The following is a 51,094-nucleotide window of genomic DNA, read 5'->3' on the forward strand; positions in this document are numbered from 1 at the left end:
TGGGGCTGGCCAAACAACAGCCTGTCTCTTTGGAGCCCGAGTGACATGAACACGACGCTTCCAAACTTGCTAAGAAACTCTTTCCTTACGTGTATAAAGTAACAGCGTGCCCGCAGCCATCACAGTCCCCTAGGACTAACCACTAGAGCCAGATTAGAGCCCAAACAGTGGGGAAGGCAGGCTGCAGTGTTTGTAACTGTCAGCCATCGTCAGAAGGGATCCAATAAAAGGCATTATCTCAGCCACCTTGTCTCTCCAGTAGCCATTTATAGGGCCAAAAAAATGACCTCATGGTATGGCAGACCATGGACAGGGGAGCTAATAATATTAATCAGTTCTCACTTCTCTAGCACCTTTCTTCTGAGCATCTCAAAACCCCTGACGAACATTGATTGCAAACTCACTACCCCATTCTTACAGAATGGGACACTGAGGCACAGAACGAGGCCCAGGAAAGATTAAGTGAGCTTGCCGAGGGTCACACAGTCACTCAGAATCAGAGCCATGGCCAGAACTCTGAACTCCCCACTGCCAGTCCCATGTTCTGGCTACAACACAATACTCCTCATTGCTCCTTTCACATGACCCAAGTGGACCAGCTATCATAGTATTCCTGACCCATAAATGGTTCCCTGAGGCGAAAGAGAAACCCAAACCCGACCCCCAAGCTCAGATCGTCCCACAGGGCCCTAATTCACACCCAGATGCTGTGCCAATGCCAGGCCGGTTAATGCTGAACTCGGAGGGGCTGGAGTTCCTGTCAGACCTGGGGCTCCAGAGGACCTACTAAAGCAAAACACTTCTCTGCCCTTTCATTAGTGTAAATTTGCTCCATGCATATGGGTGTGTAGGCCTGGACTCCATGCTCCAGGACCCAGGGGAAATGCATACAGCAAGGATTTCTGCGGCTGCCATTCAATACGGAAAGGTATAAAAACACCCCAGCCACCAGCTTTGGCCCAGCTCTTCAGATTACAAAGAATACAACACACAAGGCAATGTGTCCACTTCGAGACATTGCACAGAACAGCAACCCAGCGACACCTAGGGGAGACGCTGGGCACTGCAGGGGGGCACTAGCTCTTGCTACTGGCTGACACTTTGAGAAACACCAGTTAAAGCTCAAGGGCGTTTCGTCAACAGGCTGCTTCCAAAACAGCGACCAAAATAAGCAAGGGGCTAAATCTGAAGCCCAGGTTATAGCCGCTGAGGCAGTGACTAGCTCTTGGGCTGCCTCTACGCCCTTGCTATGGGCTTAGCCCTGTTTCTTCAGATTGCAGCATCCAGGTGGGAATAACCCTGACACCCATGCGGACAGTCATTTGCAGACTATGCACAGACCGCTTCTGTCCAGCTGTGTCTATTTCTCTCCCCCAGCTCTCTCTCTGCAATCTATTTCAAACCCGCCTTCAGGAGTCAGCCTCCAGCTGCAATCCGCTTGCCATCAGGCAGGCCTCAGATGGCCGTGGTTACAATCTGCCTCGGAAGATGTGAAGAACATTCTGCTAATTGTGCTAACTGTCCATGCTGCAGACAGTGCTTGGTGTTACAACACACGCTGTGCCGCACTGGAGCAGAACGCATGCAGCATCCTGGGGCAGGCTGCGCCGGGCGGAGGTGGCGGGGTGATCAGCATGCCGTGCAGCAGCACCATGTGGGCACGGTCTTCTTCAGGTGGTGGGTCAGCGTTTGCTCTCACGTTACACTGACAGAAATCCAGAGTGACTCGGCTGACTGTGCATTACCCTGGATTGATGCCACTGACCTGAGATCATAATCTGGGCCAGTCCATGGTACAACAGGACCATAGTTGCCTGAAAAGGACAATGGACATATGGTGCAAAGGAACAATTGCTATATAGCATGCTACTATCAATGTGTAGTGTGGTGTATGGGACAAGAGTGTGCTAGTAAGTGTGCAAAATACAGTCAGATTGAGAGGTGTAATACACCTGGTGTAGTCAGCAGTGATGGTGCAGTTACAGTGTGAGGTCTGCACAGTTATATGGAGCTCACTATTACCAGACAGTACAGGGAGCCAGGGTGAGTGAGAGCACGGTGTGTAAAAGGCACATATCGCAGTCAGTGTGTGGTAATGCAGATGCCAGGGGTATAATGAGGTACAACACATGGTACAGTCAGTGCACTGACAATCAAGCACTGGGGTTAAAGTAGATTGAAACAAGAGTGGGGCGGGAGGGGGGGAGAGCCTCTCCCTGCACCAGTTGAGGAGGGGGAGCTGGACTGCCCCTGCTCTGCCCCGTAGTTTCGCCAGAGCCATGCACAGCTTGTTCTCACTGGCACTGGGCGTGTGACCACAAGGGACTGTGGAGTCATGAGTGAGACTTGAGGGTGTCCCCGTGACTCCCTGCCCTGTAAGTCCTGCTTGTGGGACTCGTGCCAGACAGTGCACGGGAGACGCGATGCTCAGTTTCTGGTGTACAGGGAGGTGTAATCAGTGTGCACGGGACACTCTGTCCCTGGGAGAGATCAGTGCACCAGCGGGTGAACACGGTGCTTCGTGTGGGTGCCGGGGCAAGCCGTGCAGTCAGCGTGCCCAGCCCGCGGGGCACTTAGGGGATACACAGCACCTGCTGTAGCCAGGTGCATCAACACATCAGTGCACAGGGAGGGGGCGTAGTCAGTGCATGCGGCAGGAGGGATGCCCTGTGCTTGGTGCCTGCAGGCGACTCAGGTCACGGTGCATGTGGGCCAGCCAGCCAGGACTGCACAGCACGTCCAAGCCCTGTCCAAGGTGCACGCTGCTCGGCTCGCTGCATGGGACGGTCAGCGCAGAAGCGGCGCTCTGGGGGAATACATCGCGAGGCCCCAGGGAAACGCGAGTTTGACCATCACCCCGGTGGCTGTAGAGGCAGGTGGAAATGGGAAAGAGCGGGCCAGATCACGAGGCCCTGCTCAGCTCCAACCTGCTGACTTGCACACACCAGTGCTAAGCGTGGGATAAATCCTTAGCCAGAGGCTGACATCAGGAGCTAGTCTGAGTGAGGACTGGATGAGAACTTAGCAAGGGCCCTCAGGACCTGCCCACAGATGACAAAGGACAGATTCTGCTCTCCGCTGCGTGGTGCCTCCTCATGAAGCCCCGAGAGTCGCACCTGGGCCTGTACTGCCTGGGAAGCTCCCCACCCAAATCTCACTGGCCTGGGTGACGTTTGGCGCAATGAACCTATGGTTTTCTGGCCTGGTGACGAGCACCCCCCCCCCCCCAGCAACCCCTGCCGGCAGAGCCAGCTGTAGCAATGGACTCCAGCCCGCGTTGCTGAGGTAGATCATTTCACTTCAAATCAAACAAATCAGAAAAAGCAGTTCTCGCAAATCAGACAAACCATTGGTGCCTGGCTCAGGCAAACCCACGGGCCGAATGGCCCAGCAGAGCTACCAGCCTTGGGCACCAGACACCTTCCCCCTCGTTCCCTGTCCTGACTGACCCCCAAGAGGAGCGGAGGCTGCCCTGGGCAGACCTAGCCCAGTGCGTTTACGTCCCAGGAGGAGACGCAGAGGCAGCTGGTTTGTTCTCTGGCTCAGTTACATTTTAACCCTTCCTGCCCAGAGTCAGCGCAGCCCAGCCTAGCTGTGGGAGAGGAGACTCAGGTATCCCCCTGTGTGAGCAGTGCCCCAGTTCTCCCGGTGCCCCAGTCAGGTGCCAGTCACAGGGTGCTCAGCTGTGCAAGAGGACACAGGGTAAGCAGGCTGCAGAACCACCAGAATGAACACACGTCGAGAGAGCCAACAGCTGCAGGGGCCAAAGGGTTAAATCCAAGGGTGAGGGCAAAAAGAAACAGGAAATTGGATATTTCAGACTCTCCCATAAGGTGCCCAACTCAGGCAGCAGGGAGCTACCCCCTTCTCCCACCCCAACCCCAACCCCAGCCCCAGCCAGGCAGAGAGGTGAGCACCAGGGCAGGGCCCAGTGCTGCTACAGCCCTTTGCTCATGTAGACGGAGGGACTCAGAGAGCTGGTGGGGCTTGGACCATGGGAAGCGTGAGCAGCCTGTACGTGGTGGGGGAAGGGGAGGCTGTGTAGAGAGTGTCCCCCTGAAACCCTACAGCTAGGCTGAAAATGTGGAGAGGGCTTTGCCTTCCTCCCAGCTCCACGTGCTCCTGCTTTCTTTCTACATGCCATGTAACTCTTGAGTTTCCTCCTTTTCAGCCTGGAAGGTGACCTTGGGCCTGGCCAGACTGGGCTCCCCCCACAGCTGAAGCAGGTCTGGGGTTTCCGGCATAGCCCTGAGCGAAGGCTGTTAGCTCTCAGGGCATCATCTCCTTTCCTGTGGTTGCAACCCCTCCTTGGGATCATGGGGCTCACAGTAGGAGGAGCTCTGTGTGTCAGACTGAAGGGCATTTAGGATCAGTGAGGTGGCACTGTGAGCTCCAGCTGCCTCCTCTCTGTGGGCCAGGGATTCAGCAAGCTTCAGCTCTTCATTGCAGGTGAAAAAGGGGCAACTAACTTCTGCTCTTGATTAATGAATCTGCCCAGGCCAATCGGTAAATGCGCCTAATCAGCCTTTTGCATGTACAATGAACCGGTTTGCGCACATAACCGCAGGCATCTGGGAGCACCTGGGCACCTCACACGTTTTTTAAATCTATCCCTTGAGATCCGTGTGTGCATCTATGCATGCCCAGGCCTCACCCTGCCCTCCCTCACACCTGTGTGTGCGCTGAAGTCCGGTCAGAACAGAGGTGGGGCTGGCCCTCTGCGGGGCCAGGGGTGTGCGCACGCGGCTTTCTTTGTGACCTGTTAATCTTCTTGGTGAAAGACACCCCTCTCCCTGACCTTCCCCTACAATCATTTGAAAGGCTGCAGGTTTTCCAGATGTGGAAACACACAAGCAGGAAAATATATGAAGTAGCCACCAAAACACCCCCAGCTTCCCGTGGCAGACCTGCCACAACCCTCTACAAAGCTGCATGAATCTGGCTTGAAAAGGCCTTGTTCAGATCATTGTCCTTCAGTGGTGGAGTATGGATCTGACAAACGGGGTTTGTCCTGCCCGCTGGCCTGGCCTGCACAGGGAGGGAGCCTTTGTTAATTTCATGGCATGCTGGTGATAAAGCCCCACCCCACACACCAGCTGGTTCACAAAAAACCTGAAACAGCCACCCCCGTGAGAGATCACTGCCCCCAGCCTCTGGCCTGGGTTCGGGGCATGCCTGCAGAGCTGTGATGGGACACCGATCCCTGCAGACTCAGTATTTACCACCCGAGGCCCTAGAACCAAGCGCGGCCCCGCTGCGTTCCTCGCACAGGAGATTGAATGGCACAGAAGGCTCTGCAGAGTGGCAAACGCTGGGTGTGTGCTGGTGCCTGGCATTGCTGCAGCCCTGGGGCTTTTGCATCCTGACGACCCTGGAGTCCCAGGGAGTTTGGCCCTTGGCACTGGTATGAATCTGGCGTTTACCCTGCCAGGGCTGTTGCTATTGGCTTGGCCTGGCCTCAAGCAACCACCTCATTCAGCTCCAGCTTTCTCCCTGTTGTCTCCAGCTCCTGCCGGCCCAGCTTCGCCGACGGGCTCCTTGGGATCCCAGGAGCTCCCTCCATCATGACCCCAACACTCTAGGGAGAATCCCCCACCACGCTCACCCCATGGGAGGCTGGGATTATTAACCTTCCTATGTCCCCTTTACTCAGAGGCAGAAGTGCATCTGCCCCCATGGACTGGCACAGCTGTGGCAGGCATTTCAGGGTGTGTGTGTGTGTGGGTGGGGGAACAACGGGGAGGGGGCCCAACGTCATTCCCTTAATTCCAAGGCCCAGGGAATGGCGGGAACAGACTTCACACAGGAATGATGAAGGATTGCGCCTGTGATCTTGCCATGCTCCACCTTACCCCAGCACCCCCGGCACGCCCCAGCACCCAGTGTGTGTTCCAGCAACCAGGGCCCCACCTTTCCCCCAGAGCTCCGCATGCTTCAGCCCCACTTCCCAGGGCCCCCCTGTGCCCAGAGTAACTGGGGGTTGTGGTGCACTTCTGTACCCAGGGCGCTCAGCCTTCCCTGATTCCCCCACCCCCCATTCCGTGGCCCCTCCCACACCCTGCTCCCCAGCTCCGGCCAGTCCTCACACCCACAAGGAAGCTGCTCCCCAGCCTCTCCAGCCGGGCTCTGTGCAACCCCTCCTGCACCAGGTGCCCTGCCCCTTTGCCGGTGGCTAGAGGCCACACCATGGGGCGGCTCCAGGCTGTTTGAGCTCAGGTACAGGTGAGGTATTTCAGCACCAACAAAGACTCCCGCCTGGAGGGGAGGATGGACTCCTCTGGGCCCATCTGTGGGGGTGCCAGGGAGGCAGCCTGGACGCAACTGGGGCACAGGGAGGAAAACTTTGCCATGGCATTGCCTAGAGGGGGAGCTCGTCAAGGCAGAGCGGGGCAGGTAGCACCAGCTGACCTCGCCAACCCCTCTGGGATGGGGGGTAGAGCGGGGAGGTGCGGGGCCATCAGTGCGAATGAACACAAAGGCAAAATGCTAAGAAGATACTGGACAGCCACTCTCCAGGGCAGCGGAAGGCCGGGCTTGGCTGGCGGCCAGTGGGCTCTGACCAGCGACCCCCCTTGGGTTCTGGAAATGCACCATTGTGTCAGCCCCACGGTGGGGGTGGGGGGGCATGCTAGGCAGTTACATGGCTCCCGCGGTGGCCTACACCGTGGTCTCATACTCCAGCACCTCCTGCGAGGCCCCCATGCTGCGGTACTGCAGGCGTGGGGTAGCCGGAGAAGAATACTCCAGCGCTAGGATCGTCTTACGGAGCCGCCTGTCAATGAAATGGGCGTCCCAGGCAGGGTACTTCTTCCTGGGCAGATCTATTCGGATGACGGGCCCTTCTGTCCGGGGGGCGCGGGCAACAGGGGTTGGGGGGACGCTTGGCCTGACCTGAAAAACAGGCACGCAGCTGTCCCTGTCCCCTGGCACCCCTTCCCTCTCCCCCCCTGTAGTCCGTGGCAAGGAGCGCGGGGGGCTGGTGATTACGTCCTCCGGGGGTCCCACGCAGGCGGCCGGCGCCTTTTTGAAAATGCAGCCGCTGGTCTGGGGGCCGAACACTGGCCCGTTGGGGTGCAAGAGGCAGTAGTAGATGAACATGAAGAAGATGCCCAGGGCGAAGCTGGAGGAGACCACGCAGACGATGATTAAGGCGTCGAAGTCAGCGGTGGCCTGGCGGTCATAGTACATGTACCAGAGCCCGGTGAGGGCCGCGTTCTCCGCCAGCGTAATGGTGTAGTAGATGGCCATGCGGCAGCGGCTCCGGCCCTCCTTCACGTTGAACCAGCAGAAGATGTAGATGATGCCCACCACCATGTTGTAGATGATCTCCTCCCATTTGGACATGCAGAAGTCCGTCTCCCCCTGGATGATCCAGAAGGTCATGATGCACCAATGCGTGACGATGAAGATGCCAAAGTAGAGCTGGAACACGGAGGCAAAGAGGGCGAAGGCAATGGCGCGGGCAGCGATGGTGAACAGGTGCCAGAGGATCTGCACCACTGCCCCCTTGTAGGACATGGGCATCTTGTCCTCACGCGAGTCCCGCAGCACCTTTTGGTAGGAGGCGATCATCCACGCCAGGGACACCAGGGAGGCTGAGGCCGAGAGACCTGCGGAGACACAGAATGAGTCAGGGAGTTGGAGGGGAGAGGAAGGAGAGGAACAGGAGGAGGGGATGGTATGAGATGGGAGGAAGAGGAAGGGAAGACAGAAGATGGAACATGGGTGTGGCCAGGCTGGATCAGATCCCAGCTCCCTCTAGCCCAGTGTCCTGTCTGTGCCAGAGCCCAACATCAGATCCTGCAGGGGAAGGGGTAAGAATCCGCAGGAGCAGATATGCGATAATCTGCCACCACATTAGGTCTCCTCCCGGTCCCTCAGTTAGAGACTCTGGCTTCAGCTCCAAAGCAGGAGGTTTTATGTCCCTTCCAGAATTTGACCATTAACTATTGACAGCTCTGGTTGTTTTCGTTATCCGTACAAGTGTCCAATCCCTTTTCGACTCTTGCTAAATTCTTGGCCTCAGCAACTCCCAGTGGCAGAGAGTTCCACAGTCTCCTCCCCCACTGTGTGAGAAACCCTTTCTGTCTCTCAGTTTTGAATTTGCCACCTTTTAATTTCGTGGCACGTCCCCGGCAGTGACAGGTGATGAGAGGGGGCAGGAAGGCTGGGATGGGGGCTGGGTCGGCGGGGGTCGTCCCTTACCCTGCAGGGGCTCAATGTTGTTCTGTTGCACCATGATGCTCAGCTGCAGCACCAGCTGGGGGGCGCTCTTCAGGAAGGTCTCCAGCAGCCGCAGCATGCTGATGTCCGCGCTCTCGAACATCATCCTCCAGTAGAAGTGGCGCTGTCTGTGCTCTGACTGCCAGCGGCTCTGGAGGCCGAGGTACAGGGTCCGGAGGTACCTGTGCAGGAGGCAGGGAAGACAGCGGGTGAGACTGGAGCGAGCCCGTGCTCCCCACTCGCTTGACCCCTGAATGTCAGAGACTGGCACGCGGCCCTGCTGCCCGGCCCAGCCATGCAGTCTAGGCTTGGGGTAGGCAGGCAGCGGCTGGTCCGGGGGATAAGAGCAAGGCCACAGAATCCTGCATTGTGGGGCCAGGGTAAGGCACCGAAGTTTGGGAGACTCGAGGATCCTTCCAAGTATGTTCAGATTCATCCCGAGCACGTTCATAGCTGGCCACAGAAACCCGGGATGGGGGAGATGAGTATCCTCCTTCCCCTCGCAGCGAATAGGCCAGCTGGCATCGCGCTCCCCTCTGGCCCTGCAGTGGAGCAGAGGGGCAGGGGGCTGCCCGGTTGAATACCCCGCCTTTGGGACGAGACATTGAAGCGAGGTCCTTTCTCGCTCTCCTAACGAGGTATCCCGGCAGCAGGGGAGAACAGCCGCGTCCAGGCCAGCGCCCCCTCTCAGTGAAGCAGCTGCTAATGCATGGGGCTCAGGATCTTCCTCCTTGAGCTCTTGCCTGCCCTGAGTGTTTAACTCACTGCTTTGTGACGCCCTTTGAAATCCCTGGGGTGCCAAAGGAACTCGGTAAAACTCCCACTCAGGTCTAATGTCCCATGCTCCCCCCTGAGGCTGACCCCGTTCTGCCAACACCTTCGCTGGGCAAGGAGACGCGTGACAGGACAAGTGAGTCCACTAGCAGATGCTTTCCTGTGCTCCTCCTGCTTGAAGTCTCTGTAGGAGCAGGATTTTATAACTGTACTATGAGAATTAATGTATGATTTGATTTCATCCTGCCAGCCACCCTTTTTGAATAGCAGAAAGGAATGACCCTCTGACAGACTACCAGTGTCTGTACTGATGTTAAGGCAGGGACAGACCAGCACAATCCTTACGCCTGATTATGGTCACCCTTTTGTTTTAGGATAAGTTATAATGTCTACTATGATTTCCTATATGTATTACAAATTAGGCACTCTAGTTAAATATACATTTCTTTGTTTTAAGGTTTAGTAAGTAAGAGACAGGATCTTGTATTGTGTCTATGTTAAGGAGATTAGAGGAAGGCTTAATTTACAATGTCTTTTGCTCAAAATAAACTGACACTGTTTGTATTCTCAAAGGTCTCTATAAAAAGACAGGTTTCAGAGGAACAGCCGTGTTAGTCTGTATTCGCAAAAAGAAAAGGAGTACTTGTGGCACCTTAGAGACTAACCAATTTATTTGAGCATGAGCTTTCGTGAGCTACAGCTCACTTCATCAGATGTTTACCGTGGAAACTGCAGCAGACTTTATATACACACAGAAATCATGAAACAATACCTCCTCCCACCCCACTGTCCTGCTGGTAATAGCTTATCTAAAGTGATCAACAGGTGGGCCATTTCCAGCACAAATCCAGGTTTTCTCACCCTCCACCCCCCCACACAAATTCACTCTCCTGCTGGTGCTAGCCCATCCAAAGTGACAACTCTTTACATAATCAAGTCGGGCTATTTCCTGCATAGATCAAGGTTTTCTCACATCCCCCCCACCCCCATACACACACAAACTCACTCTCCTGCTGGTAATAGCTCATCTAAACTGACCATTCTCCAGGTTTAAATCCAAGTTAAACCAGAACATCTGGGGGGGGGGGGGTAGGAAAAAGCAAGAGGAAACAGGCTACCTTGCATAATGACTTAGCCACTCCCAGTCTCTATTTCTTTCAAGCTTTCTTACAACTACAATACCCACCTGCAGAAGTAAAGAAACAGATTGATAGAGCCAGAAGAGTTCCCAGAAGTTACCTACTACAGGACAGGCCTAACAAAGAAAATAACAGAACGCCACTAGCCGTCACCTTCAGCCCCCAACTAAAACCCCTCCAACGCATTATTAAGGATCTACAACCTATCCTAAAGGATGACCCAACACTCTCACAAGTCTTGGGAGACAGGCCAGTCCTTGCCTACAGACAGCCCCGCAACCTGAAGCAAATACTCACCAACAACCACATACCACACAACAGAACCACTAACCCAGGAACTTATCCTTGCAACAAAGCCCGTTGCCAATTGTGCCCACATATCTATTCAGGGGACACCATCACAGGGCCTAATAACATCAGCCACACTATCAGAGGCTCGTTCACCTGCACATCCACCAATGTGATCTATGCCATCATGTGCCAGCAATGCCCCTCTGCCATGTACATTGGTCAAACTGGACAGTCTCTACGTAAAAGAATAAATGGACACAAATCAGATGTCAAGAATTATAACATTCATAAACCAGTCGGAGAACACTTCAATCTCTCTGGTCACGCAATCACAGACATGAAGGTCGCTATCTTAAAACAAAAAAACTTCAAATCCAGACTCCAGCGAGAAACTGCTGAATTGGAATTCATTTGCAAATTGGATACTATTAATTTAGGCTTAAATAGAGACTGGGAGTGGCTAAGTCATTATGCAAGGTAGCCTGTTTCCTCTTGCTTTTTCCTACCCCCCCCCCCCAGATGTTCTGGTTTAACTTGGATTTAAACCTGGAGAATGGTCAGTTTAGATGAGCTATTACCAGCAGGAGAGTGAGTTTGTGTGTGTATGGGGGTGGGGGGGATGTGAGAAAACCTTGATCTATGCAGGAAATAGCCCGACTTGATTATGTAAAGAGTTGTCACTTTGGATGGGCTAGCACCAGCAGGAGAGTGAATTTGTGTGGGGGGGTGGAGGGTGAGAAAACCTGGATTTGTGCTGGAAATGGCCCACCTGTTGATCACTTTAGATAAGCTATTACCAGCAGGACAGTGGGGTGGGAGGAGGTATTGTTTCATGATTTCTGTGTGTATATAAAGTCTGCTGCAGTTTCCACGGTAAACATCTGATGAAGTGAGCTGTAGCTCACGAAAGCTCATGCTCAAATAAATTGGTTAGTCTCTAAGGTGCCACAAGTCCTCCTTTTCTTTTTATAAAAAGACAGTTTGTGTGAATGAGGAGTGTTTGCATCAGGAAAAGATAAGGTGTGAAGGCCGTTGTTATAGCCAGATGGTCAAGGAAGAAGGAGTGAAGAGATTTAAGGACACCAGAGAACCGTCAACGTGCATCCATAATGAAGGAAGGGCAGATTGACGACCCTGAGGGGAAGGCTGACACCCCTAAAGACAGGACAATTGATTAAATTGGAACCAGGACAGGATGACCCTCTCGGAGGTGTATTGGAATGTTTACACCAAAAGATACACGAATGAAGAAGTAACCGGTCACAAAATGACACAGCAAAATCCATAGACTTCAACAGGGAAAAAAGACTATAAGAACAGGGTGCTTGGCCATGGGACTTTGGGTTCATCTTGCCACGCTCCGGGAGCATCGGATCACAACCAACAGAGCCCTGCTCCCCTTTGCGACCAGTCTGGCTGGCCACTAGATTGATCCAGACTCTGGACTGGTAACTATAAACATCGACTGGCAGGACTGTGTGCATGGGGTGTGTGATTGAAAAGCACACGCTAACTGTTGTATTCTCAATAAATGCGGCGTGCTGCCTTCTCCCCTATAAAGATCCCGTGTACTTCTTATAAGTATAACATTTTCCCCTCTGGCTCTGCATGTTAATAGCTGTTACTGGTCATGGGACAAGTGCTGAGCTCTTCCTCCTGGGTGCAGAGGGCCCCAAAGGCAGCCAGATTGGTGCCTGGTGGGGTAGGAGGATGCCGCGTTCCATGCAGGGATCCCGTGTTGTGTGCCATGAAACAGAGCCCTGTGCAGACGCCCTGCAGCCTTGTACAGGAGGCTTCTGTGGCTGGGGGGAATGTGGGAGAGGTAGAAGACTGGTCAGCCTGACTGCCAATCAGCAAGAGAGTAACCCAAACCCACCCTCACAGGGATCCAGGAGAGACTGGGCATGCTGGGCTCGGGCCAGGACAGGAACTGGGCATACCCAGATGCCCTTGAAGGGGATCCCCTCGCAGGATATGCAGGGCATCAGTGGGTACAGAGTCTGGCTAGGCTGCACATCCCCACAGTTGTTCATGCCACAGAGTCTGGCCTCTTTGTATACTGAGTCCCAGTATCTTTCCCTGGGATATCACGATACCTTTCGCCTTGTGAACGCGGAGTTCTGGTCTATTTCACTGGGATCACACCCACTCTCCCCTCCAGCGTGAGATCCCTGGTCTATCTCGCTGGGTTGCACACTGACCTGGGGGGTGCAGTTTGGCAGCACTGATCTCAGAGGGAGAACGTGGCACCTTGGCTTTCGGAAGTGGATATCTATTTTTTCCCTAACCCGACTGAGGCCTGCCCCTCTTCCCCTGCCGTGCTGATCAGACAGGATAAAGGGAACAGCTGCTCTGACTGAGACCTCGGGAGCTGTATGCAGGAAACTCACAGGGTTTTGATGACGGAGCCTTCCCTGGCTCTGGCTGCTGCCATCACATGGCTTGTGCCTGCCATATGGTAGCCAGCGTGGGGTCAGCGGAGGTGTTTGTGTGGACACATGCTTGTGATTTACAAACAGGCCGTCTTTTACCTTGCAAACAGGGACTGGACTCCCTTCCCCCCCACCAGCAACAAGCCTGGGACCGACCAGCTGCGCTGGGTCTGTGGTGAGCCATTGCCAGAGGCCGAGGAAGAGGCTTTTGTGCTTTTACACTGCCCTCTGCTCCAGGCAGCTCCTATGCAGCCACTGGGCCACAGGAATCCTGTCTACATGACAATCTGAGGTGCGACTGTGGCATGTGTACACACCCCTAGCCTGGCTTTGATCTCACCATCTCCAGGAACAGCAGCGGGGAAGCTAGCCCTCAAGTACACCCCCAAGGCCAGTGTGTGCAGCCCTGCTGTTGTCTCTGCTATCACGGCTTCCCTGCTATTGGCACCGGAGCTAATTGGGGTACGTCTACGGTCACACCCCTGACTCCGGTGTAGACAGAGCCTTAGGTGAGCACAATTCAAGCTGCAAATTCCCTTCTGTCTTATAGCCCTGCCCCCAGGACTGATGCGGGGTGACTAGTCTGTGGGAATTGTCCACAGCCATGCACATCAGAGAGCAATGGCTCCAGCCGTGTGAGCTTAAACACAAAAAGGAAGCTTACAAGAATTGGAAACTCGGACAGATGACTAGGGAGGAGTATAAAGATATTGCTCGAGCCTGCAGGGGCAGAGTCATCAGGAAGGCCAAACCACAATTGGAGTTGCAGCTAGCAAGAAATGTGAAGGGGAACAAGTAGGGCTTCTACAGGTATGTTGGCGACAAGGAGGTCAGGGAAAGTGTGGGCCCCTTGCTGAATGAGGGAGGCAACCTAGGGACAGAGGATGTGGAAAAAGCTGGAGTACTCAACGCTTTTTTTGCCTCTGTCTTCACAGAGGTCAGCTCCCAGACTGCTGCACTGGGCAGCACAGCATGGGGAGGAGACGAGCAGCCCTCAATGGTGAAATAACAGGTTCAGGACTATTTAGAAAAGCTGGACATGCACAAGTCCATGGGGCCGGATCTAATGCAGCCGAGGGTGCTGAGGGAGTTGGCGGATGTGATTGCAGAGCCATTGGCCATTATCTTTGAAAACTCGTGGCGATGGGGGGAGGTCCCGGACGACTGGAACGAGGCAAATATCATGCTCATCTTTAAAAATGGGAAGAAGGAGAATCCGGGGAACTACAGACCCATCAGCCTCACCTCAGTCCCTGGAAAACCATGGAGCAGGTCCCCAAGGAATCCACTGTGAAGCACTTGGAGGAGACGAAGGTGATTGGGAACAGTCAACATGGATTCACCAAGGGCAAGTCGTGCCTGACCAACCTGATTGTCTTCTGTGAGGAGATAACTGGCTCTGTGGATATGGGGAAAGCGGTGGACGCGATATACCTTGACTTTAGCAAAGCTTTTGATACAGTCTTCCACAATATTCTTGCCAGCAAGTTAAAGAAGTATGGGGTGGATGAATGGACTATAAGGTGGATAGAAAGCTGGCTAGATTGTCAGGCTCAACGGGTAGTGATCAATGGCTCCATTTCTAGTTGGCAGCCAGTATCAAGCAGAGTGCCCCAGAAGTTGGTCCTAGGGCCGGTTTTGTTCAACATCTTCATTAATGATGTAGAGGATGGGATGGATTGCACCTTCAGCAAATTCGTGGATGACACTAAGCTGGAGGCAGAGGTAGATACTATGGAGGGTAGGGATAGGGTCCAGAGTGACCTAGATAAATTGGAGGATTGGGCCAAAAGAAATCTGATGAAGTTTAACAAGGACAAGTGCAGAGTCCTGCACTTAGGATGGAAGAATCCCATGTACCGCTACAGACTGGGGACCGACTGGTTAAGCAGCAGTTCTGCAGAAAAGGAGCTGGGGAATACAGTGGACGAGAAGCTGGATATGAGTCAACAGTGTATCCTTGTTGCCAAGAAGACTAACGGCATATTGGGCTGCATTAGTAGAAGTATTGCCAGCAGATCAAGGGCAGTGATTATTCCCCTCTATTCAGCACTGGTGAGGCCACATCTGGAGTATTGCGTCCAGTTTTGGGACCCTCACTATAGCGGAGGGCAGCGAAAATGATCAGGGGGCTGGGGCACATGACTTATGAGAAAAGGCTGAGGGAACTGGGCTTATTTCGTCGACAGAAGAGAAGGGGGGTGGGGAGAGATTTGATAGCCGCCTTCAACTACATGAAGGGGGTTCCAAAGAGGATGGAGCTCAGCTGTCCTCAGTGGTGGCAGATGATAGAACAAGGAGCAATGGTCTCAAGTTGCAGTGGGGGAGGTCTAGGTAGGATATTAGGAAACACTATTTCACGCGGAGGGTGGTGAAACACTGGAATGGGTTCTCTAGGGAGGTGGTGGAATCTCCATCCTTAGAGGTTTTTAAGGTCAGGCTTGACAGAGCCCTGGCTGGGATAATTTAGTTGGGGTTGGTCCTGCTTTGAGCAGGGGGTTGGACTAGATTAGGGGTTCTCAAACTGGGGGTCAGGACCCCTCAGGGGGTCGTGAGGTTATTACATGGGGGGTCGCGAGCTGTCAGCCTCCACTCCAAACCCCGCTTTGCCTCCAGCATTTATAATGGTGTTTGATATATAAAAAAGTGTTTTTAATTTATAAGGGGGGTCGCACTCAGCAGCTTGCTATGTGAAAGGGGTCGCCAGTGCACAAGTTTGAGAACCACTGGACCAGATGACCTACTTGTAGAACTGATCAATGAAATAGTTTTTAATTGTTCACTTTATTAATATAACTTCATAAGCAAAGTTTTTTGAATGAAACAACATTCATTCATAAAACCGGTTACCCCAATAACTGGCTAATTGAGTTTCACTTTCAATCCAATTGTTTTACACAGTTTCAACATTGTAACTTCTGCTCACTGTTTGTCATTCATTATACTTGTCTATATTGTAACTTCTGCTCACTGTTTGTCATTCCTTACACCTGTCCATATTGTAACTCAAACTCCATTTCAGCTTGTCCCAAACTCCATTTTAAAATGCTCACTCCATTTTGTAAACCCTGCTGCAACCTTCATTTTGCAAAACCCGGCTGTAATCTGATGAGTGTAGTTTAGATGTGGGAATGAGGGATGGATGGATGATGGAATCAACCTCCAGCCCCAGCCTGTCCTGATGAAATAAAGTGTAAACGCCAACGGCTGAAGATGCAGACAACAGCCCTGACAAAGCAAGAAGAGTCCACCCTCAAAAGAAAAGAACAAAAGTACAACTGAAGAAACTTCAAAGCCAGGTCCCAGGCTGAAAGACATATGTCTGCAATTGACGGGTGATCAGTCACACCGGACCCAGAGGCAGCCTGACACAGCAGGACCTATAGACTCTGGATTCATACTAAAGCCTATAAAAAGGATGGATGCGATGGAAGACTTTGGAGGGTAACATTCTGCTGCCAACATGGAAGGGCATTGGTGCATGCCCAACAGAGACCCAGCTCTTCCTTGTGCCCGGCTTTCCTGGCCAGTGAGCCGCTACAAGCTACGAACCCACGCCACGAACCCAAGCTACATTCAGGACTGGTAATTATACAGCAGCTGCAGAACATTTGGGGTGTGTGGGGTGTGTGTGTATACACAGGTATTAGAAATTAGTTATTGGTCATAAATCAAATTGTGTTATAATAAATGTGACATATTGTCTTGTCCCCTGAAACGATCCTGTGTAGTTTTATCTGCATAACATCTTGAGGTCTCTTCCAACCCTAATCTTCTATGATTCTATGATCCTATGATTCCCTGCAGGGTGCCCTGCCTGACCCAGGCCATAACGCCCCAGAGATCTGAGGTTCCCTACAGCAGTGCCCTGTCATCTCATGGTCTCACCCTTGCTGTTCATTATCTCACATTCACAGGTGCTCAAGGAAAACTGACCACAAGTGAGGGGAGCTACAATGCAGCTTGATTCACAGCCAGTCAGTGCTGGAGCTCCTGCCTTACCCAGCTCAGGGGCCAGGTATTCACCGCCAGAGGCTCTCCCCAGCTGCCTGTGGCTCTCACCAGGGCACTGGGGACAAACAGCCTCGGTGCTCACAGTCAATTACATCCTCTGAATTATATACTAGACATCCAATTCCTCTCTCTCTCCTTGCCCCGGGAAGGAGGAGAACTGTGCCAGCTGGGGAGCTGGATCCCTGGGGAAAGGGCGTCCCGAGAGGGCATAGCTGAGCCCCAGTGGTGGAGCAGGGCTGAGGAGCTGGTTGCTGGTCTGTGCTCCACACTGCTCTGCTACTCAAACCACCTCACGTAGGTGTTGGAAGGCGGGAGACAAATGACTGGGAAAACAGAAAGATTAAGCAAAAGGAAGTGGGACTATAAAGCTCCCTCCCAACCTAGTAAAACTGTCACGCAAACTGATGGCCTTTGTATCAGATTCATAAAATGCTGTCAGTCGACTCCATTAGCTGGTGAGTGCCAGGAGAAAGCCGTATCCCAGCACTTTAAGCCCATATATCAGCTCCAAGGAGGTGGGCTTGGCCCCGCTCTGGCTGCTGGAAGACACCAAGGCCTGGCGCCCCCCCTGTGGTGCAGCCAGGAACGTGCTGGCCGCCTCGGGAGAGCCTGAGCAAAGTTCATTTTCTCAGCTGCAATAAGTCACTGCTCCTGAGCGACTATTCCTGGGAAATGGGCTCCTTGCTGTGGGGGATTTGATAAAAGGCAGAGCGGAGACAGGGCCATATCTAGCCAGCGAACAGACAAATTACACTCCGCTGGCACCTTCAACACATACGTCTTTCCCAAGGAGCAAAGCCCCCCAACTCACAGCCCGCGCGAGCACTCAGCTGCAGCTGCCATCTGTTCCAGCTGAGAGTTCCTCCTGGTTCAGTGCTTGCCTCCTCCCCATTCTTAGTGCAGGAAGTGTTGGCCCAACACATACAGAGCAGATCTCTTGGAAGATTTCAGTGCATGGAGAAGGGAAGGGAAGAATGGTCCCACCGAGCCCCGCGGGACTTGCAGCAGGAGTCTCTGGGTGTGATTTCCCCTGAATAACGCAGCTCCAAGCAAGGCCGTGTGGATGTCAAACAACAGGGGCTGGTGTTCCCAAGCTGGGCTACCTCCCAGCCTGTGCAAAACCCCAGTGATCTTCGAGCAGGGAAAGAAAGGAAGAACGTGCTGCAGCGGAAATCCTGGGCAGGGGCGATGTGCTGGGGAAGGATGGCAAAGGACGGGTCTAGAGTCCTTTTCCATAACAGCTTCTCACACTCAGCCCCAGCTCCTTCTGGCTGCCTTGTGCTAGGAGCCCTCTTTACCCAGACTGGGGCTACGGGAGGCTGTGGGACCAGAGGGGGTGAACTGCCCAGCGAATGCTCTCAAAGGGGTGGGGCACCAGTGCTAGAAAGTTCTGCTCTTGAAAAGATCAACTTTGCAAAGCCAGAAGTTTGGTATGGAGTGGCCCAGGCATCTGCTCTCGGGCATGGGGTTGGCTTTCTGCTTGGATTCTTTTGGAGTCCCTGGCTGTGAGGGAGCTCTCAGATATTGGAGTCTGCTGGCACTCCAGGGATTAGGAATCAAAGTTTCTATTTCCATGGCCTTGCTATAATTCCCAGGGAGAGAAGCTAATGCTAGGCCAGAGCTGAGAAACCAGCACTCAGGAGCAGAGCTGAAGAAATACCTGATTTGTCAGTTTGGTGGCTGAACTGAAAAATCCCAGGGGAAAACTGGTTTGTTTCGAGCCAAACTGACTTTTGGGTGTCTTGGTGGAATAAAATACAGAAGAAAATACGTGGGGGTCAACATGAAATATTTCCAATTACACCTAGCCTAGCCTCTGTTTGCCAGAAGCTGAGAATGGCGACAGGGGATGGATCACTTGATGATTCCCTGTTCTGTTCATTCCCTCGGGGGCACCTGGCATTGGCCACTGTTGGAAGACAGGATTCTGGACTACATGGACCTTTGGTCTGACCCAGTATGGCCACTCTTATGTTCAAATGTCAAATCAAACCAGACGTTTTAAAATGGTTCGTTTCAATTTTTTTAAAAGCAAAACGCTTCCAGATTTTTGATATTTTAGTTGTCAGCCAAAGGCATTTGCCGAATTCACTCTGAATTCATGGACAGTGTAGGGGTCCTGAAAAATGCATTTCTCACCAAATTTCCTATGTGCCAAAAATATTTCACCCAGCTCTGCTCAGGGGGTATGAAGAGAGGGAGTCCATAACAGGGAGTCTGGGGGCGACTTTGGACTAGTGGGCAAACAGGAGTGAACAAGGCAGGGTCTATTTACCAGCCAGAGCTAGCTAGTGCTCACTCATGTGCTAGGAGTAACTTGAGGGTTAGGAAAAAGAAAAGGACGTCTTGTGGTATCTTAGAGACTAACAAATTTATCTGAGCATAAGCTTTAGGGTTAGGGTTGTATCCGCGACAGGCTGAGGGTCATCCAGCAGCGGCAGGTGGCCAGCAGCAGGTTCATCGGGGTGTGGAGTACCTAGACCATGCAGAATGCAGGGATCCAAGGAACGTCTATATCAGTCTTGAGGCCAAGCACCTTTCTGCAGGACAGAATCGCCCCAAGGGGGATAAAGGAGAGAGAGCAAGGTGCAAAGCTGCAGCTAGGACACATGGGCAAGACAAGAGGGAGCAGTGAAGCAATTCCTATCATTGTGCAATAGCCACAGACACGCGCCTGTGAACACACCCAGAGAGGGATCGTTCCTCTTACTGGGCCAAATTCAAGCCTGGTGCAAACTGGTGCCTCACCATTGGTTTCAGTGGTGTTTTGCCTGATTACACCAGCCCTGGACTTGATCCCGTGGTTTCTCAGTCCCTGGCTTATGGAGAAACACACTGTTCAGAGTGTGCAAAGAGGAAGGCATCACTGCCAGGTAGTGGTCCCTCAGGCGGCTCTCCCCGGCCCAGACCCACACATTCCACCTCACCCTCCGGCCCGGACAGCGCTCCACCCTTGGTCTCCTCCAGCCCAAACTTCTGCCACACCCGCTCCCTAGGGCAGGTTAACAGCCCCCTGAAAGCTGCCGCTCGGTTCCCCACAGGGACGTACCGTCGCAGCAGCACTCCACATCCAAGTCCAGACCCACGGGACCAGCCCCCTTCCAGACTGCCCCTCAGGCAAGACCTGGGGTGCCACAGGTACCCCCACTCATCATGCCACCCACCAGGCACGCAGCGACCCGCAGAGACCCACAGCTCCCAGAGCATGGCGGCAGGGCTTTGTGACGGAGGAAGAAGAGAGGGGGAAAGTGCAAGACGCAGCGAGGGAAGGAGAGCAGATGAGAGAAGGTAGCAGCTGGCATCTGGGGGGCCAGGGCAGGGCCGCTGGGACCTGAACTAGAGCTCATTCTCAGACCCCCACCAGGAACTGGGAGTAAAGGAGCAGGAAGCCAGGGGCAGGCGGAAGATATTTGATCCTGCCCTGGGAATAGTGGCTGCTTTTTGCTCAGGCAAGAGCTCTAATAGGAGCAGTCATTTGTATACCGAAGCAGTCAAATGAATTTACCCCAGAGGGTGGGAAGATGCGGGAGAGCCAGTGGCACCGGTGCTCAGGTAGGGATGGGTGGGGAGGGGGAAGCTCCTAGAGATCTTGGGTCTTTCTGTGTCTCTCTCACTGCAGCCCAATAGCCAAGCCTTCTTGGCAAACAAACTGCACAACCCTTCTCCAGTGAAACATGCACCACTCGCCCCTGAAACCACCTTTTCCTTATCCATGCACTGAGCTGGGTGCTGCAGGCCGTGACTGTCCCGGGCACTGGGGCACCCTCGCGGCTGCTGCTCTGTGCGTGGAGGAGGAGCTGGATGGCAGAACTCGCACAGCGGCTTCCCTCAGCCTCCTGTGAAGGAGACTTTCCTTCGCCTCTTGCACACACTGGCAATGGAAACCCCCAGGGAAGGGAGCCCGGCCCCGAAGGATGCTCAGGAGACAGCAAGGAGAGAAATTTGCTGGGAGAGGCAGATGGACTCTTGGAGCCTGAAGGTTCCAGAGCAGCTGAAAAGTGACAATTGGTTTGACAGAAGAAACAGCAACGTGGGGTAATGTGGAGGGGTGCGTGGGCAGGGGTGGGTGGGCGCGCGCGTGGGCCCTGGAACCAGGGAGCAGCAGAGGAGGGAGAGACACCCCTAGAGACAAAGGAGAGATAGATAATGAGCCAGAAAGAGCGTGTGGCAGCTGGGCCCAGAGAGGAGAGACAGGGCCAGAAATCAGCAGGGCTGCCCAGGAGAGCCGCAGAGCACTGGGCCCTGTGTATGCAGGCACGGCCACTTGGGAGTAAATCCAGAGCCTGCAAGGGACGGAGGCCTTGCCCCTTCCTCCCCCAGAGCCTGCCAGGCTGCTGTGCCAGGCTGCTCCGCCGGGGATGCGGGTGCGATGGAATGCCGCACTGCCCAAGGGGGGCTCCCTTGGTGCCAGAATCCCGCAGTGCCAGAACACCGCCAGCCGACTGCCTTGCTGCGCCAGAGCCCGGCTGCCCACGCCAGACAGATGCCCACCTTCCCTGCCAATATTCTCTGGTGGGAATATGTGCCCGGGCTGGATTTAACCAACTATACAGTGCCTCTGCGGCTTGCAGAGCTGAAGCACGGCAGAGACACCTGCCCATGAAAGCCTGGGACCCTGCAGAACTGGAGCCCTGCTGGAAATCCCCTCAGTGGTGGGTGAAGCCCCCTGCAGCTGGTGCACTGGAAAGGGGCATCTGGTCTGTAGGACAGCAGACACCAGGGAGCTGAATGAAAAACGGGGGGGTGAGAGCAGAGGGGAAGTAAAGCAGCCTGAGTGAGTCAGCCAGCTGAGGGACCGGGAGGGGAGAGGCAGAGCCAGGCAAGGCTGGGCTGGGCAGTGGAGCCCGGAGGGAGGAGAGTTGGGGCTAGGGGTGTATCACCGCAGACAGAGAGGAGCCCTTCTGCTGTCACTGAGCTGACAGCTCCCTGGCTGGCTGCGTTACCAAGGACACTGACATGTGACAGTGATTGTTAATCCTGCGCTTTCAATATTCAGCAGGGCGGGGGATTTACTGGGCTCTTGACAATTTTCCAGCCACTCGGAAGGGCCAGAATCCCTGGCAATGGCTCTTAATGGCGGAAACATTCATCAATCACTGTGGGAAGGACAGGGAAGGGCCGGGATGACAGGAGAGCCATATCCCCAGGGGGAGAAACTCTGCCACCCAGCAAGCCACCCCTGTGCCCGCCCAGCCTCACGCCACGCCGGCTTTCTGTTTACAGGCAGGCTCATAGAAGCTGCGTAAGTAACTAACTCTCGAACCTGTGCACCTCGGCCCAGGGTCTCATTCCTGGCAGTCACCCTGAGCACCCGCACTGCGTCCAGCCCTGGGGGGCATGGGCTGAAAAGTGACTAGGGGTAGCTCCCCCACACTGAGCAGCAGAGCCAGAGGCCAAGTCAAGGGGGGGGGCTTGCAGCAGAACCCCAACAGACTCGCCATAGGCGCTAGAGGCTACCCCAGCCCTTATACTCTCAGGGTCCAGAGGGGCAGGGACAGGCCCGCCTCCCCCCATCACTGCCCACTAGGAACTTCAACCTTGGGCAGCAGGGGGCCCTGTCTTGCTGGAGTGGGGATCCACATGTGGATTTCTCAGGGAAGACCCACAGGCTACCCCAGTGAGTCCTTGAGGCTGCACCCCGGCTTTTCCTCAAAGATCAGCCCCTTTGGGCACCTGGAAAGGGATTGTGGGGGTTTGCACAGAAGAGCTAGCGCTACTCTTGGCCAGCCACGTGAGGGAGCTCACAAAGTCAGGAGGAGTCGTCCCCACCCTGACCCCTCGGGTGTCCCTGCTCTTTGGGACTGCTCTGCACCGGGGAAACGTAGGGGCTGCCCAGTAACTCGGCTCGGCTCTACATTGGTTCTTACACCAGGCTCAGCTGAACACCCGCCAGTCACGTATTAAGCAATGGGAGCTGCTAGCGAGATCCCCCATGATACGCAGGAGAGCATGTGTGCGCCTGGTGAAAGAACATAGCCGAGTACCTGCTCCACTCCCCCACCCCATGTACCAGCTCGTAAGAACCAGCCACAGCCTGAGGCCCTCACTGAGTTTTTACTTGGCACAACTCTCATCGCAGTCAGGGGAGCTCTGCCGGAGTCAAAAGGGGCTTGAGTAAGAGGACAGCAGTATTTAGCCTATTCACACCATCAGTTCTGCACCAGCCCCTTCCATCTGGGGATCTCCAAGCACTCGAGAGATTAACCGAGCCTCAGTATACCCCGACAAAGCCAGTATCACTGTCATAGAATATGAGGGTTAGAAGGGACCTCAGGAGGTCATCTAGTCCAACCCCCTGCTCAAAGCAGGACCAATCCCCAATTAAATCATCCCAGCCAGGGCTTTGTCAAGCCTGACCTTAAAAACTTCTAAGGAAGGAGATTCCACCACCTCCCTAGGGAACCCATTCCACTGCTTCCCCACCCTCCTAGTGAAAAAGTTTTTTCCTAATATCCAACCTAAACCTCCTCCACTGCAACTTGAGACCATTACTCCTCGTTCTGTCATCTGCTACCACTGAGAACAGTCTAGATCCATTCTCTCTGGAACCCCCTTTCAGGTAGTTGAAAGCAGCTATCAAATCCCCCCTCATTCTTCTCTTCCGCAAACTAAACAATCCCAGTTCCCTCAGCCTCTCCTCATAAATCACGTGTTCCAGTCCCCTAATCATTTTTGTTGCCCTCTGCTGGACGCTTTCCAATTTTTTCACATCCTTCTTGTAGGTTGGGGCCCAAAACTGGACACAGTACTCCAGATGAGGCCTCACCAGTGTCGAATAGAGGGGAACAATCATGTCCCTCAATCTGCTGGCAATGCCCCTACTTATACATCCCAAAATGCCACTGGCCTTCTTAGCAACAACGGCACACTGTTGACTCATATCCAGCTTCTGGTCTACTGTAACCCCTCGGTCCTTTTCTGCAGAACTGCTGCCTAGCCATTCGGTCCCTAGTCTGTAGCGGTGCATGGGATTCTTCTGTCCTAAGAGCAGGACTCTGCACTTGTCCTTGTTGAACCTCATCAGATTTCTTTTGGCCCAATCCTCTAATTTGTCTAGGTCCCTCTGTATCCTATCCCTACCCTCCAACGTATCTATCACTCCTCCCAGTTTAGTGTCATCTGCAAACTTGCTGAGAGTGCAATCCACACCATCCTCCAGATCATTAATGAAGATACTGAAGAAAACAGGCCCAAGGACAGACCCTTGGGGCACTCCGCTTGATACTGGCTGCCAGCTAGACATGGAGCCATTGATCACTGCCCGTTGAGCCCAACAATCTAGCCAGCTTTCTATCCACCTTATAGTCCATTCATCCAGCCCATACTTCTTTAACTTGCTGGCAAGAATACTGTGGGAGACGGTGTCAAAAGCTTTGCTAAAGTCAAGGAACAACATGTTCACTGCTTTCCCCTCATCTACAGAGCCAGTTTTATCTCATCATAGAAGGCATTAGTCAGGCATGACTTGCCCTTGGCGAATCCATGCTGACTGTTCCTGATCACTTTCCTCTCCTCTAAGTGCTTCAGAATTGATTCCTTGAGGACCTACTCCATGATTTTTCCACGGACTGAGGTGAGGCTGACTGGCCTGTAGTTCCCAGAATCCTTCTTCTTCCCTTTTTTAAAGATGGGCACTACATTAGCCTTTTTCCAGTCGTCCGGGACCTCCCCCGATCGCCATGAGTTTTCAAAGATAATGGCCCCATTTTACAGGTGGGGAAATGGAGGTCCAGAAAGTGGGGGGATGGCCTTGCCCAAGGTCACACAGAACCGCAGGGTCTGATCAGTGCCCTGCAGGATACAAACTGCCTGCTGACTTCACTGGGATTAACTTGCATTTTGCAGGGGGTGAACTGGTCCCTTGGAGTCCTTATTGCTAACCCTGCTCACTAGCTCCCCAACAGCACCCCCAGAGTCAGAGGCACCTGTGGAGGCTGCTGGAGAGGTGGGACTGCAGCAGGCAGCTCCTGGGAGTGAATGAAAGCAGAAGAGCAGAGAGGGGTTTATCCCAAGGTCTTCCCACCCCTCTCGCTCTGCTGCAGAGAAGAGCCTGCCCACGCAGCTCCTCACCTGAGAGAGGCTTTGCCCATGGCTGGGAAAGGAGAGTGACAAGGAGACCTGGGGAGAGAGCGGCCAGGCTCTCCAGACAGGTGCCTTCCTCCCGCATGGCAGCAGGGGGCACAGGGAGCCTGGGCTCTGAGACAAGTGGCCGCAGCCAGCATGGAGTGGATGCACAAGCTGAAGAGAAAGCAGCAGGACTCCCTGCCAAGGTAAAGGAGGGGGTAGGTAAGGAGATGCAGGACTGGCCTTGAGATCGTGGTGTCTTGGGCTTTACATTAATGGCCCCAGTCTTTGCAGGTCAGCTACCCCATGAAGATTTCATCGGCACCAGCCAGCATTTGCCTCCTTCCATTCAACTGTGCTTGCCCTAGCCTCCTCAGGAGCGCAGGCCCCTCCCAACCCAACCCCAACCCCAGCATCCCAGTCTGCAACAAGGTCAGCTGCTTCCCAAGCACCCCCATGACCAGGGATGGCTCTGCAGCACTGCCTCAGTTTCCCTATTAAGCAGCCCTGATAAAGAAACTCCACACAGCCAGGTCAGTGCTGGACACATGGCTTGGCACTCCAAGAAAGTCACAAAATGAAGTTAACCCCTTCCAGGGTAACAGGAGTCCACTTAAAATGTCCCAACAAACAAAACATTCTATTGCCCTGCATGGGCTTTTCTTCAGCCCACCCTCTGGGCAGCATTCCCAGTTCCCTTCTGGGCCACCTCTCAGTCTCTCCTCTATTGAGGACTCAGTCTACAGGCTGGTTCCCCTGGATCACCTTCTCCTGAGCCCTGGCTCAGGACCTCTTACAGGAGTGAATGAGCAGACCAGCCTGCTACCCGCTTCCTGTAACTCCACCCCACATTGAGCTCACGCTCAGTCCTTTTATAAGAACCAAGTGTTTATTAAAGCACCAGCTGACCCCCTTTAGCCCCACCCTCTGAGGCTAATTAATTATGGCACAAGTGGGGCTAGCCCCATCTCCCCTTAAAGGGGCCAGTCACCCTGGGCCAGGAAGCTAAAGCAGGCACAGAGGGCCAGGACCTGAGGAGCAGCAACAGGCTAGGTCCCATCAGAGAGGCTCAGCATAAAGGCTGTGTCCCCATGTGGGGCTGAATGTTCTCATCTCTCCCTGAAGTCATTAGGCCCCCAGGACATTCAGCACCTGGCAGGATCAGGCCCTGAGGTGGCGAAGGGAAAGCTTAAGCATCAGCCAGGGGAGATGAACAATTCTTGGTCTCCACCAGTGGCTGGCATCTCCTGCGTGAAAGGGTTAATTCCCAGTGCGACACATAGACGGTTACGCAGTGCCCTGCAGAAGGTCCTGAAAAGATGCCAAAATTGCTCGCTCGCTAGCGTGTTGGACTCCGAGCGCCCAGCCCCGTGGCCGATGGAGAAAAGCTCTTAGCAGCGACTCCTGCAGTCAGTGAAGCCTCTCAACGGAGTGTGAGGACAAAAGGCCATTTTTCCGGCTCAGTCTCATTCTCAAGTGGTGGCTCGGAATAGAGCCCTTAGGAGTTGCTTTAATGGCCTAATTTTCTTATTTCCCAGCCCCCCTCTCTTTGTGAGATAGTTACGAGTCTCTCCTGCTGAGAGTCACAAAAGGACCTTCAGAGCATTGGCAACCGAACAAAACATTAGTGTCAGCAAATAATGTGATTTTAATAGTTCAATTCCAGTTTCATTATGTGCCAATTACTGCTGTGTGCCGGCCTGGGACCCTGCAGCCAGGCTCCCCGGCACCAATTTGTTTGTTTGCATTAGTGTAAAAAGGAGGCTTTAATATGCAGCGCTGAAGGAGCTGCTAATTCTAGCATTTTGTGCCACTCACAACTCACTGCTCCCTCGCAGACAGGAGATGCTTCCTCCACCAGGCCCCAATCTGGCAAAGCCTTAGCCACCTGCAGTAGTTAAGCACATGTGCAAGTCCTGGGATCTCAGGGCCCACGGTGTGTCTGGGCAAGGGAGAAAACAGGGCAAAGTCCTCTTGTATTTCCTGGGATCCCCTCTCTAGTGAGGAGTCCAAGTTCAGCTCACAGCACCAAAGGGATTTGAACACCCAGCCACAACGGTGGCTTTTCCTCTGAGGAAAAGCAAGAGCCCATTTTTGAGCCAAGTGTGAATATGTTTGCTGTATACTTCTGAAAATCCCTGACCCTCCTGTCCTGATGGAGAACTGGGGGGTTCTAACCATAAAATACAAATAACATAACACTCAACCCACCTTTAACTGTATTTAGCATTTTTCCTCTTCACAGCACTTTACAAACCCTAAGTCCCCCCCTGCCCCAAGGTAGGATTACCCCTGTTCTGCAGCTGGGGAAACTGAGGCACAAAGCACTGTCCGGCCTTGCCCAAGGCCACAGAGGGAGACCGTGCCAGGAGTTCCTGGTTCAGCCCACACCTCTCCCTCTGCGAGTGCCAGCTACACAATCTGCTGTTTCAGGATCTGAAAGCTCAGCACAGGGAAGCCCCACTGCTCTTTTCCCTCCCATTGCCCAGCTATCTCCTGCACAATCTGAGGAGTGAAGAGGGAAGCCTGGGGCGGCTGGCAGAGTAGGAGAGGGCTGACAGGGTATGAGCTCAGCTCACTGCACTGGGCTCTGGCAAGGACAAGGAGCTGAAAACCATCTGTTCCAAATCTACTCAGCCCATTGTAATGCGAAGGACAACCGTGAACACTAGCTACCAGGCTGCACCGTTCCCAGCTCCCGCTTCCTGTGCCAGCTCCTTTCCCCCTGATCTTCAGTCAGAACAACTGCACACAGCCTCCTGAGAAGACTCAGGACTGTCCTCTAGTCTCACTCGCTCAGGTCAGGAGTCAGGAGTAACTGCACGGAAAGCAATGAAGTGATGCTGGGGTAAAAGTAGCTGACATGAGATCAGACTCAGGCCCTCGGCTTTTCAGGTAGAGCCACCAGCCCAAGCCCCAGCACTCCAGCTCTGTTGTGTTATTTGTCACCTTGCACCAAAACTGCTTGTTGCAGTTCTGCGTCAGGCGTTATTCCGAGCGCTGGTGACAGAGGCAAGGGCTGGAAGGATGGCGTGGCTGGAGGAGCCAGTGACTTGATCCCGTGTCTCCAAAGCAGGATCAGGTTTGGGGGTCCCAAATAAATCTTTTAAAAGCCGCTCACTGAGCACTGGGCAGAGCATGCCACACTGCAATCCAGCAGACAGGAGGGAGCTGAGTACTTCCTTCTCTGGATCAGAGGTGAAATCCCCTCTGCATCCATTGTCCATGTCACTCACCACCTTGTTAAGAGCAGAGGGAGAGGCTGCTGCAGCTGCTGCTTGGAGATGAACGGTGCGACCACCACGGTGTATCAATCACGCACTGCCTGTGGCTGCAGTTTGTCACGGCTGTGAGCCGCATCTGCATCTGCCCAGCATGCTGCCCAACTCTCGGAGCTCGTACGAGGGGGGCCTGGAGGAATGGCTCACTTCGTACTTTGTGATTCCTCCCTCCTCTTCTCCCCCAGGGGGAGGTGGGGGTGTTTCCCAGTAGATCCACGGAGCCACAGATCTAACAGCCATTCCGCAGGAGTTCAGCTCTCATTGTGAGGGACATGGTATAAATACATAGACGGACAAAACTGGGGTCCTTGCCCCTCCCCTGCTCTGCCAGTGCCATGCCCCCAGGCATGCTCCCTGCTCAGATACGGGGAGACCCCCTGGAACGCAGCTCTGCGGCGGAGATCCCTCCATTCGTAGCCCAGCGGGCCGCAGAGCCACCCCAGCTCTGCTCTATTCTGTGGCTCCATCAGGGCCTGCGGGTCTGGCCCTTTGCCTTCCACCACCAAATAAATGGCCAGGAAAGAAAGTCACTCTATAACGTTACTGCTTTGGGACTGAACAACTGACGCGCATGTCCGGCCTAAGGGTGAGCAGGCCAGACGGGCTCAGAGCCGCCGGGGGCTGAACATAATCCATACGCTTAGTCACGCCTAGTGACCAGACCACGCACAGAGGTGATGGCGTCTGCTGCAGCCTCTGAGCCAACTGACCCTATTACAGTCAATGGCAAGACTCCCACTGACTGCAAAGGGGACAGGTGCTCAGGCTCATGCATGGGCTCTCTGGGTGCGGGAGGCTCTGAAGAAGCATTTGGACGGTCAGCCTCGGCCGTGTTCTGTGCTGGAGCGTTGTCTGGGGCTGAAGCTCCGGGGGCTGCTAGGCACCTTGCAGACCTTGCTGTGCATTTATACCAGCTGGCGCGTGGTGCTTGCTGTGCATTTGCAAGCACTGGGTGCTTCGCGTGCTGCCAGGCAGCCTGCAATAAGGACTGGGAATGAATAAAGATAATTCTGTTCTCCGGAGGGGGAAAGGGTGTCAGTCTGATAGCCAGCTGGCCTAGTGGTCAAGCAGTGGCTGCACAGATCTTTTCGGCCTGGTGCTTCTAGAGGGGGTCCTGGCTGGGTAGTATGTGGTGGGCCTCAATCTCCCTGAGTGTCCCTTCCACTCCCCTGAGGGGTCTGTCATGGGGTAGGTGCAGCAGAGCAAGGTAAGGGGACCCGGGACCACCCACCTCACCAGGTCCTGAACCAGGGCCCTAGTGGGGCCTTACAGTGTCTGGACCAGTTTTTGCCCAGCCCTGCAAATTATACTCCCCCCTGGTCGCTTTCTACCAGGCTGTGGCTCCCTCATTTGGGGCCTGGACAGAGATTTGGGGCCTGGACAGAGATCCACTTCATCTGCCTGGAGGACAATGTCCCATTCTTCACAGGCTCTTGTGAGTTTCCAACTCCCAAAGGGGAGGAGCAGCTGGGAGATCTGGATCACGGTGCTCACTGTAGGCTTAACAAAACTGTAATCCCTCCTCTCACAGCTCCAGGTGTCAGCCTGTAGCTCCTTCCCCTGGCCTGCCAGTACCCTTTCAATCTGTTCCTCCACCTGGAGCATGTCCTGCAGCTGCTCAGGGACAGGCCCCCCCTGCCTTGCCTCTGGGTTAGCGCCGTCTGTCGACTCCATCACTTTCTTCAACAATGGAACTTTACTGAGTGGTCAAACGTCAAGAACGAACGAACGAACGAACGAACGAAAGAAAAAGAGCCAACCTCCCAGGCGATGCACTAGAAACCTCTCATGTAAACTGACGGACTGGAACTTTACAATTGGAAAGGCAGCAAACAAACATTTCTGTCCATTTCAATGCACACATGTAGCCCATTGTGGCCAGGCATATGCCAGCTGTGGTTGCCACAGGCCAGTGTATGTGACACCGGGGTTTTCTTTGCTGTCCCACCATGTGGAGCGGTCAGAATAAGGATGCAACCCATGATGCCACATGGAATGTCGGGGGGTGTAAGGACCTGCTACCAGGGAGTTCTCCAAGGACTGCAAAGGGTGGGGAGTCGGGGATGGCTGGACCTGTAGGCCAGCCAGGGTCTTCAGCATTTGGGTTTGCTGCCCGAGAAGACCTCTGATGTCCTGGTGCATCTGCATCTCCTTTCACTGCTGGGATTCCTGGGCCTTTCTCCTGTCTGCTCTTTTCTTCTCCATAACGTCTGCCATGGTGGCCCTCCAGGCCCTTTGTTTGTGGTCTGATGCAGGATCTCGCTGAACACATCCTCCTTAGTCGTCTTCTTGCTCCTCCTCTTTAGGGCCAGGCGTTCTGTGGGTGTGGAGGGGGCACCCCTCAAGCCTGCAGCAGCTGATAAAAACTGACAGATGCGTCACAGGGAAATACAGTCACAAGGGAAAGGGGAAGAGAAGTTTTAAAACTCCCTTCCCTTGTTCTCAGACAAGCTTGTAATAAGACATGCCACTTATCGCCACTTCAGCTTTGGGTGGGGGAAAGGAACTTCGGCTGCATGAAACCATCAAATTTCAGCCCCTATTCCATGGGTAGGAGTACAGGGCCCTGGCACTGAATATTGGCGCTATTTTCCACAGGCGGTGGGGATTTTAGCTGATATCTCACTCTGAAGGATAACAAAAGCCCAGAGAGCTCAGCTGCTACTTGCGTCCCGAAGCCGGCCGGACCTAGAGGCCACTGCCTATTTACTGCAATCGTGCTAGCCAAACTCATGGCAGAGTGGCATGGGAAAGTGTCCTACTGGCTACCGCAGAGGAAGAAATAAGGCAGCTGTCCCTAGAAGCCTTCGCGTTATGATTGCAGAATATCTCCAGGAAAGTTTCATTGAGATCTCTTGGGAGGATACAAGGGCCATATGTGCACAAACAAACTGCTCCACGTGGCTCCCTAGCCTAACCCTGCAGGTGAATGAAAAGCACATGGCAGCTCGGCCTCTGTTTGTTGTGCTTCTGTCTCTTCTCACACATGAGTAAAACCGTGAGAAGTTGATTCCTGGGTCTTGTTAGCTTGGGAACAGGCCAGGCACCATCTTTAAATTTAAACACTGTAAGGAAAAATGCATGCAGTCATTTACCCTGGTCTCTTCCCCTTCATCAGTCTCATCTGTCCTCGGCTGGCGGGACTGGCTGGAGACTGGTGGAGTCTCGAACAGGTCTTGGCTCGTGACATGGCTGGACCGCCTGCCACGTCTCCCTCCTCCTGCTCCTCGCTGTTCCAGGCAGGGGTCTGTGTCTCAGGGTCTCGAGAGGTATCCACAATGGCCTGAAACCTGCTGGTGGGGTCTCTGCCGAGTATGGCCTGCAGCTCGCTGTAAAAGTGGCAGATCTGAGGCTCAGCATCAGATGGGTTGTTGGCCGCCCTGGCCCAGCGGTACACCTGCCTCAGTTCCTTTGCTGTCCTGTGGCACGGCTGCTGATCCTTGTCGGACCCCTTTTGCCTGCATCGCTGGTGCGAGCTGTTCATAGATGTCCATGTTTCTGCGGCTGGTCCGTCGCTCAGCCTCTTCTCCCCCGCACCCCGGGGCCGGGAGATCCAATACTCCTGTCTAGGCCAGGCAGGAGTGCGGCCGGGGCGCGGACCTGGCACGGGCAGTTGCATATGGCCAGGGAGTCCTGCTAAGTGTGCTCGCCACGCTGGACAATCAGGAAACGGCATTTCAAAAAGACTTGGGGGAGTTCTGGGGGTGGCGTCTACTCTCTGTGACCGCTGAGCAGTGGCGTTCACCATTGTGACCAGAGCCGTCACTGATGCAGGGAATGGGGCATTGTGGGACAGCTGTTGGAGGACTGCTAGGTCGACACAGGTCAAGCAGTGTCTACGCTCGCACTGTGAGGACCTCAGCAGGTTGGTCGGGGTTTGCTGCGTGGCCCTAATGGAGTGCGTAGGACAGCGGGTGACACGGTGTAGACATGGGCACAAGTACGTTGAGGGAAGGAGACTCATGTCGACCTGCGTAGCGTAGACCAGGCCTAACTAGCCCCAGCTCTCACGGCATCACAGAGGCTAGCGATGAAAAGGACCTAGCAGGTCATAACCCATCCAGGGCAGACTTGCTGTCTATGCTCCCCAGACAGACTCATCTCTTCGGGGCAGGGACCATGCCCATTTGTCTGCCCAGTGCGGCAGGGCACCCTGCTATCAATCCCTGCACACTAAGGAGTGAGAGGAGTGGATGGGATGGACAGATACACAGACAGACTCTCAGCCTCCGAGGCTGCCCTCAGAGCTGGCCTGTGTGAAGGGACAAGTGCTGGAACAGCATGTGCTTTGTCCTTTGTGCTTTGGGGTGAGAGGGGCATAGGGAAGAGGTGTCAGCAGCTGCAGGGAGTGTGGGATTACCGTAGTGTCCACCAGCCTTGTTAGTCAGAGCCCAGGGCCCGCTGTACAAGGAGCTGTACAAACATAGTAAATTCATAATCCCTTGCACATAATCCCTTGCCTTTGTGGGGCTACGGAGGGCTGAGCCCTCAGGTGGGAGGATCCCAGCAGGGAGGAGAGGTAGCTGTCAAGTATTAGGAGGAGGGGTGAACAAAGCAAAGGCCCCCAGCTGTGGGACTACACACAAGGCAGCGAAAGCACAGCCCACAATTGCAGTGATGTGAGCCACAGGCTTCCAGAAGCCCACTCAGCTGAAGCATTTCAGAGCTCTCTGCTCCCCTTGTCCTTAGGGCATAGGCAGTCTGGATCCACAGGGAGTCCCCCTCCCAGGTCTGTGCAAGGGAGCCCAGACACCAGTGACCTTATCCTCTTGATGTAATCAAACTCACTAATTGGGCTTGTCATTGCAATGACACTGCTGTCTGCAATGCACAATGGCCTGACATGCACACAAACCCTATGGCAGTGTCTTCCCCTCCGTGCAGCCAGCAGCTGCTGTGCACAGTTCATTACTGGAACAAAGGGAGAGGGGAGGGATAAGGAAGCACAAAATATGCACATCTGCTAATACAATCTCCAACTCTTCAAGGATTCAACAAGTGACCATGCCTCCCCCCCCCCCCCTCTGTTTTCATTGCAGGGCACAATTATTCTCCCATCATTCTGTCAGTTCTATGGATCTCATTAAAACAAGATTTCATCTCCCATCAACTTGCGAGAATGAAATGCTGATTCTTATTTGTTATGCATTTGATCATACAGTTTATGTTTCAACTCAGAAAAATATTCTCTCTTGCACTGACAGGGCATGGCTAGGTTTTTATGAACCAAACACAGTGGCAGCTGCGTGAGAAATAAGAAATCAATTACAAAAAATCATTTAATTTTCAAAAACTGATGATCAAGCAGAAATCTACAGAGAAGGCTATTAGAGCTAATTACTGCCTTCTTCAGATTAAAAAAAATCCAAGGAACACCAGTGTAAAAATTCATAGAAAGGGTTTGGACAGCAGCTCTTCTCTGAAGAGTGTGTTGAAAGGCTTGGTTTATTGTCACAAGCACAGTTAGCCCTTCAATTGTTGGTGTGTCATGTTAAACCTCGCGCCTCCAGAATAAACCTGTTGAAATGCACATTCTCATTTGCAAGCATCACCCAGAGACAAGCCGCACAGCAAGTGGCCAGCTAAAGACCCTCATTATTAACCTTGTTCAGAGTGATATAAATAATCCAAAACAATACCAGCATCTCCTCCGCTCCTTTGCCAGCCAGCTCTGTCCTTAACTTGTTCCAATTACTGACTCCAATTTTCAAGTGTTGAAACCAAAAGAAAAAAAAAACAGCCTAGCCCCAGTTGTAACTAAATTCATTCATCATTATCCTGAGATGAAAAAACAAGAGAGACCCACTGATCTAAAAGTAATTGATACAGAGTACAATTTTCCTAAAAGGTAATGTGGGATATTATTCCGTAATCCTTTATTTAAACAAGGAGGAAATTGCTTTTCAGTTGCAGCCATTTTAATCCATTATACATCTTGCAAAGTGAAATAATTAGAAAGATCTCCATGTGGCACAGTCTGAATGATGTCACATCAATGCATTGATTAAAGGCTTGAAGGCCTTCCTTTCCCACCCACCCCCAACACTTCTTCCAATCCCAGGTGAGGACCCACAGCCACTGGCTGTTCCAGCTTATGCTCTGAAAAACACTGGATCACACCCTGAAAAGCCCAGTGCACTGCCAAGGAGAAATAGGTGGGACCCAAAAGAGACAACAGGGGAATTGGCTGATTTCAATACAAGTTGTTCTTTAATAGGCCCAGTTTATATCCAATAAAATGGTGTGATTAGGGAATCAAAGGAATCCCTGCTTGTTTGAGTGGTTAGAGCAAAGGCCTGGCAAACAGGAGGGCCATGTGTTCCAAGGGGAATCCTGTGGCTAAAGACACAGGATTAGAAATCAGCCAATCTCCATTCCGTATCCAGCTCTGCCACAAACCCAGGCCATAACTATGCAACTGGATCCACCCAGGCAGACTCTTGCACCCAAACAGGGGTCCGCAGAAGTCAATGGGGCCCTGCTGGGGGCCATGTGAATCCAGTTTCAGAAATAGGGGCCTTGCTTTTCTGTATTATCACAGCAAGTCATTTCTCCTTGCTATCCCCCAGTTTAAATGGGGATAATGATAAGATCAGGATGCACATGGAGGCCTAATGAAATGTCTCCAAAGCGCACTGAGATCCTTGGATGGAAGGTGATATAGAAATGCCAAGTAGAGTTAATATTAATCATGCGGGCAGAGCCAGCGAATGACCTCTGAGCTATTGTGTGACCTCTGGGAAATCATGTGGCCCCGCTGTGCCTCGACCAAACCAGATGTGAAACTGGGTGGAAGCAGAACATGACCGGGCAAACAGATGCCACATCCAAGCCAAGCTTTTCTGAGCAAAGACATTACAAGACAGAGAGGAATGAATACCAAATGCAAATACATTGCGTGATGTGCACAGACTGGAGAAGGCTGTCCCCTTGGCATGTGCACATGCTCCTATTAACGCTAATGGGAGGCAGGCAAGCGTGTCAAGGGGAGAACAGTCCCCAAAGGACTTTCTTTCTCTTTGATATTTCTCCATTTAGAGAAGATAGTTTTGACCTTTTGCAAGCAAAGTGGGTAGGAATTTGTAAACTGAGAAATCTCATCAGCATGAGACACACGATGAAACACAGCCTGATCCAGGCTGCTAATGGTGTGCTGATTGCATCTGACTATCGCCAAACTGAGCATGGCTGTGCTTTACTGGCTAGGAAGAGCATTTAAGACTGGGCTGGAAATCTGCATGCAAGGAACTGTCCCTCTTCTGACCATTCATAATTATGGAGGCCCGGAACTGGTCCAATGTTAAGGCACATTTCCCAGCATTTGTACCCTCGCCTCCGGGTAGTCAGAATAGATTGCACATGTTCACTCTATGCAACTGATACCGTCTCTAGGGGATACCACAAGAATGATTTTGCATGTTTATTGTGAATGGGCTGATTACAGTGGACTTTAATGGATTGCTACAGTAGCTTTAAATCAAGGTAACAGAAACACGAGTGCTCTATAGCAAGGACACATTATTAGGCATATGGGCAGATACAGTTTGCACCCACAAAACTTGCGCCTTCACTTTTACGCCAACAGTTCAGCTGCAGGACAAAGTGCAGCATTAGCAGCTCTAAGTACCCAACTGCAGATCAAGGCTTGTGCTGAAATTCATTTTGCAGGTGCCAAAAATGCAGGGGCAAATTCTGCAGGTGCAAATTGTTCTCACAGAAGTGAAGCTGGGCCTCAGGCTTGTAAGTACATTGACTGAATGTAAGTTGTGATACGCAAAAGGCCCCAGTCCAATAGGGCCAGGGCCAGGGCCAGGGCCAGGCCCCCACTGACAAAGAAGCTCAAGGAAAAGTCTTCTCTTCACATGCACAGTTAACACAGCAATAATTCAACCCGTAGAAACTGTCACATCCACCTGCACTGAATCCAGCCTCACTAATGAGTTTAGTAAACTGCATGTAACTGGTAATGGGCGTAAGTAACAAATCCCAAGCTTAGAAAGAGACTGATCTGCAATTTGAGCCCAGCATGTCCAGGAGATCAGTTCTGAGAGCTACCACTTTAATTGGCTTAAAACCCTACCCCACCATAACAGATCAGGGGGTCGGATTATTTATAGAACCAGGAGCAAAAATAAATAAATAAATAAATAAATAAAAATTAACCAATGACTACAATGTAATTGTAGCTGAGCCATTCTCAAACTGTGACCCATGGAGCACTGGTGGGCCATGGTCCACTTGCTAACAGTCTGTAGACAGCTGGCTGGTCCCAAGGTGCCGGCTCTCCCCCACATCTCCAGCTGCTACAGCACATTAAAGACAGTTTTTACATAACAGATTTCCCTAATATCGCTTTTCCTTGTAAGCACTTGCTGCAGATGCCACGGGGCTGGGATCAGAATGGGTAGGAAGGCAGGTTTCAGAGTAGCAGCCGGTCTGTGCAGTCATGAATGAGAAGGGTTAGACAATCTCACTATTAAGATGCGTTCTATACTGCGGAAAAGTTTGAGAACCCTTATGCTACCTGATCATGGGAAGAGTAACAGACAAATGTCTCCACACAGATATGCTGGGACAAACAAGGCCACAGAAAACAGAAATACAAGGTGGGAATAGTGTCAAAACCTGATCCAAACTCCTCAGTTGCTAGTTGTATTTTTTTCAGAAATTTGTCAGTCTCCCCTTTCTCTCCCAGCATTAACGTCTCTACAAATCAGCTCTGTTGCAGAGGCCTAGCTCCTTCGCACTGTCTGCCTGTAGCTCTGTGACTCTGAAAGAGAGTGTTGCAGGCTGTCTGGGGTGGAGAAGAGAAAGGGAAGCTCAATAGCCTGGCCCTGGGAAAGAGGCATGCCAGTAAATGATCAGCTCAGAGCCCTGGAGAGCCAGTGGAGATGCAGGCAGTGGAGCTGACCTCTGGTGAGTGCCTGTCTGTGCTGTCTCTCATCCTGCTCACATGGACCTGGTCCCAGCTGTTTCGGTGGGGAGCAGAGGAATGAAATGCCAGAGGACTGGGATAAAGGAAGGGGAGAGGCTGGATGTGCGATGGCTCCAATGGTACCCCACTCCTGCACGTTCTGTGTGACACCACTGACTTCCATGGGTGTGGGCACGGAATGGGACCCTGATCTGAGCCAAAGGCATCCAGCACCCTGCCAGATGCTCTCAGCACCTCACAGGATCAGGCCCTGCAGGGAACCAAGGCTGAGCTGTTCAGTTTCTGACTGAAGTGGTGAGTGGATTAGAATGGTGCAGCCCTTTAGCCGCGGACTGCTCGCTGTGGTCCCTTGTTACAGGGACCAGAAGGACACCACGTTCACCCCTTCCAGAGGGGCTAGCAGCTTGGCTGGCGTCCACACACATGCATTATAAACCGCGGGGCGGGGGGGGGAGTTTGTTGGGTAGGGGTGATCCTGTCAACTGTCTGGTGCCTTTTTATCTGGTACCTGTTTTCTCATGCCATGAAAAGGCTCCATAAATGTAATATTTCAAAACAGCCCCCAGCCCAGTGCTGCCTTCCCCATCACTGGGGTTTAGGTTAAGCACCCCCATGGCACATCAGTTACATTTAGCCCTCAAAGCCTGTCTCGGCCCAGGGCTTTCCCTTCCTCCCGGCTCCAGTTTGCCCAGGACTCTCCTCTCTTCCTGAATGGATGGGGCTCACCGGAGGGAGCTCATATAATAACCCCAAGACACACACCCAAGGGGAAGCAGCCCCAGCCTCCATCACCTTCCCCACTTCACGCTGGTCGTGTGCTTCAGCTCAGGGGACCAGACACCCTCTACTTGCAGCTCATGAACTGTTGATCTCAGGGATCTGATTACAGAAGAGACCCTTTCCTGCTCTATGACAGGCTTCAGAGTAACAGCCGTGTTAGTCTGTATTCGCAAACAGAACAGGAGGACTTGTGGCACCTTAGAGACTAACCCATTTTTTTGAGCATAAGCTTTCGTGAGCTACAGCTCACTTCATCGGATGCATCACGAAAGCTCATGCTCTAATAAATGGGTTAGTCTCTAAGGTGCCACAAGTCCTCCTGTTCTTTTTCCTGCTCTAGCGCATCTGTTCCAGACAAGCAGCTGGGGCCACGTCCCACCCCGGGGCGGAGATCGGTGTAGCTGAGGACAGGACTGCCTCTAAAGCTTTGGAAATTAGAAGCATGAGATCTGGGGGTGAGGGCGTGGAGTAGGCAGGTCCTAGGGGAAGGTGGGTGATGGGCTGCTGGGCCTGAGGGGCAGGGAGGGGCCCTCACCCCAATTGCTGGCTGATGTCCAGCTGCAGAACTGTTCAAAGGACAAGTCCAAAGGCAGGCTGCACACTCCCCATCTGGACAGAGCAGGTGGTGGGGTCAGATCCCCCTCCCGGATCCTCAGGGAAATTCAGGCTACACCCAGCTCCCTTCCACTGCTCCCCAGAGCCTCTGGAGGGCTCCTACCCCCAGGCCTGGCTGCTGAGTTCCAGGGGCAGTGCAAGGTGTGTGGGGAGCAAGGCTGGGATAGACCCCTGTGTCCTGGACCCCCTTCCCCTGCCATTTCCAGAGGCAGGGTGGAGAAAGAGACTCGCTAAAGCCCCAGGCCTGGGTTGGGCTGGGCAGACCCCGTCTGTGCTGCGGCTCTAGACACGGCTCCGGGGTTGTCCTAGGTGAATTCGCCGGGCCAAGGGGCAGATCCATCCATGCTCCCCCGGACTCCCCGCTCCCGGTTGAACTGGCCGAGCTGCCGCTGGAAGGGGAGCGGGAGCCCAGGCTCCCCTTCCACCCCCCAGCCTGCTCCGGCCCTGCCCCAGCGGAATTCCCCTGGCTCTGCAGGGGAGCGGGGCCCGGAGCCAGCCCCCCCCCGGGGCCCGGGGCCAGCCCCCCCCCGGGGGGCCCGCCCCTACCTCCAGACCTGTCCCAGCTGCAGGAGGTGGATGAGGGACTGCAGGATCCAGATGCAGAGGCGGCAGCAGCCCCGGGTCCGGGGGGCGCCGGGGGCCGGGGCCGGGGCCGGCGAGAGGCGCGCGGAGCCGGGCCGGCCGCCGTCCTTGGGGCCGCCGCTGTCCTTGGTGCTGGCGGCCGGCGCCGGCGGGGCGGCCGGGGCGGCCCCGGGGGCGCGGGGCGCCGTGTGGTCGTACACGAACCAGCGGAAGCTGAGCAGCTGGACCACCAGCGAGGGCAGCAGCGCGAAGAGCAGCGTGAGGCCGAAGCACCAGCGCTGGCGTCGCAGGTAGTAATCGGCCGCCAGCCACAGGTCGCTGGCCCCGTCCGAGAAGAAGACGAGCAGCGCGCCCAGCACCCAGCAGCAGTCCAGCAGGCTGTAGGCGCGGGGCGCCGGCGGGGCGGCCGGCCCGGGCCCCGGCCCCGCGCCCCCGCGGCCCGCCCCGCCCGCCAGGCTGCCCCCGCCGCCGCCGCCCTCCGCGCCCGGCTCCATGCGCACGGCCGCGGCGGCCCCGGCTCCATCCGACTTCGCGGCCATGTTGGGGGAGAGGAGGAGAAAGGAGGGAGAGGGAGAGACTTCCGGAGGGAGGGGGGGCTGGGAGGGAGGGGCGGGGGTGGAAGGGAGGGGGCTAGAGGAGGAGCGGGGGTGGAAGGGAGGGGGCTAGAGGAGGGGAGGACCCCGTGCTGGACGCCCCCTCTGCAAACCCACCTCCCCGCTTCGAGTTACCCCCCCCCCACCCCCACGGCAGCAGCAGCCGGAGCCTGTCCGGATGGGGCCGCCGGGCGAGGAGGAGGCAGAGGCGGGCGGGGAAGAGTTGGGGTCCCGCCCCACTCGGGCGGGCGGTTATTCATTCATTCCTCCTGCATCCCCCCTTGCCCGCTCCTTCGTCCGCCTGCTTCCCCTCGCCCCACCGGTCCCGGGGCCGAGGGGCAGACGCTGTGGCAGGCTGGAGGCTGGGGGCGCTCTCCCAGTTTGGGGGCTTCGCCCATCAGCGGACCAGAGCGCCCCGAGGCCTTCCCTGACCCCACCCAGGCTCACACGCGTGTTCAGGCCCGGTTGTCATGGCTTTTAAGCCTCACCCCACGGGCGCTGCATTTGCACGAACGCTTCCCCACCCCCTGCTCCTATCGACCGCAGATCGTCTCCATCCCTCCCCGGCGCGCAGGTAGCAGGGCGCTGCTAAGGGGAGCCGACGCTCCGAGGCCGCGGGCCCCTCTGGTCCAGGCTGGCAGGAGTCTGGGGCTCGAAGCCCTTGCCCGGCTCTCTGCGTCTCCCGCATACTTGTTGATGCCTCCTCGGATTACTCCGTTCGCAGCTCCCGCTCCTTGGGCGCTCGGGTCCCGCCCCGACCCCCTGCAGCCTGGGCAGGGCGCGCTGCGCCCCGCTAGACTCTACGCGTTCCCCCCAGGCCAGCCCCGGCTCAGTCTGCGAGCTACTGGGGGCGTCCCCGCTGCGGAGTGCGAGGCGTCGGCCTTGGCTCTGGGGAGCCGGGCGGGTCTGAGCCAGGCTGCTCCCAGGTCGTGAAGGGAAAGGACCGCTTGGGAAACCCCGGGGTCGGGGTGAGGGGACATTGCCCCTCCTGCGCTGTCAGGAAAGGGGCGCTGGGTTGGTACAGACTGCTCTGGGAGGAGCAGGGGAAGGGGCCAGGCCCGCTGTTCTCCAAGGGAAGGACTGAGACGACGCCAGAGGCCAGGGAAGAAGGAAGAGCAGCCCCATGCCCCATTTCTGCCCTTCAGCGGGGAAGTGAGGCTGAGGGCGGCCACCTCTGCTTTCCCCTTCCGGAGCAGGGGGCCAGGAGAAAGGGGCCCCACCTGGCAGGGGTGTGCGGAGCATCTCCGGGGGCAGACTCCCTTGCGCCTTCCTGTCGTCTCCCCAAGGAATCCACCGCCTCCCCGCGGTGTGCGCCTAGGGCGCACGGGTCTCCGCTCCACCCCCAGCTCGCTCCTTCTCTTGCTTCCCTCCCGTGGGCGGCCGGCTCCTCTCGGGACGCAGAGTTCTGGCCTGCGAGGCCGGCCGCCGGCGGAACCTCCGCTGGGCTGTTGGCAGGGCCGTGGCTGGCTCTGCTCCAGGTCCTGCCAGGAGCTCTGCGCGCCTGCTTTCCCCTCCCTTCCCCTTCCCTCCTCAGCCACCAGCTCACACTTCACGGGGCGTCGGGACGCAGCAACGTTCCCTGTCCTCTCACCCCGCTGCTGTAAAGGGCCCGCTCCTCAGAGGGGCCATTGGGCCTGTTTGGAGAGGTCCCAAGCTGCCAAACTGGGATGTAACTCCAAGCTCCCCTCCAGCGCAGACGGTGGTGGGATCCCTTCTAGAAAGAAGGTCCGGATTCTGAAAGCTTTACTCCCCTCAAATAATACTTTACTCCCCCTAGATTCAAAGGGGCTAGTCATGCACCAGGTTCTGCTCAATTTGAGTAGACTATCAGTTCTAGTCCATGTGCACCTCTCCAGCATGGGGGGAAAGGTTGACTGAGGGGGCCTGGTGAGGACCATCTCTCATGAGGGTTAGTGCACTGGCCAGCTACATGCCCCCTCCCAGAGGCAGCAAGTCAAGATGGGAAACCTTTCCAGGAATCTCACACTGGGGCCATGGCCACCCTAACCCCAAGTCTCCTATGGGGAGGTCCACGCTCAAATTCTTTGTCATGTTTTAATGTGCTAAATATGACTGTAGACAAAACATGGATGTTCCTTTCAATTTTTGTTTAACCCTTGGCTGAGAACCAATGTGGGGTACACATGTCTATACTGGAATTTACAATAGTTAGTTAACACCCCTAAAAATACAAGAATCCAGCTGGACACGTACCTTCTATGTTCATTTCCCTCCTGCACCACAGCCAGCAGCTTTCCTGGACTGAGAACAGAAAGCTCACCACGGCTATACTCCACCTCCTCATTTCTTCCCCAGTTTAAAGCCACCGGGGGGATGTGAGAGGATCGCTGTAGATCATTTCCCTTCTGCACAGGGGTTTTATGGGGAGCCACGCACGGGCCTTTTGGCAGGGGAGGGAGGAGACAGTAGATGAAAGGAAACGGTGAGGGGCTCAGGTGACCTAATATTTTGGTTTGGAACGGAGCTGTTGGTTCATGCAAGTTAGGAGTGGAGGAGACAGCAGAAGCAGCAGGGCTGCCTGGGGGTGGGGTTTTAAATGAAAATACCTCCTTGATAAGGCCGCACTTAATGTGCCCCACTTAACGGGCCATATTGCAGAAACTGCAGGTTCTGCAATATTAGACTGTCACGGCAGGTTTCACAAGAGCCCCACTGTGTGCAGGGCTGACGGTGGAAGCCCCAGCCACCCTGGGGCTGAGAGGGAGCCCCCACTGTCAGCCCCCTGTTCCGGTTATCATCCCCAGGCAGCCGACAGCAGAACATCACGGAAAAGTACCAATGGATTTTATTACCATAAGGTCCATTATTACTTTTCCACAATTTTCCATGGCTTGTCTGCCACTCAACCGCAATGTTTTACAATCATCCCACAATTCAAGTAGGGCCTGATTCATTGCTGTCAAAGGTGGACATGCTCACAACTTAGCTGTTGCCTGCAGGCAGGAGCCTTTGAGGTAGTTGTGGCACTTTTTAGAGTTACCCCAAGGTGTCCAGGGTGAATCACTACCACCAGCTTACAAGGAGAGAGCCTTGTCTGTGCCCACCTGGGGAAGCCCGCCTGCCCGCCCGCCCCCCTCCCTCCCTCCCAGCTGGTGACAAGACAAGCTCTCTCCGCAGGCCCTGCTCATTCCCAGTGCAAGCTAGGAATTTACACACTCCACTTGGTTACACTCAAGTGCCCAGTCCCCTATCTTCCTGATACCTGCAATGCACACGGATCCGCTGCTTCCAGGGAAGCAGTGAACTGAGGTGAAACCAGGGAACTGAGGTGCAACACTCTCCTTAGTGCAAGGCACGGAGACGTGTCTACAGCAAAACCAATTTGAAGTTTATTCAACAGAGCTTGAGATAGATTTTCAAATAAAAGATAGTGTAAGTTTGGAAACATAAGGTCACAAGTAAAGGAAAACATAAACTGCACCCTATAGCCTATCCTTCCTTTCCTGTCTAATAAGGTATTTCTCAACCATGGTCAGTTCTTCTCCGGTCCAGAAAGCTGAGATCCGCCTGTCATGAGAGAACACAGCTGGTAGAGTCTCTTCTCTGTAATGGATAAAATGTTGTTGTCTTTTCCTCTTCTTTTATACAGTCACAGACTCTGTCTCTTACCCAGGGGGTCCCCTATTCAGAGACTTTTCTTGGGGTTCATTTGTCTTTGTAAATCCACAACTCTGCACCAGGTCCAGAGAGCAAATGCAGGACTGGCTCCATGCATGTCCATTGTTCTCAGTGGTGATTGAGTTAGCCTTGAGACCTCAAGGTGACAAGTTTCACACCAACAACTTTGAAAGCCAGTATCCACTATGTTACATAACTCAAAAATTATTTCCCATACAAACATCATGCAATAACCACTCCATCAGCTAGTTCGTAGCTTTCGGCAGAGACCATCCGACACCCCCCCTTCAGGATGGCAGGACACAGGGGTAACACACCTGGCTGGGTCAGCCTGGGGATGTGTGTGTTACAGGAGTGCCTTTCCAACAGGAGTGGCAGCACCAAGCCGAGGAGTTCGTGTCAGTAGCTGGTGAGGAGATGGAGGGTATTTCCCGGGAGGGTCAGGAGCTATCAATGTCCTCAGTGTGAAAGTGCTCATACTGCATGTCAGGCGTACGACGCTCTTTGTGACGAGTCTACGACAGAGCTCATTCTCCATTTCCCCTCCACACAAGCTGTAACACAGGGATTCTCACACAGACTGGTTGCCCCATTCCCCATCGCATAGGTGGCTGCGTTTTAGGGATGTGAGAATGATCCCAAGGTATGTAGTTTAATACTCGCTTTGGGATCCTGTAGAATAAAAGGGTCTATATACATACGACAGCGCTGTTAGATTAATAGTCAACATGCCACGGACTGACACGCATGCATCCATGGGAAGTGCCCCAGGGTGTGCAGGGAGTTTGTTGGGCCTCTGAGCCTGGATGTAAATGGAGGAGGATAGGCATTCAAGAGGGTGCTCACCAGAGGTACGAATGCACTGGCCGTGTATGTATCATCAGTGTGAGTGAATACCCACAAGGGGTTTATTAGAACAAAGCTCTAGCAAAAGGGCTTTGGTCTCATGAAGAAGTTGCGTGCACAGAGAAGGAATCCTCACTCCCGTCCCCCGGTTCAGAACAGGGTCAAGTCACCCACATAGCTAGCACTACTGCGAGCAAATAAGGCCTGCTGCTGCTCCTTGGCATGGGTTTTAGGCCCTCCTGATCTATGTTGTGCATAGATCCACAGGCCGCAACCCTGTTTGCGAGTGACATCACTCACTCTGAGCAGCTGCTGTGTGGATTTAACAGCAAAAATGCACAGTTCTCGCTGCACCTTACCTTTCAGATTTGTCCTGGTGTCTCTGTCTGCTGAGAAGCTGAATGTGCAAACGGCTGCTGGCCCTGAGTGGGTGTTGAGGGACATGGGGAGTGGGAGTGCCCTTAATGGGAGTGGACCAGACATTCTGATTAACTTTTAAAACTCTTTCTCGCACAACACCACAGAATGAGATCAGTTTAAACCATTACTATCTCTGGATCAGACTCCTACTCCATGAAATCAATGAAACGATTTGTGGAGTAACATGCTACTCAGTGTGAGTAAGAGTGGCGGAATCAGGCCTGGTGTGAGGCTTTGAGTGCTGCATACATTAGCATGGATAATGTGACTTTAATCCCTAACCTTGAGAAGCTCCTGACAGATCCTTTCGACAAACTACTGACTGGGGGAGGGGACTCTTCTCTGACTGAAAATCATTCCTCAGCCAAAAGAAAGGAGCCTTTGCACCAGCTGGTCTTTTCAAGAGCGTTGGCTCCTTCAGAGGAATGGCTCCACTTGCTCTGACTCTCCTTGAGAACCTCATTGATATGCTGAGAGAAGCGCTCGCTGATGCAGCCAGTCAGAGGCACTCGGAGGTGCACCTGTGCAATTTGGGCTCCCAGCCCTACCAGGCTCATCGTTCCCTTGGAGATGCTGGAAAGGCAGAGATTTGCACCTTATTTTCTGAGCATTGCTTACAAGCAGAGGAAATGATTGCTCCTTTTATGCATTTCTAATGCTGCAGGCAGGCCTGGGCTTAAACTAATGATGCCAGCTCTGGCCACACTGAGACCCTGTGCAAAAAAAATTCTCTGAACCTTTTGTTTCAGACACACTGCCAAGTTTGATTAGCAGGATTTAAATAGACACAGCACAGCACAAATTCCTGCTGTAATGTTCTCTTATACAGCTACTGCAGCATGGCTCTCAAAGCCCATCAAAACTGTCAGAACTCTGGCTGACATGGTAAATGCCTGGCTTGTAGAAGTGGTGTTAAAATGGGCAACATGAATTTATCCCCGTACATAAGGCAAAGCTCATGATCGGTATTACTATCTCTAGAAAAAACTCTATTATCATCTAGCTTCTTTTAAAACAGAGTGCCAATTTCAGTCAGGATGATAGAGTTAGGGGGTCTTAATATGTGCTGCTCAGAGAAGCAAGGACAAAGGGAGCCTATGCATGTCTACAAGCACTTGTGAGGTAACAGCATAAAAGAGGAAGGGATTATCCAAAGTAGGTAACATGTAGATCATGGGCAGGTAATGGCTTCAAATCAGAGAAAGGGACAGTGAATCTTCAATACTGTGTGTAGATGTGGTCACCCCATCTCAAAACAGATATAATGGAATTGGACAAGGTTCAGAAAAGGGCAACAAAAAAGGATTAGGGGGATGGAACGGCTTCCATATGAGAAGTGATGAATAAGACTGGGACTTGTCAGCTTCGAAAAGAGATGACTAAGGGGAGATATGATAGAGGTCTATAAAATCATGACTGGTGTGGAGAAAGTAAATAAGGAAGTGTTATTTACTCCTTCTCATAACACAAGAACTAGGGGCCACCCAATGAAATTAATAGGCAGCAGGTTTAAAACAAACAAAAGGAAGTATTTTTTCACACAACACACAGTCAACCTGTGGAACTCCTTGCCATAGGACATTGTGAAGGCCAAGAGTATAACAGTATTCAAAAAGAACTAGATAAATTCATGGAGGATAGACCCATCAATGACTATTAGTCAGGATGGAGAGGGATGGTGTCCCTAGCCTCTGTTTGCCAGAGGCTGGGAATGGGCGACAGGGGATGGATCACTTGATGGTTACCTGTTCTGTTCATTCCCTCTGGGGCACCTGGCACTGGCCACTGTCGGTAGACAGGATACTGGGCTAGATGGACCTTGGGTCTGACCCAGTCTGGCCGTTCTGATGTTCTTATGAAGTTAGACATCAGAGAAAGACTTCTAACCATGAGGCCACTTAGACAATGGAATCATTTGAGAAGGGAACTAACTGAAGCACCATCATAAGAGGTGTCCAGAAGAAGCCTGGGTAACAGAGGTAAGAGCTGGACTAGAAGAGCCAGGAGGCCCCTATATTCTCTGAGTCTATCCCATCGATGGTAAAGCTGTTGTTGGATTCTCTCCTCTTCACTGCTGAGCCATTATTTAAAAGGCTATTTCAAGCTCTGCATTCATGTCTGTTGGAAAAGGCCAGACATCCAAGGATTTTATTACCCATAAGGATTTTTATCATTGATTTGAAAACTAAAATGAACAATTAGTGTCCTCGTAAGCAAAGGTCCATATATATTCCAAGTTTGATACTGATCCTAGTGTGTATTTTTACAATAAGGGGTTCTATCTTCTGAGCGCCTCTAAGCAATAGGATCGAGTAGTGCTGTAAAGCCAGAATGAAAGCTGAAGTCAGGTCATGTTTGTCAAAATCTGGCACTCTCAGGCATCAACAGTGCAACTGTTGACAGGATTTACCATGTCCAGTCAAGTGGGACAGGCCTTGGGTCCTGATTCTTCACTCTTTTGCACCACTTTTATGCCAGGGTAACTCTAATGAAGTCAAAAACAGTGTTCCAGAGTGGAAGCATCAGGCTCAATTCAGAGTTTGGATTTAGTCAGCTCTCCTCAAACAAAAATGGAAGTATTTTTCAGAATAAGTTTATCCTCGGTATTTTGTTCCGAGCTAGAGAGGAAATTTGGGCCAGACAACTGATCCCTGGAACAGGGAATTAACAAACTATATTCTCAAAATGAGTAAAGAAAAGTCTAAAGCCACGTGGGTGACTCGAGCAGAAGCAAAACAGATTAATATCAAAACTGAGAGCCAGCAACTAAATTAGGTTCCTGCTTTAAGTACTTTGGGGGGTGGTTAGTGGCAAATGGAGAAGTTGACAGAGAACTGCATGGCACAAGATAAGTGGAATGATTTATGATAAACAGATGCCCAGGATACTTAAGGGACAACTCTACAAAAGTATGGTAAGACCAGGACTGTTCCTAGCCATTTTAGTGCCCTACGCAGCCCCCCTGCGGGGGGTGTGTGCGTGTGGCTCCAGGCCTTTGCGGGGGGAGGCTGGCCCAGGCCTCCATTGGGGCGGAGCCTTGGGGGGTCAGGGGGGAAACCACCCCCCAGCACTCACCGGCGGAGCGGAGCGGGTTGGGGCCGGGTCACTCCACTTCCTGCTGCTCGCTGAGTGCAGGGTGAGCTCGACCCCGCACGCACTGGGCAGCGGGAAGTGGAGTGACCCGGCCCCAGCCCGCTCCGCTCTGCTCCCCTGGCTCCCAGCCTTGGGACTTGGGGGGCAGGGAGGGGAACTGCCCCCCAGTACTTACCAGTGGTGCGGCTGTGAGCCAGAGGTGCAGAGTGGGCTGGGGCCAGGTTGCTCCACTTACCACCACCCCCTAAATGCAGGGCGCCCGACCCCTGCTGCAGTCCTCAGGGGAAGGGGTGGAGTGGGGATGGGGCTGGGGTGGGGCAGAGGCAGGGCTGGGGCAGAGCAGGGGTGGGGGCATGGGGAAGAGGCAGAGCATGGGCTGGAGCAGCATGCAGCTGCATAGGGCCCCAGGAAATTTGATGCCCCAAATTTCCTGGTGCCCTACGCAGCTGCATACTTTGTGTATGGGTAAGGACTGTCCTTGGTAAGACCAGCTCTCCTGTGTGGATCAGAGACATGGGCGACCAAAGAGAGCCACTTGAGAAGACTTGCAGCCATTGAAATTAGACGCTTCAGGGCAGCAAGAGGGGAGCCATTGGTGGACCACATGTGGAATGATGTCATCAGGAGCGAGACCAATGTCTGCAGTACCAGAGAGAAGTGGCTAGAGAGGAGGCTGACATGGTGTGGGCATGGATGAAGGATGGATGAAGGGAATCCTGTCACGGAAGCACTTGAGACTAGCGTTCACAGGAGGAGAACAAGAGGAGAGCCAAGAAAACAATGACTAGAATGTGTATGGAAGGCCGGAGTGGATAGAGAGTGAGTGTCGGACCAGCAAGCCTGGAAAAGATTGGTCCAATGGCATGACCCCCGTTGGGAAAAGGAGAAGATTTCATTTCAATCTTCTGGTTCTTTTTAGCCAGCATTAAAAAAAAATCTAAGAAGTTAGATTCAGTCCTATTCTGGCCAACATCACTGTGGATAAGTGCACATTTTAATTAATATTATGTTCACTTGAACCATTCTTGCTTTAGCACACACTGCTGCAGGCCAGAAATACATCTCAAGTTAACTAGAGCAAATGGCCTTATGTGATTAAGATCAGTAATCTTCCAATCTATAGGTAATCTTTTTTAAGAGATTATCTGCAAACAAAAGTATTATGATTACCAGCAAGCCAGTCCTCTTGTTGCCTTTTCCCATCTTGTTTCTTGCACTACACTGGGCTGACTTCATGCCTAATATCCACATTCGTAGGACAGAGTATAGAGTGGGAGGTTTTATGACATTGCTTGAGAAAAGGATGGCCCAGTGGTTAGGACAATAGCCTGGGATTCAGGAGACCCAGGTTTATTTCCCTTCTCTGCTGTGTGGCATCCATCCTGGAAGAGTCACTTCAGGTATGTCTACACTGCACTATAAACCCAGGTCTGTGGGACCCCATGCTTGTGGAATCTGTGTTTCCAGGTCTGTGCTTAAGTGTCCATACAACACTGGGTTTTACAATTGCTAGAGCAGGTCTCACGGCCATGCTAATGCATACACAGGCATACAAAGCCCTGGCTGGGATGATTTAATTGGGTATGGGTCCTGCTTTTGAGCAGGGGGTTGGACTAGATGACCTCCTGAGGTCCCTTCCAACCCTGATATTCTATGATTCTATGATTGATTCTAACTCTGCGGGTGCTCTGGGGCTGGAGCACCCATGGGGAAAAAAAAGTGGGTGCTTAGCTGATCAGCTCTCCCCCGCCCCGCCAGCACCTCCCTCCCACTGGTGATTAGCTGTTCAAAGGCGTCAGGAGACGCTGGGAGGAGCGGGGGCAGGAAGAGGTGGAGCAAGGATGGGGTGCGCTGTGGGGAGGGGGAGGAATGGGGCAGGAAGAGGCAGGGCAGGATGATGCTTTGGGGGAAGGGGTGGAGTGGGGGAGGCCTGGGGCGGAGTGGAGGTTGAGCACCCTCAGGGAAATCAGAAAGTCAGCACCTCTGAACGCATCCATGCTGCACTACACAGGACATCTGACTTAGCTCTGCAGCTTGAGCTACGTCCACACTGCAAAATTACAGGGCTTGGCCCCAAGTCACAGCAGGACTCGGGCTCTGACCCTCCCCCCAACAGGTTCATGGGTCCTTAATGCTTGTGGACCCAGCTCAGACTGATTTTGTGTGGACAGAAGTGGGGCTTGGGTTCAAACCTGAGTCACAGCCTGGGCTTAGTGTGAAGTGTAGACATATGCATAGTCTCTCAGGTCTGTTCCCCAGCAGTAAGGAGGGTTGGGGATAACAGCTCTGCCCTACTGCATAGGGGCGTTGTGAGGGTAAATACAGTAAAGCCTGTGAAGCGCTGAGGCAACAGAGGCCAGATAAGCACCTACAATGATTAGCGTCACAGTTCTCAACTTTAGCTTCATAAAAGAATCAGAAAGAGACACGAGGAGAAATGCGCACTCTCCCGGCTTCCACTCAGGGAACTCGGCGCCTGGGATTCTTGTTCAGTTAAAAGCGAGCGGTCAGTCATATAAACGCATCATGTCAGAAGCCTGCTGAACCCAGGAAGAACAGTCTGCTCTTGACTCCCCTGCCCATCGCTTCCACCGATAGCACACTTCTGAAACTTTCCCTCAACTCCCGCTAGGCTCTGAGCTCGCCAGGTTCCTGTTAGGGTATAGACATTCAGGCCTGTCTGTAAAGGCCTAGACTCTAAGAATGTAGGTCTATGTTTATCATTTAGCTAGTAATAGCGGTATACAAGAAAGAATCTGTGTAAGAAGAACAGGAGGACTTGTGGCACCTTAGAGACTAACCAATTTATTTGAGCATGAGCTTTCCTGAGCTACAGCTCACTTCAGCGGATCCGATGTAGCTCACGAAAGCTCATGCTCAAATAAATTGGTTAGTCTCTAAGGTGACACAAGTCCTCCCTTTCTTTTTGTGAATACAGACTAACACGGCTGTTACTCTGAAATCTGTGTAAGGACCTTCTCTCACTGTGACAGTCTGGGGCCCTCTTCTTAGGCCAAGGCCTTTGGCTAAGCAGCAGAGACAGCCATAAGCTGGGAAGCGAACGGTCACATCCTCACATCCCAAACTAGTCAATCTGGGGCCGTTAGGAAGGTGATCCGATCTACCACCTCCAGAGAAAGGGAAGAGCCTAGAAGATGTAAAAGGAAATTTAGGTTGATAGTTTTCTGTCTGGTAAGAACTCACTTATCAATAGACACAGCTGGGAAACCGTTATGTCTTTATAGATGTCCTTGTGAAATCCTCACTTCTGTATTGTTTTGTCACTATAGTTCCCACTTTGCTATTGTTTATTGGCATGGTCTCTGTCTGGTTCTGTGATTGTTTCTGTCTGCTGTATAATTAATTTTGCTGG

The 51,094-nt window shown here is 53.3% G+C and overlaps 1 protein-coding gene across 1 annotated transcript; it reads right to left on the reverse strand.

Moving 5' to 3' along the window:
• Positions 1-6,062: 6,062 nt before the first annotated feature.
• XKR7 (XK related 7) lies at positions 6,063-39,799 on the reverse strand. The gene is made up of 3 exons (XM_073308837.1): positions 39,095-39,799; positions 8,206-8,405; positions 6,063-7,610 (listed from the first exon to the last, which is right to left on the reverse strand). Exons 1-3 carry the CDS (start codon positions 39,667-39,669, stop codon positions 6,658-6,660), a joined length of 1,728 nt encoding a protein of 575 aa, XP_073164938.1. The 5' UTR covers positions 39,670-39,799; the 3' UTR covers positions 6,063-6,657.
• Between the last annotated feature and the right edge of the window lie 11,295 nt (positions 39,800-51,094).

The sequence above is a fragment of the Lepidochelys kempii genome, chromosome 13 (genome assembly GCF_965140285.1).
Source record: "Lepidochelys kempii isolate rLepKem1 chromosome 13, rLepKem1.hap1, whole genome shotgun sequence".
Lineage (NCBI taxonomy): Eukaryota > Metazoa > Chordata > Testudines > Cheloniidae > Lepidochelys > Lepidochelys kempii.

What these genes read in the sequence shown, in the direction of transcription:
- XKR7 (XM_073308837.1), bottom strand. Translation starts at nt 39,669, where the DNA reads ATGGCCGCGAAGTCGGATGGAGCCGGGGCCGCCGCGGCCGTGCGCATG. An exon ending in CAGCTGGGACAGGTCTGGAG is followed by an intron (nt 8,406 to 39,094) that starts GTAGGGGCGGGC and finishes CCTCCTGCACAG; the next exon opens with GTACCTCCGGACCCTGTACC. An exon ending in CAACATTGAGCCCCTGCAGG is followed by an intron (nt 7,611 to 8,205) that starts GTAAGGGACGAC and finishes GTGTCTCCGCAG; the next exon opens with GTCTCTCGGCCTCAGCCTCC.